Source organism: Cibotium barometz, chromosome 12 (genome assembly GCF_041138505.1).
Source record: "Cibotium barometz isolate CiBa-2024 chromosome 12, ASM4113850v1, whole genome shotgun sequence".
NCBI classification, from domain to species: Eukaryota; Viridiplantae; Streptophyta; class Polypodiopsida; order Cyatheales; family Cibotiaceae; genus Cibotium; species Cibotium barometz.
Window position 1 is genome coordinate 27543581 of NC_141057.1, and position 72089 is coordinate 27615669.

Below are 72089 nucleotides of genomic sequence, written 5' to 3' on the forward strand. Positions count from 1 at the left end.
AGAGTTCTTGCAGATACATACATTTGGCATAAGAGAATTGGGCATGTAAATGTGCAAAGAATGAAGTCTATACAAACTAAAGAAATTGTTACAGGGCTGCCTAAGTTTAAGGTTAATGGTATGTAGAAAGCATGTGAAGCATGTCAATTTGGAAAGCACAAAAAGCATGCATTTCCACATGATAGATTTGTGAGAAGGAATGTACTAGATGTGATGCATTCAGATGTATGGGGCCTTGTAAAAACTACATCTATGGGTGGCTGCAAGTATTGTGTAACATTCATTGATGATCACACGAGGAAAGTGTGGGTATATTTCATGAAGGAGAAGAGTGAAATTTTTACTCATTTTCAAAATTTCAGAGTGATGGCTAAAAAGTAGACAAGAATGCATGTGAAGTGCCTAAGATCAAATGGAGGGGGGGATTACTTCTCCAATGAATTGTTTGATTTCTTGTGGAAGAATGGCATTCAGAGACAATTTACATGTAGATACACTCCGCAGCAAAATGGAGCTGCTGTGAGTAGAAAAATAGGCACATTGTAGAGATAGCACGAGCATTGATGAGACGGAGAAGAATATGCTTGCATAGCTATTGGGCTGAAGCTATTTCCATTGATGAGACGGAGAAGAATATGCTTGCATAGCTATTGGGCTGAAGCTGTTTCCATAGCAATTTATATCATAGACAAGACCCCTACTGCAGCCATACATGATGTAACGCCATAAGAGAAATTCAGTAGTGGCAAGAAACCTGATTCATCTCACTTGAAAGTTTTTGGATGTATTGTCTATGTGCATGTGCCAGATGAGTTACGTAGGAAGCTGGATCCAAAGGTAGAAAAATGTCTGTTTATTGGATATTCTCTTGAGAAAAAGGGATATAGATGCTATAACCCTACTACACATGAGTTGAGGGTAAGTAGAGATGTGTTTGATGAAATGAGTAGCTGGTATGCTGCTGAAAATGATGTTGTTGGAAGTGATGTAACTGATAATGTGATTGCACAAAATTCAAATCAGTAATCACAGTCATTGAATGGACCTAGAGATTCCTCTTGTGTTGGGTCTATTGATAGACCATAGAGTGGCAGGCTATGTCAAAATACTAGTCCTGAAAATGTAGTTAGTACATCACGGAAAGGCAAAGAGAAGGTTGGTGAGCCTCTTGGTATGCCTAACATTTTTGCAAGGCATTCTTATGTTGATGGAGATTCAAGTGGCTCAGAGAAGAGCCTTGATGATGATCTTGGGATTCTAGCTATTAGAACACCTAGTGTAAGAAAGGCAAGAGAAGCTGCAAAAATGCCAGGTAGTGATCATGGACAATGCAGGTCAAGGAGATTTAGAAAACCTATTAACAGGTTGACATTTGATGGTTATGTCGCTCATCATTATGCATATATGGCTCAAGTTGTGCAAGATGTTGAACCCACATGTTTTGAAGAAGTTGTTGGGAATGTACATTAGGAGAAATCCATGGATGAAGAAATGGCTGCAATGAGACTTGGAACTTGGTGCCATTCCCTGAGGACAGTAAGGCTATTGGATGCAAGTGGGTGTACAAAATAAAGCACAGCTTAGATGGAAGTATTAGCAGGTATAAAGCAAGATTGGTTGCCAAAGGTTATACTCAAACTTATGGCATTGATTATAAGGAGATGTTCAACCCCATTGCCAAGATGGCAACTGTGAGAGCTGTTATTGCGGGTGGTTGCATCAAAAGGATGGGTTTTACAGCAAATGGATATTAAGAATGCATTCTTGCATGGTGATTTGCAAGAAGAAGTGTATATGGATCAACCACCAGGTTATGAAGATATGGGTCACCCTGATTTTGTATATAAGCTGCATAAAGCTTTATATGGCTTGAAACAGGCACCAAGAGCATGGCATAATAAGATAGCACAATATCTTATCACCATTGGTTTTCATGTGGCAGATGCTGATCATTCACTCTATGTGCGAAAGAGTGATAAGGGCCTTCTGGTCATCACAATCTATGTGGATGACTTGATTGTTGAGGGTGATAGTGGAGAGGAAGTTGAGAGTGTGAAATGTCTCTTCAAGTAGAAAATAGACATGAAGGATTTGGGTGAGCTGAGGTACTTCCTTGGTATTGAGATTATTAGGACGGCCAAGGGCATATGGCTGTCACAAAGGCAATATGCGTTGGACATGCTATCCAAATCTGGTATGGCTAATTGTAAGCCAATTACTATGCCATTAGATTCAAATGGCAAGTTGAGTACATTTGCGAGTGAGATTTTGGAGAACCCCACTATGTACATGAAGATAGTGGGGTTGGATAGCTTTATCTACATGATGATCACCAAGCCAGATTTGAACTATAGAGTTGGATTTCAAAGTCGGTTTATGCAGGTTCCTTGGAAGCCACATTTGGACGGTGTGAGGCACACACTGTGCTATGTGAAGTCTACATTAGACTATGGTCTCTTTTATGAGGCTAGTACAGAGTTGCAGGTGTTTGGATACATCGATGCAAATTGGGCTGGTAGTATCGCAGATAGGAGATCTACAAGTGGATTTATGTTCTCTTTTGGGAGTGGTGTTGTGACATGGAGCATCACAAGAAGCAGCACCAATACTTGCCTTATCGAGTACAAAGGCAGAGTATAGGGGTACGCTACAATGGCAGCATGTGAGGTAGCTTGGTTGTGCAAGCTACTTGGTGATTTAGGGTTACAGGTTGACAAAATAGTTATCATCTATTGTGACAAAATTAGTAGTAAAGGAACCCAATTTTTCATGCGCGGTCCAAACACATAGAGGTCCACTATCACTTCATCAGAGAGAGAGGGAGTAGGAGACATTGACCTCATGTATGTTAGCACAGAGGAGCAGGTATCTAACATTTTCAATGAAAGCCCTGGGGGAGCAAAGAAGCTTCGCAGATTCCAAACTATACTTAGAGTCCTAGAGATGGAGTTGAGCTTGAGGGGGAGTGTTGAGATGTCAAGCTCAACACGAGCTAACACTTATGCCTGGTGATCGTTTCCGCCACTTACATCACTAGCGTGTTTGGTAGGATGCTGACATGATAGACCTTCGCCAATGATTCTACAGCTAGACTACACCAGCCACTAGTCCACCATTGAGTTATGGCACAGCTCGCTCACTTAGTGTGTTCACTTTATGGATCACATATACATAGTACTTTAGTACTTATGTTGTATTTCCCTTATCTTTTGGTAGAACCCTTTTTGCTAAGAAGAAGATGAACAACAATTTTTAGCCTTTCATCTTATGTGTTCTCTTTTAGGGTGTGTGTGTGTGTGTGTGTGTGTGTGTGCTTGCAAGAGCTCAAGCTCTCTTCCTCCCTACATCTTTTCAATGGACAGCAAACCAAGGACACACTCATATTTGAAACACCACCAACATTCTAAATCTACAGGTCTACATTGCAAAAGAAAAAAAGGTTTAAATAAAAAACCTTGATATTTTTAAGGTTAAATTAAACCTTAATAACCTCAAGAGGCTGAAGATGATATTCTCAAGCTAAGGTAGTTTGTAAAAATTTCAAAGAAGACTTCAGTAAATTAATTAACAAGGGTGTTCATAATGCAAATGATCAAAGCATGGATTCCTCATTTCTAGTGCAAAGGGAATGGAAAAATGAGAATCTCAAAGAGATTTCCATCATCATCAAGTTCATCTTCATCAAATCCAAGATTGAAGTTGAAGTCAAAGATAAAAAACAAGTCTGAAGCAAAAGGCAGAGCAATAACAGAGACACCATTAAGGAAATCACCAACTTTGCCTTTGTTGGTGATTAGAAAGATTCTCTTCTTCTCACTTGTATTATTTCATCTCCATTGCCCCTTCTTCCTCCTCTCCCTCCTACTCAAATATTTGCTTGCAAAAAATGCAAACTAGAATGGTTTGTCTCAAAGAGTTATGGGGAGAGGTAGAGGAGAAACTATATCATTGTTGGGTTCTCGTGTGACCAAAGAGCCATGCCACCACCTGCAAAAAATGCAAACTAGAATGGTTTGTCTTGAGGAGTTACGGGGAGAGGTAGAGAGACAACTTTAGCATTGTTGGGTACTCATCGCGTGACCAAAGATCCGTGCCACCTTTAGATGGATCAAATATCAACCTACCCATGCTTCTACCAAGCCTTCCCAAGAATATGCATATGGGAAGATCTAGCTCTACTTGAAGCAATCCTTTGCACCCTTCTTAGACAGGCTATAATCATTTTAGAGGACTGGCAACAAAGAGTACCACGATGTTGTATATATTTTGCAATGAATGCACTCCAAGAGACAAAATCTTGAGAAATAAGCTCCTCAAGCGGTAGCTCTTTAGGCTTAGCTATTTGATCAAGCTGCCTTGATAGCCACTTATTGCAGGAGAAGCTTTGCCTACATCTTAATTTTATTCCTGGTTTGAAATTTTTTTGCAGATTGCGGCTTTGGTTACGAGATCGAAGATAACTCGTGCGCACTAACAGCGGTTATAGCTCTACATTAATCAGTGCATTCCAAGAGACAACATGCCGAAAAAGAAGCTTCTCAAGTATTCCCTCTTTAGGCTTGGCTATTTGATCAACCTACTTTGATAGTCACTTGTAGGAGAATCCTTGCCTACATCTTAATTTTATTCCTGATTTGAAAGTTTTTTTACAAATTGCAGCTTTGGTTATGAGGTCAAAGATAACTCATGCGCACTGACAGTGGTATAGCTCTACATTAATCAACGAGATCATGAAACAATATCACACAAGACTCGTTGCATCATCAACTTCAATATCATAGGAGATTGACAAAGGTATTCGTATTTTTCTCTCTTTTATATTTGAAGAGACTGATGGCCACTTTCAAAACTAAAGGTGTATCTTTGGTCCACTTTCAATACCGAGAGTGTTATTTGAGAAATAGAGAAAGGGCATGTTCCCTTATGTTTATAAAATTTTGGGGAGGACTGTGCCAACTGTTGAAATTTTAGCATAATGATGAGCTATGGTGGATCAAACACTAGAATCAACATCATTAACAAAGCAATTAGTAAATAATTAAGACGTAATTAGTGGATAATTAGCAAATAGATTAATGTAGGCATGGATACTCAAAAACCAGCAAATTCTCATTAGGGCTATGCCTCAATTTATAGAGTTTACATCAAGCATCTAATCCCATTGATTTCTCCATGATTCACTCCCAGAATATCTCCACCTTTTGCCTGATTCTCTCCACCTCTTCTCTTTTCCCTGAATATCTCCCAAAATAACTCCACACTTCCCAGAATATCTCCACACTTCCTAAATTCTCTCATGCTACCCTTTATTCTCTCCCAGTAGATTCTACTCACCTTTTCACAGGTTCTTTCACAATTGCATCTCCTCTTTTACAGCCTCTATCCTAGAGCTTGTTCCCACACACACCATATTCACTTGTATATTTCAACACCTCCCCTCAAGTGAATACTCCTAGTACACCTAGACCCTATACCAAGTTTGCCTCCCCTTACTTGATAGTCCGCGACCAGTGTCTACTCCTCCCCTCAAGTTATCTCAGCACACCTGGACCCTGTATCAAGTTTGTTTCTTACTTGACAGTCCGCGACCAGTGCCTCAAGTCCCTAAACTCCATAGTCCTTGACACTCTCTCTCTATGTGTCCAAGGCTACTATAAGTGCCCGCGACCTTGACTAAAGTGCTCACACATACATCTACCACGTGGCCTACATCATCGGTGGCTCAGAGGTGGTTTTACTTTATTGGGACAGGTTATATTGGGTTGTGGGGTCTCTCTCTCTCTCTCTCTCTCTCTCTCTCTCTCTCTCTCTCTCTCTCTCTCTCTCTCTCTCTCTCTCTCTCTCAGAGATTTTCACATGGCTCCTCACTCTTTGGAGCCTCACATCTTCTCTTCTCTTCAGTCTTCTTGTCGTGGCAGCTTCTCTCCACACGTCCGTCTCTTCTTTCAGTCTTCTTGGGGCAGCTTCTCTTCTTGTGGCAGCTTCTCTTCTCGTGTCCATATCTTCCTTTAGATCTTCTTGGTGTGGATCCTCTTCTTGGGAAGAGATATTCTTCTTCTTTCATGGCTGGGGCCATGAGCTTGTCCGTCAGGTCTTTTTACTCCATGTGAGCAACATGTTTCAATGTTTTGCTGACAGTTCCTTTGGGTTTTTGATGTTTATCTTGTGTCATTATGCAATGCGAACCCAAATTTATGCGGGAGGTCTTACCTCTTGCCTTATTCTGGACAAGGGCAGTGTCTGATCCCATATTTACACTGATACAATGTGCCCAATACATAATGCGTATAGCATCCATTCTCATGCACATTCCAAATGCAATTCTGGCTGTGAATAATCTTGAATTTGAGTGTAATTTGCAGGCATTAACCAAGGGTTAAATGCAAAATGATGATTTTCACAATTTATCAGCACAATTTTCCCAGAAATTACATTAAATTAATTAAGGGTAACCAATTTGTACGGGATGGTTGGAGTATCAAACCAACTCCGATTTGTAATATGAAGTTATAGGGATCTGTATCAGATACCTAATGGTTAATTTAAACCCTCAATTGCACCAAAATATAGTGATTAGCACTGATTAATCACTGATTAGCAAATTAATGCTCTGTTTTGTGTGCAGAAAATAGAGTATGCGGGGAGTCCAGATCTGGTGCCTTAGACTTCAAATGAGCTCAAATGCTTTCAAAGGCATCAATAGCAATGAGTCTAGTAGAGGATTAAGCCAAGAAACACAAGATTTGACCAAATATTGAAAGCTTAATCTCTGTTTTACCAAAGTCACCTGCAGATTTGATGAAGAGCTTGGATCTCACTGTAGACTTGATGAAACTGAATTCTGTCTTCACCAGCTTGTAGATCATGCTTGAAAACCCCCGGGGCTAAGAGGAATTAGATCCATTTGATTTGATGAAGTAGCAATCGTTGATTTACTGTAGAAAAACGTAGCTTTTTAATCAGCAAAAATCGAGAGCTTGCGTGGGCGGTTTGCGCTTCTGATTCGATGGGCTGGAGCTCCTATGGGTTAGCTATCTTGGGCTAGAAGGATTTGGGCAATGGTTGAGTGTGCAAGGAGAATGAGATCCTCCACTGGCTGGGGGTACAGAGGTGAAGTGAAAAATAACTAAAATTTTGATTATTTTCTAATTATTTACTAATCTTGATTAATTAAATAATGGGCTCATAAACCTGATGGATTCTAGGCATGGCTCTGATACCATGTTGAAATTTTAGCATAATGATGAGCTATGGTGGATCAAACACTAGAATCAACATCATTAACAAAGCAATTAGTAAATAATTAAGACGTAATTAGTGGATAATTAGCAAATAGATTAATGTAGGCATGGATACTCAAAAACCAGCAAATTCTCATTAGGGCTATGCCTCAATTTATAGAGTTTACATCAAGCATCTAATCCCATTGATTTCTCCATGATTCACTCCCAGAATATCTCCACCTTTTGCCTGATTCTCTCCACCTCTTCTCTTTTCCCTGAATATCTCCCAGAATAACTCCACACTTCCCAGAATATCTCCACACTTCCTAAATTCTCTCATGCTACCCTTTATTCTCTCCCAGTAGATTCTACTCACCTTTTCACAGGTTCTTTCACAATTGCATCTCCTCTTTTACAGCCTCTATCCTAGAGCTTGTTCCCACACACACCATATTCACTTGTATATTTCAACACCTCCCCTCAAGTGAATACTCCTAGTACACCTAGACCCTATACCAAGTTTGCCTCCCCTTACTTGATAGTCCGCGACCAGTGTCTACTCCTCCCCTCAAGTTATCTCAGCACACCTGGACCCTGTATCAAGTTTGTTTCTTACTTGACAGTCCGCGACCAGTGCCTCAAGTCCCTAAACTCCATAGTCCTTGACACTCTCTCTCTCTATGTGTCCAAGGCTACTATAAGTGCCCGCGACCTTGACTAAAGTGCTCACACATACATCTACCACGTGGCCTACATCATCGGTGGCTCAGAGGTGGTTTTACTTTATTGGGACAGGTTATATTGGGTTGTGGGGTCTCTCTCTCTCTCTCTCTCTCTCTCTCTCTCTCTCTCAGAGATTTTCACATGGCTCCTCACTCTTTGGAGCCTCACATCTTCTCTTCTCTTCAGTCTTCTTGTCGTGGCAGCTTCTCTCCACACGTCCGTCTCTTCTTTCAGTCTTCTTGGGGCAGCTTCTCTTCTTGTGGCAGCTTCTCTTCTCGTGTCCATATCTTCCTTTAGATCTTCTTGGTGTGGATCCTCTTCTTGGGAAGAGATATTCTTCTTCTTTCATGGCTGGGGCCATGAGCTTGTCCGTCAGGTCTTTTTACTCCATGTGAGCAACATGTTTCAATGTTTTGCTGACAGTTCCTTTGGGTTTTTGATGTTTATCTTGTGTCATTATGCAATGCGAACCCAAATTTATGCGGGAGGTCTTACCTCTTGCCTTATTCTGGACAAGGGCAGTGTCTGATCCCATATTTACACTGATACAATGTGCCCAATACATAATGCGTATAGCATCCATTCTCATGCACATTCCAAATGCAATTCTGGCTGTGAATAATCTTGAATTTGAGTGTAATTTGCAGGCATTAACCAAGGGTTAAATGCAAAATGATGATTTTCACAATTTTATCAGCACAATTTTCCCAGAAATTACATTAAATTAATTAAGGGTAACCAATTTGTACGGGATGGTTGGAGTATCAAACCAACTCCGATTTGTAATATGAAGTTATAGGGATCTGTATCAGATACCTAATGGTTAATTTAAACCCTCAATTGCACCAAAATATAGTGATTAGCACTGATTAATCACTGATTAGCAAATTAATGCTCTGTTTTGTGTGCAGAAAAGAGTATGCGGGGAGTCCAGATCTGGTGCCTTAGACTTCAAATGAGCTCAAATGCTTTCAAAGGCATCAATAGCAATGAGTCTAGTAGAGGATTAAGCCAAGAAACACAAGATTTGACCAAATATTGAAAGCTTAATCTCTGTTTTACCAAAGTCACCTGCAGATTTGATGAAGAGCTTGGATCTCACTGTAGACTTGATGAAACTGAATTTTGTCTTCACCAGCTTGTAGATCATGCTTGAAAACCCCCGGGGCTAAGAGGAATTAGATCCATTTGATTTGATGAAGTAGCAATCGTTGATTTACTGCAGAAAAACGTAGCTTTTTAATCAGCAAAAATCGAGAGCTTGCGTGGGCGGTTTGCGCTTCTGATTCGATGGGCTGGAGCTCCTATGGGTTAGCTATCTTGGGCTAGAAGGATTTGGGCAATGGTTGAGTGTGCAAGGAGAATGAGATCCTCCACTGGCTGGGGGTACAGAGGTGAAGTGAAAAATAACTAAAATTTTGATTATTTTCTAATTATCTACTAATCTTGATTAATTAAATAATGGGCTCATAAACCTGATGGATTCTAGGCATGGCTCTGATACCATGTTGAAATTTTAGCATAATGATGAGCTATGGTGGATCAAACACTAGAATCAACATCATTAACAAAGTAATTAGTAAATAATTAAGACGTAATTAGTGGATAATTAGCAAATAGATTAATGTAGGCATGGATACTCAAAAACCAGCAAATTCTCATTAGGGCTATGCCTCAATTTATAGAGTTTACATCAAGCATCTAATCCCATTGATTTCTCCATGATTCACTCCCAGAATATCTCCACCTTTTGCCTGATTCTCTCCACCTCTTCTCTTTTCCCTGAATATCTCCCAGAATAACTCCACACTTCCCAGAATATCTCCACACTTCCTAAATTCTCTCATGCTACCCTTTATTCTCTCCCAGTAGATTCTACTCACCTTTTCACAGGTTCTTTCACAATTACATCTCCTCTTTTACAGCCTCTATCCTAGAGCTTTTTCCCACACACACTATATTCACTTGTATATTTCAACACCAACTCCTCTCCATACTTTATGTATGCTTTTTTTCCCACTCACATAAGCAAGCACAAAATTCATATGACTTAAACAATGACGTATAAATTAGATTTAGATGTGCTAAAACCAATTTGTAATTATCCTTTTTGCAAGGTCCTTCAAGATCTCCATCAATCATAAGTGTAAGCGTACAGTTCATTGATAGCGGACATGCCTCTAGCACCCTTTACATGTATCTTTACAGATTCATGTCCGTTCGATCACTTCAAGATGTTTATAAGTAAAACTATATGGTAATATGTTTCTTAATTTTGAACTTTGTCTTTGAGATATGTCAATCAAAACCTCCAAACATTTGCTATACGTTGTGAGACTTGGCCTTCAATTTGAAATGCCTCTATAGCTAGCCCAGCTTCACTGCAACCCACTAGTGGGGCAACACTAAACAACCACAAACACCAGCATAGTCCACTCTCTCCCTCCTCAATTTGCAAACAACTCTCCTTGGCTTTCAAAGACAATTAATTGAAACTTTATGATAGTGGATGGAAACAAAAGAGTTTTCAATTGAGTTTGGTACAATACTAGAAGCTGAAGTTGTTTTCATTTATGCTTTGAAGCTACAATGGCTAACATGCCACAATTGCAATTACAACAATTGATTCAATTAAGATCTTCTTCTTCACAAAGCTCAGCATGGAGGGCCTCCTTCTGGAGTGAAAGTTGTCCATCCATTCAGGGAGCTTTAGCAGCACGAACCATTCTTACTCAATCCTCAAGGAGCCAAGCACCTCAAAGGTGAACCCAATACAACAATGTCTTGGATATGTAGTTCAAAAACCAAAGACAAAATTATAGTAGTCGTTCTTGATCTCCAAACAAACTAGCACCAAGAACAAGATCAAATGTGTGATATACTTGTGTTAATCTCAAACTAATCTCAAACCCACCCAAACCATACAATCAATCAAAGTAAAACAACTTTTGAACTCACTCTAACTTAGGGCAACACATGCCAACTTTCCAAGAAAACCCACTTAACTTTCCCCTGTTTCACTCTCACACAAGGGTACAATGATTTTTACAAAGTGACAAAAAGGTTGTACAATGATGTATGATTTCCACAACTCAGAGACTTTCTTAAAAACAAAGTGATGACAACAAGAGACCAACACACAATATTCACAACACAGGAAATCTGGTACAAAGCTTGGGATCATACATATAGACTTGTCACCATTTTGACAAGATCAAAAGATAACCCTTCTCCACAATGACTTTGGTACTTCAAAATGAAGGTATGACGATAGGAAAAGGGTGTTTCCTCTCTCACACCAACTCACAGTAATAGGCAGCAACAATTGAAGAAGCTCTTAAGACAGCTTCACCTACACTTGGTCCACCAGTTTGAAAAAGCTTTAGGAGAACTTCAGATGGCTACTTCACAAGTCCTCCACTCCACTTGTATGAAAGCACCAAAGACCACCAAGATGCCCCAATGTCAAGACTCCCACCCTTGTCTTGCACACTTTTTCTCTCTCTCGGTCAGCAACAACTACCCATCCACCTCCTTTATCTACTCTTTACTTGCTTCAATGAGCTAATGTCAGCAACATCTCCTTGTCAAGTACATCACTATCTTCACAGAGATTAAGCATAAGCTTCAGAAATGAAACACATGAGGCCAAGAACTGAAGTATACTCATCCTTCTACTCAGAAAATCTGCGCAACAGCTCGTTCTCTTACACAGCCAAAGGCGACTTCTCCCTTGAAGCTTCTATGGCACACCTTTTAGCAGAATGGACTGATTAGCCCATAGCAAGCAAGGTTCTCCACATATTTTGGATTAGAGGACACGATTTTATTGATCAGTACGTCAGAATCAAAACCACAACACGACAGTATCTCCTCGGCCAGCCTCTCCTTCTCATACACAACAAGGTGACTCCGGTTGCAATCTTCTTCTCTCTCTCCCATAGTCAAAAACAGCAGTTCAAGGTCTGACGCTTCTCTCTGAAATCAAAATGGTAGCACCTCTTAGAGTTGTGCCTATCAGATTATGATCTTTCCAACATGAATGCCCATCAACAATAAATGTTTGTAGTGACCTCCTGACCACTGAAAGCCATTGGCTCTACCCTTTGCCCATCAATCAAGAGGATCACATGTTCCCATATGTGCCAATGTCCTTCTTCATATGAAGTTGCTATCACCCCACCATCAATAAGTGCACTAGCCGCCATCTCCTATCACCTTCCCTGGTGCCTTACCTCAAGTACTCCATTTGCTGCTTCCAAAAATAATGAGTAGCCAAAGTCAAGGAAGGAGAGAGAGATAATGCTGGTGTCATCACTTTCCAAGCTTACACAAAAAGACTCAAACCATCTCAAGCACACTGATATGCAGCAATACGCAGCAAATGCAAATCACTGTCTCGCACCAACAAAACTAAGCCACACAAAACCATAAACAAACACAACCAAGCCTATACTAGACCACTTCCAGACTCCCACAAGTGTATTTCTATCCTTACGGAGTTGTAGAGATATCGTTTGTACACAACACAAAAAACCTTGTCTCATAACGTAACATGGCAAACCGAAACTTGGGAAATACACGCCTATAAAGAAGACATGCTACATAAATTAGGACTTCGAGAGGAAAAGAAATTTGATTTCTAATGCCAAATGCTTCCACGTGGTATAACGTGGAGATGTTTTATGAGCAATGGTGTTTTGAGTGTGGTATAGATGCCGACAACATTGCACTATGTCTTGGATGCGGCGTGTGTTCTTTTCTGATAAGGCAGCATCGTACTAAAAGCAAAAGCTGCACAACTAATGTGAAGATAGCAAGTGTACTGTCACTGGATGCTGCAAAAAAATATGTCATGCTCACAAATTTGTACCCAAAAAAATCTATAGTCATCAGCTTGAAAACCAATGGCCTCAATGAACCTTGCCTGGCAACACTAGATTGGCGATATCAACTTCAACGAAGTACACAAAGTTGTAGGTATCAAGTGTATGATAACCGAGAACATTGATTTGACAATCAGAGCAAAAAAACGGGACATCATGCAATGTAGAGGAAATACTTGAAGATCCTAACAGAAAAGTTATAGCAATACGCATCAAAATTGACGCAACACAAAGCACAATAACACTACATCGTAAGAAGCATGTCAGAAGGACCGTCATGGTATATGGTACCACAAGTCTATATTCGCATTTACATTAGCATATGCCATAAGATGACACAAGGCACAAGGAGCAACACTCTTAACAAAAGTCCTCCTTGTGATAAAAAAAAAGCATTCGCACCAGGACTAGCATACAAGATGTTCTCACGTATCACACAACATCGGTATTTGAAGATCCTACAGTTGTCCATGCTCGAAATGTTCATCCCTATGCCAGACTCTTTTTCCACTACGAGACTCGAATGACTCTAAATTCAAGTACAATGCAAGCACTCTGTATCATTTTTCTTTGTTTAAAATCGAATACATGTAAAATAAGAAATACAAACACAACACTCATTATACCACTTGCACATAATTCGATTATGCACTGTAATAAAAATTGCACCCCATTACTTTTCGTTCATTTATTATCAATTAACTTATATTCCTATATATCAACTAGGTCCACACACAGAAGTCATCAACAACAGCTATGAATAGTAACAAGGTATGTTTCGAACACATTCATTCATGCAATCATTAATATAACAATGTACCACGTTTCTAACAATAACACTAACATGCAATATTTGAATTATTTAAGAAAAATGCAACAACCACTCGACAACTCAAACCAAAGTCAGGCCCATTATGCTACCTTAACAAAAAACCAAATGCGACTGGCAAACTTCACTGGAGAGATCAACCAATAACATACATCAACAAATTTTCGAACTACACCGAGCTACTACACTCATACATGAACAACACCGAGCTACGCTCATACATGAACAACTACAGCAAATAGCTAAGTGATGACAAGAAGAAAACCTGGAAGCCAACATACAGGTGAGCTTCTATGTACATAAACACAAACTTCCCCCTCCCGAGTCTTACCTAATAACTCTCTAACTGACCAAAAGAATTGTAATATTACCAACGTTTTGCAGGACTATAGAAGGAGATACTTGCAGAGATCGGCATTGAAATAGACGAGACAACTGGACGACTAGTAAAAGTAGAAGCCCAAAAACTTCTGGATGATAAAAGCAAAGGAATAACCACATACACAATGAAAATGCTCCGTTATTGATTCAATGTCGACATCAACCAACTCTTGGATATTGACATAAAAATTACAAGCCACATATTATCTCAGATGATGAAAGAATACGACCACAAGACCGACAATACCCGACCGTCAATAAAATTATGAGAAAATAACTTGACACTTCAACAAAAAACTCTTCAACCAATGGTTCGAGCAAAACATAGATCCATACAAGAAGATTGAGAATACATTAGATAACTAAATGACCAATGTCATAAAATGCAATACAAAAAAATACATATAGAATATACGAATTTTATATAAAAAAATCCATTGTAGGTAATCCAGATCGAGCAGATGGAGACACGGACCGAGAAACCAACAAAAAGACAACGAAAGAAAAAGAGAATGAATACGTAGTCTACTCCATCGCCTACTCCAAGAACGGAGAAAATACACTATAGTTACAAAAGACTATTAAATAAAAAAATTAAAAAAATTAAAAAAATTAAAAAAAAAAGCAACGCATGCTAAAAACCACCGAGTAGAATGAAGAAAAATGTTGCACATTCTCCATTTTGCACTCAACTACAAGTATAGTTATAGGTCGAGCATTAAATCAACAATACATAGCACTAGAAGAAACAACAACAACTGACGAAGGGTATAATAACTTGAAAGGACATCACATTGCACCAAATACTATTATTTGAAGCATCATAGAAAAATATAGAATTTAAATTTATGTATATTGTACACATATCTTTCTTCAACACTTAATGTGTAAGTTTGTCTTTGCAACATGATTAATCAACAAAAAATGGAACGTCCATTTACATCTTTTGTTTTTACATGATATCTTGATATCTCAAAAATTTGAGAAAAGATTTATTGATTTTGAACAACGCTTTATCTTTAAATGTTCTGTGTTAGTATGAATTCAACTTCATGTTTGTTCGAGCACACTCATGCACTTGGACAGGCGGATAAGGCTAACCAAGCATTCTAGTTATCATACATTGTGATCGTGCAACAATACAATCGTGTTCTTCTTTCATATCATGTCTTCTTATGTAAGCTAATGTGTGTGTGTCTCTGTGTGTGTGTGTGTGTGTGTGTGTGAGAGAGAGAGAGAGAGAGAGAGAGAGAGAGAGAGAGAGAAAGAGGGAGAGAGAGAGAGAGTAGAGAGTCATCATTTCCACCAACAAGTGGAACATAGCTTCTTGTGGCAAATCACTGGGGATTGGGAAGTGAGACCCTTCACAACAAAAGCTGTGGTATACTCTTGACTTTGACAAACCATGTTTGCAAGGTATTTTCATTGTATGAATGTCATTAGAAGTATGGCATGCCCATGAAGCTTGTATCTTGAGAAATCCTTGGTAATATAACCATATTACTTGGTAATATAACTATATTACAAGGGGGATCAGCCCTTTCTAACCATATTGCTAATCAACCGTTTCCAACCATAGTGCAATGTCATTTGATTTTGAGCATTACTATGTTTTTTGGTGTTGTGCAATTCCATCTTGTTTAATAGTATTAATAGTTAGTGTTTTTCAAGGTCATGCTCAACCCCGTTCGAGGCAATGGGATCTTTTCGCTTCCTATATGGAAGATGGTTCTATCTTGCATACACTAATTGTTAGTGCTTTTAAACATCATGGCAAGACATATAAGCAGTGGAGTCAAGAAGGCAAGCCCACGGAAAATAGGTTGTCGAGGATATACACCATGGAACAAGTAATGAACACTATGTTGAAAATGTATCTCATGTATTCCATGGTGATTGTGGCAAAGAGCAGGTGCAAGGCACTAATGACCTTGATGCCATTCGTACTGAGATGGAAAACCTCAAGAAACAATTGCATGATGCCCAATTAAAGAGTTTGCATGAAGATTCAAGAGTCAAGTAAGTAATAAATGCACAAAGGCACTAAACTTTTGTGAATGATGCATTGAAAAACTATTGACTTAGAATTGGGTGTCAAACCAAGAGAGAGGGCACTCTCTTTTCTCATTCACTAATCCATCAAGATAGGGAAGAGGTGTCAGTAACCTCTTGTCATGCTTCTACTACTCATGTGCTGATCTCACAAGCATGTCTCTTCACTTCCAATAGCATAGGAAACCAACTCATGTCTCAACCCCTACAAAGAAGGAATTGAGGAATATGTTTGTGATGCATATAAAGGCAAGAGAAGAGCCAACATTCGTGAGGAGGATGTGCATCACAATAACAAGACCAAAGAGTTCAAGGTAGGAGACAAATCCATAGAATTTGAGAACTACCATGGCGAGAATGACTCCATCAAAGCTTAATCTTCCAACTCCCAATTTGAGACTAGAGTTCACTGACAAATCTATGACATGTTGGCATGTTTTCAAAGGGAATTGTTGCACATTGGTGAGTGCCACGATAAACTTTCCAGCAAGACTATTGCCACATGGGCTGAATTCAAAGCAAGTCTTATGCTCAATTTTTACCTCCCAATCTTGCAAAGAAGATACAAAAAGTGGAATTAGTCGGGTTCAAAAAGAGGGGGAATCAATCACTTCTTATCTATCAAAGTTTTGGAATTTACTATTGGAAGTGACTACCTTCATGATCATTGATAAAGAGAAAAAGACGAGAAAGCTTGAGTCGAGCTTAAACCCATCTTTCAAGATGCGCTTAAAATCTACCCCAATCAAACTTTGAAACAACTCATAAATTCAGCTCTGGCTACCAATAATGTTAGATCTGTGACCATTTACCCAGATCATGTAACCAGGTGTGACAAAATATTTTTCGTCTGACAACCAGATTAGCTATTTGGACTACAAAAGGTTGGCCCATTAATGTACGGTTAGCTTGTGGATAAAGAGCATCAGAAGCATATGCTCAGCAACCTTACCAAACTGAACGGGCCACTCTTCAATCCTTGCCTCCTAGAGGCGATAAAACATTTGTGCTAAACAAGGCCCCTTTTCTGAGCTAACATAAGGAAAAAAAAAAAAAGTAGCATGAACAAGATGGAGAAAACCAAGGAGAAGAGTGCTGGCCAGAACGAGCATGAATCGTTGCTATGAAGCCAAGGATTTCACAAATTTCAAATTATTGCAGGCCCCTGCCATACCATGAGATAAAACTCTTCAAAGCTTTGAGATCAGATCAGAGACCTATAAATTCATATGCCTTAGCCATCTAAAGGTTAGATTAATGAATTGTACATACGAAAATATGATGCAATGAAACTTCTTATTCCTCTGAGACTACTGTAGTAGTAGTATCAATGATAGTTAAGGCAAGACATGCCGCAGCCCTGAGCATATGATTAGAAGAAGGGGATAATAGCCCCAAAAATGATTCTCCAAAGCAATGAATGGATCTCTGAGAATAAGCAAGATCATCCCAGTAAGTTAAAAAGGCCTAGAAAAAGGCCCAACTATCACAGGCTGTTTGTGCAAGGAAAGAAAAAACAGCTGCATGGTGACAGCCGAAGATACTCAAATGTGCCAATTCTGGTAGACAGTAGAAAGCAAAGAAAGTGAACCTCAATACCAGCAACCTGACTGACTTAAGCTCCTTTTATTAAATCCGTGTAACTTCCCGAGACAGAAGCTGTTGAAATCTCAGGAATCATCTCCATGTTCTCCAATAGCACATAGCTTGTTGAGAAGGATACTTAACATGCACTTTGTTATTTAAGCAGTACATGGAAGTGTAAATCAGAGCTACCACAACTCTTAATTAGAGGGAAAGCTTCTTTTTCATCTCTTCATACGCAATGTAGGTAATGCTAGCAGCTGGAATAACTTTAAGAAGATTAGGAAGGAGGCCTTTATAAAAGGCATGCAAACCTTCCTCTCTCCAAGTCCTCTGGAAAACATCAATCATTCCTTTATACCTAGTGGCTGAGTTCATCTGCTGAGCTTGCAACCTGTATCAGGAAAAGCCCAGAGAGGGTTAGAACACAAAACTTGAAAAGATAAAGAATACAATCGCAATGGCAGCCGGCCAGCCTTACCTTGTTCTTACCAGCTGCAGCGGATAGACGCACATTGCTCCCACTGAACCAGAAATCATACCACAGCATAGCTGTATTAACGGCCCTGGCTCTGCAGAAATTTTGAAATTATTGTCAGCTGTTGCAACCAATTTGTCAAGGAAACGTTGTAAGTCCTGAACGGACCATACAGAGCTAATTTAAGAAAAAAATGTATAGCCACAACAAGTTGCTTTAGCTTTCTCCCTTCTAGAAATTGGCTTAGTGTGAACTCCTAATTCCAAGAACCCAATATTGACTCACAGCAAGCACAGGATGCACACACATGTCCGTCAACGGATCAGATAGGAGATGGTGTCTAAATCACTCACACCAGATCTATCCTCTCTCATATATTCAAAATCTATTCAGGGTGAGCCTGTAGACAAACCCAGAACCAGGGCGTAAATGAGATCAACTTACAGCAAGCACATGCACCAGCAATGGTCTGTCTCTAACTCGCTAATAATACATCTACCATCTCACAGGTTAATTGCAGAGGTGAGATTTATTCCTCTGTAGCTCGAAGGCGAACTCTTGAACAAGCTGATAGCCACTGCTTGACCTCAGATGAACTCACAGCAAGCATGGAATGCACACACATTCGTCAGTTGGACAGGTTGGGGCTGGTCTATACATCACTAACAATGGATCTACCATTTCACAGGTTGACTGCAGATCTGTGATCTATTCCTTTAAAGCTTAGGGGTGAGCTCATGGATGGATCCCATTCTAGATCCGTAGCTCTTAGTTGGGAGGTCTTTAGAGACCGATGCCTACCCATTACACAGTGCAATGTGTGTGCATCCCTAGCTTGAGGTGAGTTGACCTTGGGTTAAACCCTGGTGCTTGGAATCAAGACTTCATACTTAGGAGATGAATCTATTGACTCTTGCTCAAGGCCTTATAAGTAGAGAACTCCTACTTCTTCTTTTTACCAAGAAAAGATCCTTCTATTCCTTAAAAGAAAAAGAGGTGTAATACAACCTGTCCATGATAGTAAGAGAAAAATGAAGGGGGGGCGACTGATTAGGCGTCTTCGATAGCTTCCCTTTCAACTTGCTCAAAATCTCGAGACATTTCGATTTGATCCAAAGATGCATCACAAGGCATTTTCTGAAAATCAGCTAACTGATCCAATATGGAAGAGGTAAACCATCACTAAACATGTCATCTGTACGAGCAATATCTTACTTGTTTGAAGTAGAGAAGGGCTAAAGTGGTTTTTCGACAAAAATCTCATCTCTACTAGTGAAGATTTTGCAAGTAGCCAGGTTATACAACATGTAACCCTTGATCTCAAGGTTGTATCCCACAAAGATACATTTCACAGCTTTTTCATCAAGCTTGGTCCTCATCTCAGGAGGCACAAGTGCATATGCTGGGCAACCAAAGACATGCATGTAATCGACCTTTGGTTTCCTATCATACCAAGCTTCGAATGGAGGTATGCTCTTTAAAGCTTGTGGGGCATCTATTCATCCTGAGCCATCTTGAGTCTATCCTGAACAACTCTCAAGCTTGGGAGTAAATGTTGATCAAGATGATAAGAAGGCTGTCCTTTCTAGCATAGAAGAAATCTCCAAGTTTTCAAAGATCCTTACTTATATGAGGCTCGAGAGACACCCTTTGATAACATGCTTTCAGTTCTAATACAAGAAGACCATCAGCTTAAGGATCAAGCTGAAAAAGCATTTGATGCTAACAAAGCTAATATCAGTTAAATGGAAAGGAAAGATGCGACTTCTGCAGGAAGCTTGGTCACATAGAAGAGAGGTGCTTCAAGAAGATGGCCAAAAAACAAGAGAAGGTGCATGCAAAATCTAGTGACAAAAACAGAAGAAGATGAAGCAGAAGCATTCAAAACAACAAAAGACAAAGAATTCGCAGCAGTGGAAAATCTCTCACAGCGAGAAAGATTTTGATTGGGCCTTCTGATTTATCCTATGTGTGTGGGTCAAGGGTTCTCTGCCCGGGAAGTCTCCCAAAAACTGAATTAAATAATCTGTATGTGTGTGTTCCAATTTGTAATGCCTTAATGTTATGAAAGGCTTCACATCCATTTCAAGTCCCTGCTTAGAGCAAGGGGGGGGAGTGGATCGTTTCTTGGGTAAGTTGATGTAGGTTGTCATTTGGTCAAGCTATATTAGGCCTGACATGAGAGTTAAGGTGTTAGTGCCATTGGCACATAGTGCAGTTTAGAGCCCACATCATGACTATTGAAGGCTTTCTCCGGCGTCTCCACCTTCGCTCCGAAGGGGGTTTGTTGGGATTCATAGCTATATGTGTGAACACTCCCTATGAGAGTGTATGTGTGTGTGAACCCACCCTTAGGTGTGAACATGATAAGTGTGCCATGTGTCACTTGTCTAGTGTGTGAGATTTATATGGGTCAAAAGATAAGGCTACAAGCCTATAAAAGCAATGTACTTGGTGAAGGTTACAATATCACTTGTCTAGTGTGTGTGATTTCTATGGGTCAAAATATAAAGCTACATGCCTATAAAAGCAATGTCCGTGGTGAAGGTTATCATATCATTCAATCAAGCAATCATTGAGTCGTGGAACCATTCTCTCTCTCTCTCTCTCTCTCCACCCATCATACCCAGACCACAAGGAGCTCAGCCGAGAGGTGTGACACTCGACAGAGCCACTGAATTATGCAGAGCTCGACGCCCCAGACCCCTCCCATGGCCCTCGCCCGCGGCCACGCAACCAAAGGAAGATCCGGGCCATCATCTCCCATCATTGCAGGACCTTCTCGCGCCAGCTCAGTTTTACCACCTTGAGCACCATGTCACAACGGCCCATGAGGGATGTATTAGGATGATATGAGAGCTCTCTGCTCATGTACCTAGATCAGATTTTAAAGTTCTAGATTTTTTGTTATCTTTCTTTATTGCTATTTTGTACCCAGGATGATGTACCTCATGGATATGATGTAACCTTTTGGTCTCGTAGGTCATTTTGGCCTTTTGAAGACGTTCGGACACCACCCCCAAAGTTTACATAGGAGTGGAGAGCAGTGGCTGCTACCTCGACTCACGTGCCAACACCACCAACGAAGCAGTCGAAAGAGCCCATGGATAAGGGTTTCTGTTTACCTTCCATTTTCTAGGTGCCAGTAGTATCATCTTTATTTTTCATTTTCTGGGTTTTTTTATCCAGACATTGTATCAGATCCACCATGATGTAACTTTTGGTCTCATAGGTCATTATGGCCTTTTGAAGACGTTAATATAACATTTCATTTCATTTCATTTCTCTCTCTCAGAGCCAGCTCTCCTGGCACCATGTCAACCTATCCCTCTGGCAGCCAACTCACTTAGCACCATGTCAACCTACAAGGCGCACGAGGGGGTCGTGCAAGCTCAAGCAGGAGCTCCAGGTCAACATCAAAAACCACAAGCACGATGATTCAAGAGCATGGATATGGTGAAGGCATGAAGTCTAAAAGAGCTAGACAAACAACAAAAAGGTGTTTTGGCAGGGGTGACCCCCCTTAGTTGCAACTCCACAAGAACCCCATCCCCTCTCCCTCCACCTCCACCCAACAAAAAAAACCTGCAAGTGTAGGAATCATCCCAATGTCCAGGCCAATCAGAAAACTGTGGTTTTTTACTTAAAGATACAATATGCATCACAAAAGATAGGGAGATACCATGATCTTCAGGCAACCATTCTCGTGACGCATTTTTCAAAGATTCATATGCTGCAAGGTCAATCCCAGCATACGGAATCATGCCAAGTAGTGATGGTAAAAGCCCTCTATAAAAAGCTCGAGGGCCTTCTTGATGCCATATATCCTTTGATAACTTCATCAAAGGAGGGGCCTTTCCATCAATGCAAGCGAATGTCTGCAATCGTGTTTTCACTAGATCCATTGGATAGATTGCTGTCTGAGCTATTGCACCTGCTGTCCCACCTGCAAAAAGCCTGCCCATACCACTGATCTCTTCTTTATTATCTAGACCATCAAATTGTACCACGAAATCCTTCATCATCTCATACGCATAAAATTTGATGGCCGATTCAGGAGCCACTTTCAGTACATTAAGACCATTGCCTCTGAAAAAACCCAAGAGCCCACTCTCTTTATAGATTTGGAGTATGCAGGGTATGATGCGAGGTTTTCCTCTAACAGAATGTGTTTGCACCTGCAGAAGCACCTTCAGACGATCCAAGGGTGCAGTTGCAGTTCTAGACAAAGCTCCTGCAACTCCACCAGCTATGAAGTATTTGGTTGCATGTAGATGGCGACTAATTCCTTCTGGAATGACTGCCTGTTCTCCAATATCTACCAAGCAAACCTTTTCCCAGTACTGATAGATGTTTGCCATGGTGGCTGTATGGGGATACAGAAGCAGAAAGTCCCGCCATTCCTCAAATGTGATGATGCCATTGTTGTCATTATCAATACGCTCTACGAAGTGGGTTAGCTCCTCGTCACTTAATTGAATACCTGCACATTTATTCTGTGATTGTAAGGAATCTTAGTGACTTCCACACGTGCAAGCATAAAACAGACTAGGCAATAGGCTCTAAAGGTATCAGTTATTCAAGCACACAGAAGAAAACCAGCATATACCATTCATTCATTCTCAAAAATGTATAGCCACCACATAGCTCTCTTTTTACACATTGATCATATGTAACACTATCGTAGACATTAATACTATCTTTCTTTCCTTCTCTTTAGCGAGCCCCGGTCAACACAAAGCCCATACGAGATCCACGGGGACAGGTGACCAACTCCTGGTCTTCTCCAAGGAAGAGCATGTCCTCCAGAGAGAGAGACGTCCCTGGTCCCGAAGAACCACACCTTCCACTGGCCAGCTACAGATCTGGGACTTGCTTCAGAAACGCAGCGATGCACCGCTACTGTAGAGGATATTGAGGCCATGTACCTGGTCCATGAGGAGGAGCACACGTTATGAATCCAGACACTAGGTTCTTTGCTGCCTACTCTATTGTACACAGTACACACAAGGTTGCTCAACTTGAAGATAATTATGCTAAATTTGCAAGGTTTTGTGATCTTTCTATAAAAGGAAGGTCATCTTAGATCCGATGGTATTAGGGTTTGCTGAAAGGCGTGTGCGTAGGGAGGGGGAATGACAAATCAAATCTCAAGAGAGAGTATTGCACGACTCGATGATTGCTTCTATTGATGTGATAACCTTATATATACCTAGACGAATCCAGGAACATGCCTAAATTCACTTTTTAGGAACGTGCATATTATATACTCATGGTAGTCAACCCACAAGACTATATAACTATCAACTCCATTATACGTAGTATGGAGTAGATACTACGACAACCCCACTAACGTCATCAGTGCCCAATAGTGGGTGTAGAACTCTGTATCAAGATAACCACACACACACACATGAGCATATATTCACACAAAGCCCTTCGTACTGAGTTTCTGTCAAACCTCCAGAGATGCAGGGCACACTCAAGCCATAATGAAGCCTAGCACTAAGGGAAGTAGCAAATAGAAAGAATTAGTGCAGCAAATAAGTAGTTGATAGGGTAAATGCACCGCTAAAGATAGAAAGAATTAGCACAATACCTTCACCAAGGACAATGCTTCTATAGGCATGTAGTCTTTACTTTGACCCATAGAAATCACACATACACACTAGATAAGTAACACATGGCACACTTATCCTATCCATTCAAAAGTGAGGTGTACACAGTGCACACACTACTAGCACACTAGCCCTTTTAGCGGCTTTTCACACATGAGACTCCGAATCCCAACAAACCCCCCTAGTGGAGTTGTTTGAAAAACCTTCAATAGTCATAGTGGTTTGGACTCTAGACTACACCACATGCTCAAATGAGAAACAACGGCACCAAGACCTGAACTCTCATGTCAGCCTACATCATTCTACCCAAAACAACCCCCCTTTGCTCTAAGCAAGGGTATGATGAGAAAGATGGAACCTAGGCATTACAAAATGAAAAAAACACACATGGACTATTTCATTCAGTTTTGGAGGATTTCCTGGTCATAGAACCCTTGACTTACACACATAGGCAATCTAGAGGTCCAGTCATAATCTTCCTCTTCAAAAGAAAGATTTGTCTTCACTTGAGGGCTTTGTCTTCTATTGTCGTAGATGTTTCTGCTGCTTCTTCATTTTCACCTCCTTTTACCATATTTGCAGGTATGTATGCTTCATCTCTGGCCAACTTTTTGAAGCAACTTTCTTCCGTGTGTCCAAGGTTTTGCAATAACTACACCTCATTTTTGGCCTTCTTTCTTCCCCTTCTAGTTGACAACCATGGCATTGTCAACTCAAAAAAAGGTCATAATCTCAGAGTACTTGGAGACATTTTCTATGCCCGATAGAAGAACTGCCTTTTTATCATATTCATCATCCACATTTACTCACAAAGCAAAGAATTGTTGTAGAATAGAACCAAGATTACTTAAGTGTTCCCCCAAGCATCATACTCATTTATTTTTAGAATAAAAAACTTTTGCTTGAGAAAGACTTTGGAATTGATAATTTTGTTGCCGAATAGATTTTCCAACTTATCCCATCCCTCTTTGGAGCTTTTGAGAAGCCTACATGATGGATAAGATTGTCAAATAATCCGATCCTAGTAAGTGACATTGCCCTGTCATTCCAGTCCTCCCTAGTACAGATCTTCTCAACACTTTGGTCGTCTCTTGGCTTCTTTTCTTTGCCGTTGATCACATTCCAGACACTATCTCTCATTCAGACAAGATGCATCTTTGTCTTCCATGTCAGGAAATTCCTTCCATTGAATTTCTCCATTGTCAATCCGCTCATGTTTGACTCCATGAAGGTCACTAATGCGGGCAGTGCCATGTTTGCTTAGGTGGGAGCTGATGATGAGCAGCTCAACATATGGCGGCACTAGTGATGGCGAGGCGCCACATCAAAAATAACAAGCACTGGATCTCGGCGACGCAATCAAAGGCAGGCGAAGCTAGCAATGGTGAGCGCTAGCGGGTGGCATCAATAGCAAGCAAGGTGGCAGCATCAACAGCAGCAGGCAAACGCAACGACGAAAGCGGCATCAACAGCAAGAAGGAAGCCGGGCAGCAGACGAAAGGGGCCAACGTTAGTAGGCTCTAATACCATTTGATGGTGTTAGGGTTTACTGAAAGGCTATGGTGGATGGAGGATATCCATGGTGTGTGTATGCGTAGAGAGAGGGAGAGAGAGAGAGTATTGCATGACTCAATGATTGCTTCTATGCTGTGATAACCTTCGCTAAGGACAATGCTTTTACAAGCATGTATCCTCATCTTTTGACCCATAGACATCACACCTACACAATAGTACCCAAAAGGGTATGGTGCCTCAAGTTTGACTATAGACTTGATGAGGATCTTGATGAGGATCTCAACATTGGGTTTGAAAGAACACACCGGTGGACTTAGTGTTTTACACTTCACGAAAACCTATAATGATACGGTTGGATCCACAAAGCATAAGTGTGCGCATTCATTAACCTCACATAAAATGACATGAAGCAAAAGAGCATGAGCCTCAACACCAAAAAGGAATCCAACTCCTTGCCTAAAAAGCAAAAGAAGGAGATCTCAAAGGTGGCCAAGGAACCCGCAAGGGCTAGCAACCTTTACTATAGGTGCGATCGTCTTGGACACCACACGCTAGATTGCACAATGCGACACTCTCTTCCAAGGGAGGTAAGATTCTCACTATTACGAAGATAACAGTTCTAGGTATATCTAATGATTTTTCTTACATAGAACTCTGCTTATTGAAATCGTCATGTGAAGGTTGTGATTTCCATGCTTTGTCTTTTGGTCCTCATGATTTCATGAACAATATTGGTTCTGTTAGCATGAATCATCTCCTAGTTGTGAGCCCCATCACTGAGTCAGTGGGGGACTTAGGAGCTCTAATTATTTTAGGAAGCATTGGCTATTTTTATTATGCATCTTAGGCACCTTTATGGGCTTTTTAGCATTATTTCCTTTTGTCCTCTTTTAAGGACCAGTCGGCCAGCTCCTAGAGGGGGTATATAAGTACCCCCATGATCTCACTCATAACCCATCACTTTCTTCTCCATCCACAGCACAAGCCCTACCCACAGAGTCACACACTACTCCACGCAGGGCTGTTGTACTTGCTTCATATATTGAGATATCTATCTTGTGTTTCTCTCATTCTCATTTTCTTGTCTCCGTACCACTTCCACATGCACTCTGACATGGTATCAGAGCACCAGGCATCTTTTCGGAGGATTTCATCGTGAAGAAGTTGCTGAATTTTGTGTTTTTCAGAGGCGGCCAGCATTGTCATCATCAAGGGGTGCTGCGTTTTCATCAAGGAGGCCTTTTTCAGCCCGGGCATCATCATCCGGACATTGGAGAGCTGCATTTTCTGCTTCCCGGTTGTTGGACAGATTTGGTGGCTGCGTTTTCTGCTGCTCCTCTTCTCTACAGCCCTAGGGGTTGCGTTTTTCAGCCCCTCCTCCCTCCCCTTTCTGTTGCCCTTTTCCTTGGTGCTTACCCAGCAGTTTCTTGGCTGCGTTTTTCAGCCTCCCACCCTCCCCTTCTGACAGCCCTTCCTCTTTCTTCAGCCACATCTTCCTCCTACTCTATGCTTTCCCTCATCGTCTAGGGTTTGCGTTTTCAAGTGTGGTTCTACCTTGAGAGAGAGAACACTTCATTCAGCTGCGTTTTTGTGGCTGATTTGCAGCCCTCTTCTTGGCTGCGTTTTTTTTTTTTTGACGCAGTAAGTACTCTTTACAGCATTCTATTGTGGGATCATGGCTGATGACATTGTGGAACAGCCCTTGCTTCAAGCACCATCAGTGCATATACCCATTCTTCCCAATATTCCCGAATCTTCAAAGCTGGATGGCACCAATTTTGACCTATGGAAGGTCAAGGCCATGTCTATTCTAGAGACATATGACCTTTGGGAGTTTGTCACCAACCCTATACTTCGGCCAAATACCTCAGCAGAGATGGCTACATCTCGTACCTTGCAAGAGGCGGCTTTATGGACCGATTCAATGCTCGAGCTAGATCCTTCATGAACTGCCAGGATGCGGTTCTCACCCATATCAAGTCTTATACCATGGCAGGATTCATCCAAAAAGGAGAAAAAGGGTGAAAAGGAGAAGACCAAGTCTAAGGTGGAGTGTGCCCATTGCAAGAAGACAGGGCATACTGTGGATCAATGCTACAAAAAGCACCCCAACCTTAGACCTTCATGGTGGAGAGAGAAGTCCAAAGCCAAAAATACAGGGTCTTCTACAGCCGCAACCGTGGAAGAGGGGGTATTCCTCACGATTACAAAGTTGGAGTCCAGCGAGACTGCATTGGCCTCTTCTGATTCTCGACCTTGGTATGTGGATAGTGGCGCTTCCAACCACATGACCTATCCGCACGATTGGCTTCAGAACCTTCATGACAAGTCCGGCCATGTCACTATTGGAGATAGGTCCACTATTCGAATACAAGGATCCGGCACTATTCCTCTCGTTCCAGATGGCAAAGGACACAGGTCAGATGTTGAGGTCCTTTATGTTCCGGATGGGATTTAACCTTTTGTCTGTGAGTTCTCTTACTAGGCGAGGTACCCGAGTCATCTTTGATAAGCATTCTGTCATCGAGGATCGTGATACAGGGCAGCCTCTATGGCAAGGAGTGCAGGAATGTGGCCTATACAAACTCACCGCTTTTATGGCCAAATCAGTAGCCGAGACAGGAGTTTTGTGGCATGCACGTTTTGGACATCTGCATTATGATGCTTTACGCCAAGCATTTCGTGAAAATATGGTAGAGGGGTTGCCAGATGTTGGAGCACGGCCCGATGTATGTGAGAGTTGCCTTAAGGGCAAGCAACATCGAGAGGCCTTTCCAAAGAAGGCCACCACGAGAGCCACTACCCCGTTGGAGCTTGTTCATTCGGATTTGTGCGGCGCCATGCGCACACCGTCAATGGGCAATGCCAATTACATGCTGCTATTTGTTGATGATTGTACCAGGTACACATGGGTCTATTTCTTGAAGACCAAGGATGAGACATTCAGCAAATTTTGTAATTGGAGGACATTGGTGGAGAAGCAGTCTGGACATTCTATCAAGACTTTGAGAGCCGATCTTGGTGGCGAGTTCACTTCAAATCAATTCAAGAACTATTGTGCTACTCATGGCATATAGATGGGGTTTGCCAATTCAGGGACACCGTCAGAGAATGGTGGTGGAGAGAAAGAACCGAACCATTGTGGAGATGGCGAGGACCATGCTGCAGCATAAGGGGTTTCCAAAGCCTCTTTGGGCCAAAGCGTTTGCTCCTACGGTTCATATTCGCAATCAGCCTCCTACAGTTGCTGTTCGCGGCGAGACTCCTTATGAAGCTTATTATGGTACGCGTCCTTCCGTCACTCATTTTTGAGTTTTTGGATCTGACGCTTTTGTACATGTGCCTAAGGCAGACAGGACGAAGTTGGACACCAAATCCAAGCACCTAGTGTTCGTTGGATATAGCACCATGACCAAAGGATACAAGCTCTATGACCCCGATACTCGGAAGGTGGAGATCAGTCGAGATATGGTCTTTGTCGAGACTACCCCTAGTCTCTCAGAGGGGGCTTCTTCTACTTCTTCGCACTTCGGAGACATTGACGAGGCAGCTCAACCTTTTGCTTCTCAGTCTTCGTCCATTCCAGCCATGTTGCCACGCATTCCTCCTCCCGCACCCATACCGAAGATAGCACCTATACCCTCTTATGAGAGGGCCCAAGAGGAGCATCAAGATGCAGAGGTCACTCAGGACCGCCCTACTAGGGCATGGCGTGTACCTAGATGGTTCTTTCAGACAGTCTGGGATCTTGGAGTTACCGAGCTTCCGGAGACCAGCCAAGATGGCTTGAGGAGATCCCAGAGACTTCAACAACAGGGTCAGACACATGTAGGGAATTTGAGTGTGAACTATGCACTCATGTCACGAGTTTTACAAGATAGTGAGCCGACTAGCATTGAGCAAGCTCTATCACAAGATGTTTGGAGGCATGCTATGGAGGCAGAGTTGGATTCCACTGAGCGGAATCAGACATGGGAGTTGGTCTCTCAGCCCACACGGTGGAAGCTGATTGGAGTCCGCTGGGTCTATAAGACCAAGACCAAGTATCGTTCAAATGGGAAATTGGATAAGCACAAAGCTCGTCTTGTTGCCAAGGGCTATGCCCAGAAGTCTGGCGTGGATTTTCAGGAAACCTTTGCACCTACGGCCAGGATGACCACCATTAGGACAGTGATTGCTCTCGTAGCTCATCATCATTGGCCCATTTATCAAATGGACGTAAAGTCTGCCTTCCTCAACGGAACTCTACAGGAGGAGGTCTATGTTGAGCAGCCCCCAGGATTCCTTATTCCAAGAGCAGAGGATATGGTCTACCATTTACGGAAGGTCTTATATGGTCTCAAGCAAGCACCCAGAGCATGGTACCAGCGTATTGATAGTTTTTTCATACAAACTCGTTTTCAGAGATCGGATTCAGATCCCAATCTCTACATCTACGAAGAAGGAGGGTTGGTTACTCTCATTATTCTTTATGTGCCACAGTGTGCATATTGCTCACACTAAGGAACAGCTTGGCTAGGAGTTTGAGATGACAAATCTTGGACTTCTTCATTTCTTCCTCGGCTTGGAGATCTTCCAGACTCGTGGTGGTATTTTTGTGTCTCAGCAAAGATATGTCTGTGAACTTTTAGAGACATTTGGCATGGCAGATTGCCGCCCCATTTCTCCCCCCATGGACCCAGAGCAGAAGCTGTCCTCGGAGGCAACTAGTGACTTTACAGATGGTTCTAGATACAGGACCTTGGTTGGGTCTCTCATTTGGCTCATTCATTCGAGACCTGACATTTCTTTTACAATGGGCATTCTCAGCTCATTCATGGCCACCCCTTTATTGGTGCATTGGCAGGCAGCACAACGGGTATTGCGATATTTGCAGGGTACTCGGTCCTATGGCATCATGTATACCCAAGGGATTACTCTTAAAGGATGGTCAGATTCTGATTGGGCTGGAGACGTCGACACGAGGAGATCGACATCTGGATTTTGCTTTACTCTTGGATCCGGAGCTATTTCATGGAGTTCTAAGAAGTAGCCTACGGTGGCATTGTCTTCTACAGAGGCTGAGTACCGAGCGGCGTCTGCAACTACTCAAGAGGTGGTTTGGCTTAGATGACTGCTTGCAGAGACCTTGATTTGTTGTGACAACCAGAGTTGCTTGGCAATTTCCAAGAACCCAGTATTCCATGCTCGGACGAAGCATATTGAGATACAGTATCATTTTGTTCGAGAGCAGATTATGGCACGAGAGATTCTCATTGAGTATTGTCCTTCCTAGGAAAATGCAGCGGATTTGTTTACAAAGGCCCTTCCATAGCCCTCCATGGTTCCTCACTTCAGCTCCTTAGGCTTTATGCCACACCCAGGATCTAAGAGGGGGTGTTAGCATGAATCATCTCCTAGTTGAGAGCCCCATCACTGAGACAGTGGGGGACTTAGGAGCTCTAATTATTTTAGGTATCATTGGCTATTTTTATTATGCATTTTAGGCACCTTTATGGACTTTCTAGCATTATTTCCTTTTGTCCTCTTTTAAGGACCAGTCGGCCAGCTCCTAGAGGGGGTATATAAGTAACCCCATGCTCTCACTCATAACCCATCACTTTCTTCTCCATCCACAGCACAGCCCTACCCACATAATCACACACTGCTCCACACAGGGCTGTTGTACTTGCTTCATATATTCAGATATCTATCTTGTGTTTCTCTCATTCTCATTTTCTTGTCTGCGTACCACTTCCGCATGCACTCTGACAGGTTCTCACCATGAAGCAAGCAGTGGAGCTTCCTCGTTTGTGTGCCATTTGCCTTCACCATCGCCTAGCTCCCTCTCTCTTGCTCAGCCCTCCGCCTAGTTTTGGCCCCCACTCCCGTCCTCCGCCTTTCTCCTCCACCCTCTTGAGCGACCGCCTTAGCCCTTCTTGCTCTACACTTCAACCCGCCTCTACCTTCGCCGACTCAAGCATGTTTTCGCCCCCCACCCACTCACCCCGCACCCTGATGCACCTTCCTCCTCCTCCTCCTCCCTGTTGAGATCCGGCCTTCCTCTCCTTCTAGTTTGCCACCGCCTCTTCTATTTGGCCCCCCTTTCTTTCCGCCAACCCCTCTTCCACATTGCTTTCAACACTTTCCTACACCCCCACCTAAGCCTTTTTGTCACCCGACACACAACAACGCATAGAGGTAGCATACAGATGGTGATTGTGATGGCTACGACACAAGGATTAGCTCTGATACCAAATAATAGCCTCCATTGAGCAAGGTGTCAAGTAGCTATGGGGGCGGGCAGAAGGACAGGGATGCCATCGTGGAGAGAGAGAGGTGGAAGTACACGAGAGAGTACAACAAGATTACAAGACTCAAAAAATGGATTTGATTGATGTATTTAGAATGAAGTACATGCCCTTGTTATATAGGCCTTTTTCATGCCAAACCATTTGACCTTTATTTAATGCATGCTTATCCACCCTCCTAAGAGGTGGTTCACATGCAGACACACATCTACACACTATCATCCTTTTAAGGGGCTGTTCACACACTATCACACACACATATAAGCTTCGACTCATCCCAACATCCCTCATCAGGTGTTTTAGCATTCAAGTTGTTTTGCTCTTTGGCGAGTGTTTGCATCTTTTGGTCTTCAAACCTCCACGAGGACTCCATGACAATTGCTTTGTCATCCCCAACCAAGGCCTCGGTCCCTTGCCTTTCCTTCTTAGAAACGGACCTCTAACTCCTCGCTTCGACAGTTGCGTCCCTAGAGGTCTCTACCTTGGTCTGCAAGATAGCACTTATCTCAGCAGCCCCTCGATGGTGATGCCCCCCCTCCCGTGTGCGCGCAAGTGAACCTTTCTTCCTCAGAGATCCCTCCTTATCCCCTGTTTCCCTGTGAGGACAAAAGAGACCAAAGGACCAAATACATGAAAGATCAAAGTAAAACACACAGCATGCAATGGTGATGTGTATATAAAAGATGAAGTCCAATACAGGAGCTCTATGTGAGACTCTGAATAAGCAGAGAGAGCTGATGTCCCATAAAACGCAGATAACAGAGCTGGAGTGACCCTGATGAAATCACTGATATAAGCATGATGCAAACGTTGAAGACAACCTGATGTAGACGATGAAGTCAGCCCTGGTGTGGACGATGAAGTCAAGCTTGATGTAGGCGGTGTAAACGCTGCTGTGAGCCTAATGTAGGCGGCCAGTCCAGCTACAGTAGGCGCTGTAGGTGAACCTGATGTAGGCGGCGAAAACGCTGATGTGAGGCTGATATAGGCGGCCAGTTCAACAGCAGTTAACACAGTAGATGAACCTGATGTAAGGCGGCGATAACACTGATGTGGGCCGTCCGTGTTCTGACAAGCAGGAGGTGGCGATGCACACAGTGAGGTGCAGTCCACGAAGTGTCCAACAGGCAATGAAAACACAGAAGAAGAAAACACAGCCTGAGGTGCAGGGCGCCAAAGTCCACGTGGGGTTGATGATTCACGCATGAACAAGGGGGGAGCCTCATATTTATATGAGGTATTAGTCGGCTAGCATAGGAGTCGGCCCCACCCCAAGCGGCCCCCACAGCCCCATCTCTTGCTCTGGCTCTCCCCACTTAGGCTCCCTCCACCCCGGCTTCATCGGAACCCCCTCCCCCCCTCCTCTTCCCTTCCACCTCGCCAGAGCACTCCCACTGCCCATGCCTAACCTGGAGAGAAGACAGCATGCTAGTTTGGTTCATTGCTTGATCCACCATTTCTCGCAACCGGTGGCGATGACCATCACTACCTCTCTCGTGCATGCTTCTCTCCCTCCAAAGTCCCCACCCCCAAAAAAGCCCCCTTCTCCCCCAAGTTTTGCAGCAGCCAATTGATTACGACGTCTTTTGATGCCTTCCTGTCGAGGGTGCGGGTATCTTCAAGGAGACAGTCCCATTTGCTTTCTATTCTAGAGTACGGTTCATCAATCCCTCTCGTAGGCAGATTTTTTTGTGCATGTGGTGATTTCAACATGTCAGAGTTGGTAGAGAACATCGTTGCCTCTCCGGTGCATGCTCTCCCTCCACAGTTGCCAGTCACGACCCCCCCCCCCCCCCAAGTTCTACGGCAACCAGTTCACTACAGCTTCTTCCAATGCCACCCTTTCGAGGGTGCGGGTATCTTCAAGGATATGGTGGCCCCCATTCACTTTCTATTCTAGAGTATGGTTCGTCACTCCCTCCCACCACAGGCAGATTTTTGGTGCATGGGTGGTGATTTTAACATGTTGAGTTGACAGAGGACAGACTTGGAGGTGGCATGGTTACAGTTTTAGGCATGGAGTACTCGCATTGGGAGGAGTTGATTCTGGCTTTGAGGGGACAAGACCCTTGGTATTTCCGGAGTTCGGACGCAACTGTCACCATTTGGACCCTTCACCAATCTTGACCAATGTTTCACACACTAAGCGGAACCAAGGTGTGAACGGGGATTTTCCACAGAAGAAAGCTGAAGCATTCACTGGCATGGTTTTGGCCTGAAAGATGGCCACACAACATGAGTAGCATGGGATTTCATTCATCAAAGTGACTTGTAATATTTATAAGTCGATGTATTCACACATCATTAAAGACAGGCTAGACATAATATTTTGCGCACGGATAGGTGGACAAAGGAGGCGCCTAGATGAAACTTGGGCATCAAGCCAGGAAAAGCAAAAAATTTGATATTTTTGGGCTAAAAATTGAAGTACAAGCCAAGGAAAGCATAAAGTTGATATTTTTGGGCTAAAACCTGGAGTACAAACCAAGAAAAGCTAAAAAGATGATATTTTTGGGCAAGCTCAGCTATTTTGGGCAAAAAGGGAAAAGTGCTGCAAATATAGCTAGTCGACTCTATTTAAGAAGGGATTGGGGCTGTTTTTGGAGATGTGTATCACTCTAGAACCTTCTCTCTCTCTCCTCTACTTGTCGACTTGCTCCATATCTCCTGCAAGACTAGCTGACTTGCTTCTTACCTTCTATAGAGCTGGTCGACTCCTTCCAGGACAGCCATAGAGCTGGTCAACTTCTGCTAGGGCGGCCTCATGGCTGGTCGCTTTCTCCTAGAGCTTGACAGGGCTAGTCCACTTGTTTATGGGCTGATTTATGGACTGTTTATGGAGCTGTTTTTGGGGCTGATTTGAGAGCTCTTTTGAGACTGTTTATGGCTCTGTTTTGGGGCTGATTTGGCGAGGAGTTCGGGGCCGTTTTTGGCTCCATACCGGGCTGTTTTATGGACAGTTTATGGGCTGATTCATGGGGCTGTTTTGAGACAGTTTTTCGGATGGCTTTTGGTGCTATGCTTGTATCTTGGCAGTGGAGCAAGAGATTTGCTGATGCTTTGTGGAAAATCCGGTGTTGTATGCACCCGCACCTTGGTATCTTGTAAAAGCTTGTGTGAATAAAGAAGTTCCTGCAGGGTCCGACTGTTCCCGCTCAGCGCGGTGTGATTACATTGTTTATGGTTCTTCCGCAGTGTTTTCATGCTCCGTCTGGTATTTGAAGTGTTGGTCTATTTGTTATTATTGTTCCGTGTTTTCTCCCCAACTTGTGACAGCAACCCCGGGAGCCTATGCTTCTCGAGATATGACAAGAGGAGTACAGGCCCTGACCTTTCCAGATTAGACCGGTTTTATGTGGATGAGTGGACTTGTGGACGAGGTGGCATGATTGGTATTCTAGCAAGCACTACTTTCTCTGATCATGCACCCATCATTCTATCCCTAGAGGACCCATGGCGGCATGATAGACCTTTGAGCCCCCGAAACCAAACAGATGTTAGAATTTGTGCATTTCAGTGTATTTGGGGAATGCCTATTTATGGGTTTTATGTCATTTTCTCCTGATAGTAGGTCGTGAGATGCTATTAGCTAGCTCTACAGCAGTCAGCCAGCTTCCTTTGCATCACTATAAAAGGGGGCCTCCCACTTGGTACATAACAGGATGTTCATTGTCAGATGTCTCTCTCCTTTGCTCTCCCTCTCTCCTATGTTTTGCTTCCGCATTGTGCAACTTTATCCATAGCCTCATTCAAGATTCCGAGATTTGCAGCAAGATAGAGGAAATTTGGGAGAGTAGATTTTCACACTAGTTCAACCGTAGGAGCTTTGGACACAAGACTTGGAGAGATCAACAGTTTATTGCAGGATGCTGCATAGAGCAAACTGGCTAGCTTCCGATAGCATGAGAGGAGCATCCGTCGAAGCCTAGCCTCCATGCAACGGCTTTAGGAGAGTACCCCGGACAACCCATGGATTGAGGCCCAATTGGCAACAACCCATACGGAGCTTAGTTCCATCGAGGGGCGGAGGGTGGAGTACAGATACCATGCCCTTTTGGACCCAAGCAGGAGACAGGGGATTTCTTTGAGATTCCAATCCCCCACAGGCCGAAGGATGGTATTCGCAGATTACAAGGCTAGGATGGATCCATAGTTGCGGATCCCTCCCAAGTGCGAGCCATTGCCACAGATTTTCTCCTATCACAAGTGCCCCCTTATCCTCTCAGGTAATGGACGTGCGTGAGCGGGTCTAGCGGCACACGAGAGAGGTGGTCCCTCTCGCTCTCCGGACTTTCTTGTTGACACCCTTCACTGCAAAGGAGCTTGCAGAGCCTCTGATGGCACTCCTCGAGACAAATGCCCGAGAGAAGATGGGCTTCCAATTTCCTTGTTTCTTCAGCATTGGGATCTCATGGAAGGCGGCTTCAAAGCCTTCAATGAGATTAGTGAGAAGGATGGGGGACTTGCCCTACGTGTCTCTTATCTCCATATTTCTACAGTGCTAGCTCCAACTCCATCCACTTATCATTGGACTCCAGGATCCAACCAAAGATGGGAGATTTGTAGCAGTATTGTTGCGTGGCACATTTGGAGAGCCAGATGTGGCGAGGCCATCGAGGGCACCCTCACCCTGCCAGTGGAGTCCATCCAGAGCATCTCGCTTGATATCATCCATACCCTCCGACAATGGGGAAAGCTTCAAAGTGGCCCAGAGGCATGCAGAAGCACCACGAGGCCTTCGTGAGAATCTGGCATCACCGTCTCTTTCTCACTGACAGTGGTAGTGAGCCCACTTGGCACTCTAGACCACCTGTGGTTGTTCTCCCCTCCCCCCCATTGTATGAGGTAGCCTTCTTGTTAAGTGCACACTTGTGCCATGGCTAATTGTCAAATTCCCACGAATCTCCTCGTAGAGCGATCCTGAAACATGACTCGAAACCTGCAAAACAAAGCCAAACAACGTGAAGGGGATGCAGGCCTGACTCACCACCCAACCATTGATAGAATGTGCAGTGGAAGAAGGGAAAGTGGAAACACAGAAGAGAGAGAGAGAGAGAGAGAGAGAGAGAGATGGAGAGGAAACACAGGTGAGAACCTGCTCTCAATATCATCACCAAAAGGAATACATCTCCTGAGCAAGAGGGGAGAACCTCGTATGTGAGGGACTGCAGCTAGACAAGCTAGGCAAGCAATGCTAAGTAGTGAAATATGAGGGAGGCATGCCAGCTATATACACCTATACATGAAGGCAGCCGACTAGAGCTATAATACCTACTCGAATGGGAAAATACCCAAGACTCCATGAAATGGGAAAAAATATGGGAAAATATATGTGAGGGGTGACCAGCCCCTCAGACTAACATGGTCAGCCCTAGAGGCTAAAATAGGACACCAAATAGGAAGCCAGCAAGTAGGCGATGATATCTAACACCCCCTCTCAGTACCGGATGCTGAGCAAACTCCAAGAAGCCATAGACGCCGTCCTCGATCAAAGATAAAAGACTGCAGAAACAGGTACCAAGAAAGCTCCACAAGCAATCTCCTCAGCAACTCAGCTACAAAAGTAACAGAACAAGCTGCCAGGTACACCGCTCCTCTGGAAGAAAACAACCATATAGGCTATGACGTGCTGCTCCAAATAATGGTTCCAAACCCAAGTGTAAGAACACTCCCCGAAGTCAAATGTCGCGTATCCACACTGGAGAAGGTATGAATAACCTCATAGCCAACCAAGATCAGATCCTGTATATAGCCAATCCTGGGAGAAGCAAATTGCTCCTCACTGGAACCTCAAAAGAAAGAGTCAATCTGCTCCAACTCTGTGCCAAGAGTAGCCAAATGCTATACAAAAGCATCCTCTGAAAAGGTCGACATCGCAAGATGTAAAGACTCTGTAGAAAAGATGGGGTCCATTGCTTGAAGTCCATAACATGAGTTGCCCAATGCTGTACATAAGTACACACCACTGAGGTGGGCACCGCAAGATGAAAGGACTCCACATCCCCCTCTAAAAAAAGATATCGTCGGATTGATATCAGCCCAACCTGATTCTGATCCAAATCCAAAAAACTCTGTAAGTACCACTGTGCCCCAGGCACGGTTAGCAACCACAGATCCAAAGCATCCCACTGGGTCCAAAAAACCATCCTCCAAAACAACAAGCCTGCAGAACTGGCAGGAGAAGGGGCATCCTCGGAAGCATCACAAAGAGATGCAGAGAGAGACTCCTCACAATGAGGAAGGGAAGCAAGAATATAAACTGCAGCGGTAACAAAGTCCTCAAAAGCATTACAGATAGCAGAAGACTGTTCCAAAAGTAGAATCAGATCCCAAGAATCAACAACAAATAAAGGATCACACCGCAAAGGGAAAAACACCCTCCTTGTTCTGCAAATACTGCAAAGAACACAAGCTCGGACAAAATAAACTCTACTCAAGATCTCTGAAAAGATCACTGCTCTCCTCCAGAAAATTGTAAACTCCTATCATAGAAGAAAGTCTCCACATATACAAAACAGCTCTCGAAACTGATCCTCAAGTAAAGCAGCTGGAGATAGACCCCCTCTGAGTGTAGAAACCTCCTGTGGGAAGAAAAACACAGCCAAAACACTGCTATCCAGCAAAAATAGCACTCCACCGCCAACATAAGGCAAGGAACATGTAGAAACCGGGAAACCGTGTAGGCCAGGAACAAAACACAGGTATAGATGTGTAATATGCACTGGAAGTCTTTGTATTGGATGATCCTGTCACACAAATGCTCACACCGTCTTCTGTATGCTGAGTTTCGTGAGTTTAACAATCCACTTTAATACTTCAAACTTTAAAGAGACGAGAGAGAGATATATGAGAACTGTACACCGGATTGGGTCCCAAATTACCCACTGAAGGGCCCCCTATCCCGATAACGAGATAGTATTTGCTTTATTACTTTAGAGAGAATGACTATGGACTATAGATAAGCCAAACGCAAGATCTCGGAGGATCGGAAGCCTGGCTGAACTGTACACGGCTGTAGAAACACCTCAATGAACTGATCTCGAGCCTATGCACCCTTCCCAAGGGCATGAGGAAGGGCTGCACACCTGAGGCTGAGAAAGGACTGCGGTGGACTGTTCTAAGCTATGTAACTATGCTGTAAATGCTTATGAATGATATGTTGCCTTCACCAGATGACTGTAGCATGTATGGATGATGCACAGAAGGCGGGGTACTGCTGTAGAACTGATGCTGGACTGAAAACGCAGGCTGGTCTGGACTGAACTGCAGCCGGCTCTGATCTGTGCAGAAACGCAGGTATGTATGCTGTTCTGGGGCCTGAGAAGGGGCTGAATGCAGGTGCCTATGGACTGTATGCTGCGCCAAGGTCTGCAAGGGCTGAATGAACTGCTGAACTGCTGTATAAGCCTGCTGATGTGCTGCGTTAAACTGCAGGGGACTGATTGAAGCAAAACGCAAGCTCCAGAAGGGCTGGGATTAGTCTAGGCTGAAGGCGGGGAATGCTCCTAATGCTGCGGATGAAGGCGCCTAGCTTTCTGAAGACTGAATGGTAGAACTAAGCCCTATGCAAGCCTATTTATACTAACTAGGGGGCTGGTCAAGTTAGCTAGTCATTTATTTAATAAAGTTTATATTTATAAATGACATTAAATGAAACCGGCCTTCAAAACTTGACGGGCGGTGGAACAAACACTCGCACACAAAACACTTCATCACCCATGGGAACCTGGAAAAGAATAACAAACAGGGGGGGGCTAGAGTGCTCCTGCAAATAGTACAAGGACACCGATTGGCCCCAAAATGCAATGGCGCCCCTTGTGGTATTTCTTTACTTGATCAAATTTGAGTACAAAGTACAACTTGTCGAATCCTTTAGCAATAGGATTCCTTTTAGCTTTTCACCCAGGACTTTCCAAATAAGAACTCTCGCTAATACAGCAAAGCATTCCAAAGAGAAGGCACACCTATACAACACCTCCTTGCTTTTCTCCATCTCAACCATGGATCCCACAAACCCTTTCCCAAACAGCAGTAGGACAATACCAAACCACATGTCCTTCCTATAGTCACAGCTTGCATGCAACCTCGAGAAAACTAGAACCTGTTCACATGAATTCAAAATCATGCTTTCCACATGAAACCAAAGACCTGTATCTGATAAACCATAGACCTGTATCTGATAAACCATAGGTCTGTATCCTCGTTACCAAAGTCCTGTTTTCTTCTCGAAAAACCAATGCCCTGTTTCTATGACAGATAAATCCACATATGCACCATCCAATCACGGTGCCAAAAACCCATAGACCCGCTTCCATTATGCTGGTCTAAGCCTGTCCAATCTGGCTGTGGAGATGCCTCAGCGATGCAGTATGCTCCATGCTGCAGAAAACCTGCCCGCCTGGCTGTCACATACAAGTAACCTGCTCCACGACCACCAGTACCTGGCCAAATTCACTGATGTGTGCCCATCCTCTGCACCGCCTTCCCACACCTCCAAGGAGATCGTGGGCACGTGGCTACATAAGTGGCAAGTTCACTTTCAGTTTCATCCATATGATGATGGAAAAAGGATCCAGTTAGCAGCAGGTTTCTTGTCCGGCAAAGCTTTGCTTTGGTGGAAGGAACTCAACCCTAAGCCAACGACTTGGGCACAATTTGAAGATATCTTCAAGAAAGAATTCCTCAAGAAAGAGGATGACTATGATGTTGTTGCCCGGTTTTCAGCTTTGACCATGACCTCGCAGCACCTCACTTATGAGGCCTACCTCCAGAAGTTTCGTGACTTGCAGATGAAAGCTACAAAGATGGATCCCACTACTTTGTTGGGGTTTTTCGTAGCTGGTTTACCCGACTCGTACCGATTACAAGTTAAAAATAACAAATGTAAAACTTTGGATGAGGCCATTCATTCAACTAGTATCTATGATGATACGATGGTCTCTTCCAAGTCGAAACCCATTACCGAGCAGGGGAACAAGCATAAAAGAAAGTTCTCCGCACCTATGGCTAACACGTCAGAGGGAAAGTCTTCGGACCAACCTTCGAAGAATTCAAGTTCGACACCAGCGAAGAAGAAACGACTCCTTAGGGCTCTGAAGCTCAAGAAGGAAGGACGTTTTATCTGCGAAGAAAAAGAACACATGCGTAATGAGTGCCCGAAGCAAAAGGGTACCAAGTCAAACGCGGGACCCAAGCCAAAGGCAGCTAACCAGTTGTCTTTGACAGGTAAGTCAATTGCTGTACTTTCTCGCCCTAGTACTTGTTCTGATTGTCTGTTCAATTCTAAGGTATTTGGCATGCATGATCTTCTCCGAGTATATGGAGAAGTGAATGGCCATAAGATTCACATTCTTTTAGACCCTGGCAGTTCGCAGAACTTTGTTAACTACAAACTTGTGCAGAAATTGAGTCTTGATACGACACTCAGCGACCATACCTATGAGATACGTCTACCTGCGGGAAGACAAGTTTGGGATCGCAAGGTGGAGATGCTTCCAATCCAGATTCAGGACTACAAAGATATTCTGGAATGCTATGTCATGCATCTGGACAATGTAGACTTGTTATTAGGGATTGAGTGGTTTAAGACTCTTGACGTCCAGATAGATTAGTCTAGTCATATTTTTTCTTTTCAGCATAGGGACACCAAGTATAGTATTTTAGGTGATTGTATTCATCCCTCTCAGGGACCTCTTGTAAATACAATTGATTTTGGAAATATAATGAATTCTTCTTTGTATACCGCTTTCCATTGTGTATTGATTCCACTTTCTTCTTTTCTCATCCCTTCCTTGGATGTGAATGAATTAAGTGTGTTTGAAAGCAAAGAATTACAGAAGATACTTGATTCGTTTCAAGATATATTTCCTAAGGAATTGCCATCGGGTTTACCACCTGAACGGACAGTAGATCATCGTATTGACTTGATCCCTGGTGCTCATCCTGTCAGTATTCCACCTTATCGGATGAGCCAAGTTGAGGAAGATGAGTTGGCTAAACAACTCGAAGATTATTTGAGGATCGGCCAGATCCGTCCAAGTAAATCACCTTGGGGTGCACCTGTGTTGCTTAGGAGAAAGAAGGACAATACCTGGAGAATGTGTATAGATTACAAAAGATTGAACAAGCTGACTATTAAGAACCGTTATCCTCTCCCTAGATCAGATGACCTGATTGACCGGTTAGCAGGAACGAAATATTTCACGAAGATAGATTTGCGTACTGGCTATCACCAGATACGTATTCATGAAAGGCATGTCGAAAGAACCGCCTTTCGGACTAGGTATGGCCATTACGAGTTTCTCGTATTATCTTTTGGGTTAACCAATGCTCCAGCCACTTTCCAGCAAATGATGAACGATATTTTTCGTGAACATTTGGGAAAATTTGTGGTGGTGTTCCTCGATGATATTTTGATGTATAGTCGTACTCTTGAGGATCATGTCAGACACCTCACGATTGTCTTATCTATTTTAAGACAGAATCGACTATATGCTAAGTTAAGTAAATGTGAGTTCTTTATGACCGACATCATTTACTTGGAACACAAGATCACTAGAGATGGATTGAGCATTAACTATGACCGAGTTCAGAAGGTTTTGGACTGGCCTATACCACGAACAATGAAACAACTTCGTTCTTTTCGCGGTTTTGTTGTTTTTTCGAGTAAGGAAAGCTCGTTGGGCAGAGTTATTGCAAGATTTTGATTTTGAGATCCGTTATCGGAAAGGGTCCATGAATAGTATTGTAGATACGCTTAGTCGGATTAGAGAGGTGAATACTTTGTCGTTCACCGAGATTTCTACCGACTTATTTCAGTCATTGAGAGGGCTTTGCAAGACTGATAGTTATTTTGGTCCATTTTGGCAGAAGATCCAGGACGGGAGCTCATTGATTGACCAAGACTCGATGACTGAGCAGTCTACTATTCAGGCTGCAGGAGGCCAGTGGATGATTCGGAATGGTTTACTATTCCGTAATGACAAAATTTGTGTACCACAGATCCCGGACATTAGGTCCAAGATTTTGAGGGAGTGTCACGACGACCCTTTTGCTGGACACCCTGGGGTACACAGGACACTATCATTAGTGAAACACACTTTTTATTGGCCGAAGATGAAAGGATATGTAGAAGATTATATTCTCAAGTGTCAAATTTGTCAGGCAAATAAAGCTGAACGCTTTAGACAGGCTGGGTTGTTGCATCCTTTGCAAATCCCAGGTAATAAATGGGAAAGTATTTCCATGGATTTTATTACCGGATTGCCAAGAGCACATCAAGGCCACGATTCTATTTGGGTTGTGGTAGATCGCTTGACAAAAATGGCTAGATTTTTACCGACCCGGAAGACTATTACAGCTACACAATTAGCTCGCCAGTTTATCGAGCAATTGTTTAGACTGTACGGGTTACCGCAGGACATAGTCAGTGATAGGGACTCTAAGTTTACAAGTGATTTTTGGAAACTTGTTTTTGAGAAGTTGGAAACAACTTTGAATTTGAGTTCCTCAGATCATCCTCAATCTGATGGCCAGTCTGAAAGAGTGAATCAGATTTTGGAGGATATGCTTCGAGCACATGTATCCAAAAGACAGAGTTCATTTGAGGATTATCTTCCTACGTTAGAATTTGCTTATAACAGTACTAAGCATACGAGTACAGGTTTTAGTCCTTTCATGCTTATGTATGGTTTTCAACCAAGATCACCTGTTACAGTAGGATTCTCAGGACTTCAGCATGATGCAGTACGTAATTTTTTGCAAGATATGCAGGAAATGTTACAAGTTGTAAAGAAATCTATTAGAAGTGCTCAAGACCGAGACAGGTTTTATTCTAATAGACATCGTTCACCGAGAGAGTTCTCTGAAGGAACGATGGTGTATTTGCGAGTTCCGAAAGATTCCGAGACTTTACGGACAGGTAGATCTTCGAAATTATCCCCTAGATACTGTGGACCATTTCGTGTTACATGACGGATTGGTTTAGTTGCATATGAATTGGATTTGCCTTCTCATGTGAAAGTTCATCCTGTATTTCATGTCAGTAGACTTAAGGAAGTACTAGGTGGAGCAGATCAGTTAGTTACTCCTCAAGAAATTATAGATGTCGAGGACATGACATTTGTTCCGGCATGAACCTGAAAAGATTCTTGGATTTCGTGACCGACGATTGCGTAATACGCTTATCACACGGAATACAAGATCAAGTGGAAGAATCGTGTTGAGGAGGACGCTACATGGGAGACATTGACTACTCTTCAAAGAGATTACCCTGGCTTTTTAGTGAGCTCAGGAGTGAGCTCTTAGAGGAAGGGGAGTATGTCATGTGCACAGTGTGTATCTACCGTGTGCTATACGCATGCAAGACTAGTTTCGAGGCTTGGGAAAGCTTGGAACTAGGCAGGCTGATTGACGGGCTGAGTTAGGGAAATACTAACAGGCGGGCACCCAAGTATGGATGGGTGGGCGGCCAAGTGTGGACGCCCGATGACCGGCCAAGAGCCTATAAAAGGGTGGCCAAGGTTAGTCATTGTATATAGAGAGTCTCGCGAGTTTGTGAGAGCTCTATGGTCTTGGAGCCTGGATCTAGTGCAGACGTGCACCTGCTTTGTGCAGCCGAGGCCGGCAGCAATCTCGAGGCCCGCGAGGGCAGCTTCGTGGCAGTATGGGACGTCGCGAGGAGGAGATTGATCGGTACGTCATCCTAGTTAGCTCAGCTCATGGCTCGGTGGGGACAGCCAAGACTGTGGGCTTGCCCACGACTGTCATGATTGGGAGGTGAGTCAGGCCTGCACCCCCTTGCTTGTTTGTGTTTGCAGGATTCGAGTTTCGAACCAAGATCGATCACGAGGGGATCCATGGGGATTTGACACATGCTATTTGTTTTACTCTGATCTTTCATATATTTGGTCCTTTGGTCTCTTTTGTCCTCACAGTAGCATCCAGCATCTAGCATGTATAAGAGACCAGAGGTCACCCCTTTGGGGTTGACCAAGGGCCTAGATCATGTACAGACATACAATCACTTATTTGTACCATATGAATAAAGAAAACCCTGACACCAACTCTCTCTCTTCTTCTTCTCTCTCCTCTGTCTTAATCATGTTTATTCAGCATCTTGTTCTTAATCAGACTTAGGACTGTGGATCAGTACAGCAAAGCTTCCGCGCATACAACATTGAATAAAGAAAACCTTGACACCAACTATCTCTCTCTTCTTCTCTCTCCTCTGTCTTAATCATGTTTATTCAGCATCTTGTTCTTAATCAAGCTTAGGTTCTAATCTAATTCTTTATATGTTGCCCTTCACAAGATTTGCCCGCACGTCTTGCACATGACATGCCCCACTAAACTTGATGACAAGATTCCAACTTCTGTTCTTGGATGACCGACATCATCCCATCGTCTATTCACGGAGTCCCAAACCTATCATCCTTCCCTTCCTAGCAACCTTTTCATTGAAAACCCGGCCCAATCTCCAAATCCAACTGTAAAAATATGATGAAGATCTGTGCATCTATTCCATCCTGTCCCCTTTCCCTTTATGCCCTATCCCTGAACACTTTCTCTGTTCTTCTTTTCCTGAGTATTGAGTCTGGCACTCTCACTCCACCCCTTGGAGGATCATCCTCCCTTGGAACCATTGCCTGAAAGCCTTTCCTGGTGTGCCCCAAGTGGCACCCAACTCACAGGACTACCATTCCCCTTGGGTCTTGTGGAACACCACCAACCAACCTCCTGGGAACTTCTTCCATGTCCTGTGTTCCACCACCAAAAGATGAAGACACGAGCGATGGTTTCATCCATGCGTGCTGCAGTAAGGATGGGTGGGACATGGGCAAGAACAATATCTTAGAACCAGCCTAAAGCTCTAATACCAATGTCACATGCGGAAGCACTGGGGGTCTTCTTTCAGACCTAAACACCATCCTGAAACAACCTGATGTAAAACTCAAGCAAGAGAGATGGAGAGAAGAGAGAGAGAGAGAGCTGAGTATTCAATATATTCTATAGTACAAAAAGGTGTACAAAATCTTGGCCAGCCATCGGCTCCCCCATCAAAAGGTGGAAACACCTTATCTATAATCTAACCTATAACCCACCCTGTTGAAGGGCTGAAGCCTGAAGGATCTATACAATGAGCAAACAATGTCTTAAATATGCGCTTGGAAATCCTAGTGGACTGGCCGACCTGCTCTCGGCCAAGTCCTAGACAAGTCTTTCTACTTTTGTTGCTGCAGCCGACAGGTCTTAATCACTTCATGCACTAGCCGATAGCCTCACAATTCCTCCACTAGGCTTCCCTACCCACACCAACAGTATAAGCTCCAAAATCAGGTTCTAATCTGGTTCTTTATCTATTGCCCTTCACGGATTAGCCTACACGTCTTGCACATGACAATGGCAATGCACACTGCAGTAGTGCCACCAATGAGCTGGGCAGACGTGGCTTTTTGCCACTATCTCCGCCGTTAATGGAAATGGAAACAGCAAGCTGGTGGCCCTGAAGAGGCAACTAGTGACTCTGAGGTGCCAACTAGTGGCTTTAAGGTGGCAGCAGATGGCTCTCAGGCAATGGTGCCTAGCTCTCGGGCGGCGGTGAAAACCACGCAAAGGGGCAACTAGAGTACAAGAGTACAGAAGGTTTTGATATCAGATGTTAGGTAATAGGGTTTAATCACAAGTGGTTAACAAGAGTGACTAACAGGAGGGCACGAGATGAACTCAAAGACTAGCCATTCTCAATGATTATAAGAATGGTCCTTTTATAGGAGAGACCCCTCTTTACAAGGTGCATACATATGCTACCACCACATGCCACATGTCAAATTATAATGCACAGTGTCCGTAAGAGGTGTCATAAAAATCTGCATGTCACGTGCACACAAGAAAGCAAGCTAATATGGGCGGCTAAGGTTATTATTAACAAATCCATGTGTGCTCGAAATTATAACGGCAATGGACACTATATAAGTGAGACATGGGTTATTGTCATACCCTCACTATTGGTCAAAGTTCAACCAAGACTCTCGCTACGTGAGTAGCAACGCGCAGATTGGCATGCCAAAGGACTGGCACTGATCTGTAGGAGTCAAACCTTAGCCCCTGGCTTGCGGGTGGTTCGAAGCACAAAACTTATGGTTGGGAGGTGAGCTAGTCTACACCCCTCTTAGGGGGTTTGTACTCATCACTCGAGCTTTGCGTTTAGGAGATCCCCACAAATAGGAGTGTTTTGGCCATCACTTTGCTCTTATAAGCATCAAGAAGCTAGCCGACAACATATACCCAAACGCGGGCATCATCAAGGCTGGCCGACAAAAATATTCAGGATTTATCAGCATTTTATGTGGGTTGTGGGCAGAAGAACTAGCCGACAGCAGATAGACTGGCCAACTTGTGATTATGGAGCCCTATAAATAGACTAGGCCCAAACATGGTCATAAGCATTTGATCCCCATTCTTGGGGTGGGTGATAGTCAGTCCATAGAGGTCTTAGGTATCCCCTTTTGGAAGGCCAAAGGCCATGGAAGTTGATTAGTCAAAGATGTCTTTTTGTATCATAGTAATATACTGAATACGCAGCTCACCTCTCTCCCCTCTATCTATTCATTGTGTTAAGCATCATCAATGCTCCTAATCAGTAGGCTTAGGACTGGATCAAGTACAGTAAGGCTTCCCCATGCAACGTCATTATGAGAAGAGGTAGTTGGTAAGCCAGTAATAAAATCCATTGAAATATCTTCCCATGGACCTTTGGGAATAGGTAGGGGCATTAAAAGACCAAAGGGTTTACCACCATGATGGCGTTTAATTCTTTGACAAACAATACATTCAGACACAAATTTTGCAATGTCATGTTTCATGTCAGGCCAAAAGAAATATTCTTTACATGCAGCTAATGTGGATTGAATTCCTCTATGTCCCATATATGCAGGAGCATGCATCGCAGTTATTGCTAGTTCTCTAAATGGTGCAATGATGCAAAGTCTCTTTTGAAAGAACAAAAATCCATTTGCATAAGAATAATCATTTAATTGCAAATAATTGTTAGCATGTATGGCATTCCATGTAGGTGAAAAATCAGGATCATCAGCATATGAGTCAATCATAGTGTCAAAAGATCTCGCACACATTCAAAGCTCAGCCATCTAAGCACTAAGCTGTCACAAAAAAGGTGCACAGATCCATGGAAGAATGCAACCAGAGTAGCATTTATGTGGTGGTCGGCAACAGGCAAAGCCAGAGGAAAGCATTCCCTAGGAGTTGTGTGCTCATAGGAGCATACCATTGGCTCTCATATCAGTTCCAAAGGTGGAGCATCAGGCATGATCATTCTCAGCAGGAGACCGTAGCTGTGTTAAGGGAAAGGGATTGCATGCATGGGGACAATTTGGAACAGATGCACAATTCTCAAACCAGACTTGGCGTGGAATCAAAGGAGTGACAGGGTTTTCAGTAAAAGTATCAGAAGTCAAGCAGTCAAAATAAAGCGTCACTAGTCCAGGAAGGAAGGAGTGCAAGGAAAAGCAGTGGCTGCCTTGTCTTCCTACATGAAGAGCAAAGTCAAACTCCCGCTTCCCGTCACCTCTGCACCATGCATACTCCCTTCTCTTGCCCGAGAATCAAAAGGAAAAAAAAAACTTCTTGAATAGTTATCACCCTCCATCATCATCTCCTATGAGATGTGACGTTCTGGCCAATCAACGAGAGCTCTTGAGAATCAACCACACATGCCTCAGAACAACATTCACAAGAACTGAACGAATGCCCCATAGCTCTCCTTTTGACACAGCCTCAGCTCTGATACCAACTGTTAAGCCCTTGCATAGCATATTCGATCAACCTGCACCCAATGGCCAAACACACGGACACATAAACATGAATACCACACAGGGAAAGCAGCTGGGGGAATCACCACCCAAGCATAGATCCACTACTCTGGATGACCCCTACACATTGAAGAGTTGGACAGATAAAACACTAGAGTAAAAGGCCACCTTATCTCTGAAACATCTTGCAGTCAAACCACCACCAAGCCACCCATACCACATACAATTCCAGCCTACAAAGCTCGGCAATCCATGACCTGCCTCATGGGCTAGTCTAGATCTAGACCAACAGACAGTTGACTCAACACACTGCTTTATGCACAGCCACGCCTCCTATATAGGCCCCAGGCCCTATTAATAACCCTGATGTTACAGGAGTTTTTAATTGACTCTCAGAATAGCCCATAGCTAACCATTGTTACACTCCCGTGGCTCATAGTGTATTAGCCATAGCCCAAGCCGCCACATAACAGCTAGATCAAAAATATAAGGATAAAAACTATTGGATACTGCTGATAGCCAATGGCAGTAAATGGTACTGCAGTATGTCAAGGCCTCACAAGATTAAAGCCACCGCAGGACTTTCCCTAGCAAGAGAGAGCACCACCTTACAATCAAAAAATGGTCCTTTGTTCAGATGTGCCCCTCCAGTCCTCCTATCACTTGCTTCTCCAGCTCGGCATTGTCCACGAAAGTTACAAATGAACGATATGATGAGAGTGTCTATCTCTCTCTGGCTCAAGCGTACTGTGCTCCTTGATCCCAACCTCATCCATGTTACACAGGGCAACATTAAACCTCTTAATCTTCCATTTTTTAACACCTTTATCACTCCTTCAATGTGGGACCTGTAATGACACTTGCAGCTAGTCCATGGAGATCCTTAGTCCCATACAAGTCCCTCCATATCCTGGCATCTAGGTAAACCACTGACCTCTCCATAAACTGATTCTGGACTAGAGTGTCTCCAATTGTATCCATGTCCCACAGATGTATATCATTCAAATGTCCTCTATGATGTCCCTGTTCAGTTCTGAACTGGGACATGCATGAAACTGTTAGAAACACTAACTGAGTAGCAAGGAATATATAGAGAGGCCATGTGTTGTCATCCATCTCAGGGATCCCGCATACCAACTGTTGTCACCCTTCTAATGCAACTGCATGAATGGAGAGGCCAACCATGGGAGCTTTGTCTCACGGCTAGCCCTCTTTTGTGTCTCCCAACAGGTGTACTTTGTATCTACCATTGGGCTGCAAATTCTGCTCAAAAAAAATACCTTTTACACAAACTATTTCATGAACTTCAAGCACTGGTTTATACAACCTTAGATGCAGTGATAACAAAATGCAGAGCTTGAGAAAAAACCTCTTAACTATGCTGCAACTTAACCCACTTAATTGCTGTTATTACTCAGTTGAAGCCAAGAGCTAGATGTTGGAAAACCTGAATGTTGTAGTGCAGCCCGGAGCTCCTCGGGCAGAATGCATCCATTATGCTTGACATCAATCTCCCTGAATATACCGTAGAGTTCAAGCTCTTTGTCATCCATGTATCGATGAAACTCATCGAAATCCACACAGCCATCGTGGTTGGCATCACATACATCCAACAAATCCTTGGCATACTTGTACTGGGATGGAATGGCAAGAGCTTTAAACCCTTCTTCTATGTCTGAATGATCCAAGTAACCCTTGTGAGAAGTGTCGAAGAAGTCGAAAAGGTTGCGAATGCGATGATCTCTCTCTTCTTGAGTTTCTTGAAGGGCTAACAGAACTTCAGATAAGGTGACTGGGCTAGATCTAGGGACAGGGTTGCAGACAGGGCGAGCTTTGGTTCTGCCTGTTGATTCTATTTCTGCTAGTGAAACTCTCCGTCTAGTAGCATTGCTTCCGCTACCTGCTGTCATTTCTCACTCGGACTGCACAGCTCTAGACCCAGAATGCTCACAAGTGTAACTAGATGGATCCCCGAGCTAACCCTGACCCAGAGTAACGATTAAAGGATCAACAATCAGGCACTGATTCTTACTCTGATTGCAAGGGCACTCGCAAATCCTAACTCTACACGGAAAGACCCAGAATGCTCACAAGTGTAACTAAATGGATCCTCGAGCTAACCCTGACCCTGAGTATTGATTAAAAGGATCAACAATCAGGCACTGATTCTTACTCTGATTGCAAGGGCACTCGCAAACCCTAACTCTACACAGAATATTCAAACAAAACTGATCACGGCTTCATGTACCTGCTCAAGAAGAGCTCACCCTATCAATGGCGCGGCAATTCCCTACATGATAGGAGAAACAAAACCTAACCTGCCATTGCCATCGCTGCATTCTGCTTCAGAGTCATACGTCCATATAGGGCCTGCACAGAAATAGAAACAACATCATCCGATCAGTACGGGGATTCGCACAGAGAGAGACACACGCGCGTACACACACACACAGAGAGAGAGAGAGAGAGAGAGGGACTACCTGTTACTGTGCAGTCTCCGTTCTAGCTGAAAAGGAGGGGAGGGGGGGCATTGACATTAAAGCAATGGCCATGCATGCCACACATGGGTAAAGGGGGATCGCACACAGATAGCGATTTGATTGGTGACCGAAAATTTGTGGAAAACAGGGAGAGGGGACCATGAAGCCAGGTGTTGCTGTTTTACTAGCTAACTCATGACTTATGTTACCTCGCCTAGATTTATCTACAAAAAGGCAGACGAGAGAGAGAGAAGAGGGGTAGAGAGAGAGTGTGTTTTTTTAATGTTGTAGGAACAAACTCAAGAGATCGCAAACTACCTAAGTGAGATTCGAATACAAGATGTGTTGAATATCTGTAAGACTCTTCTTTCCAACTTTTGAGGTGTAAAGGAGTAAGAACCTCCCCTTCTGTTCTTGTAATTATTCCTCTCTCTGAAATAGAAGAAAGATCTTGTTTTACCCTGTTTTGGCCTAGAGAAAGAAAATGTCTAGAAAGAGGTAATTCAATATTGAGATATTTTTGGATAAACAAATTCTTCAAATATCAAAAATATATTTTCCTGAAACAGAAGTGCAAAATAAATTCTCCAAAGTGCATTAGGAATCAATTAAAAATGATTTAAAAGACCTTAGCCTAAGGGTCAAGATTTTCTAAAAATTTTAGATTATGGTCCAATTAAGGTTCCTATGGGCCAATAAGATTAATCCAAGTGTTTGGATGAGATAAATCCAAAGAATAAAAGAAAATACCCAAAAATGAGTAAATGCTCACATAAGATGAAGAGTTGACTGAGTACAAGGTTTATTAGTTAAAAACTATGAGATATTACTAAAAAAATGAGATATTTTGGAATAATGATACATTTTTTTACACCTTGGTAAGGAGGGGGAAGACTTTAAGGTAGGTGCCTATTTCACACATGTGGATGAGTTTTTAAATTAAAAAATTTATGATATTTTTATCTCTCCTCTCTCCTGGATCAAACTAGATCAAAATGGGAGATAAATTGGTCCAAATCTTGTTCAAATTCAGCCAAACTGAAGCTGGAAAATCTAAAACTTTATTGGACTCAGCTAGTGGCCTCCCTCACTTATAAATAGATCCTCATTCTTTTGTATTCTCATTTGTAAACTAGACCATGCCAATATTATATTAAAATATGCATATTTTCTATTATCCCTTAAAAATCCTCTACTTTTGGAGAGAGTGGAGCTTCTCTCTCTCTTCAACAATCCTTGGGGCTTTCTTCTCAACACACTAACCAATTGATTGGTTGGGGACTTCCTTCTATGATAAAGAAGCAAGTAAAATCAAGAGGTAAGATGTAATTTCATGGTTTTTCTCTACTGTTCTCAATGTTTTCACTTCTCAATCCCTCTCAAGCTTGAGAAGTTTCTAGTTAAGTGTTTATAATACAAATCAAGCTTTTCTTAAGAGTTTAAGAAAAGTTTATCTTTATGCTTAATTTAGGATGTTCTTTATGTATATGTCTCTCTCCCCAAAAGAATGGTCATTCCTATGACCAATTCTCTATTCAAATGATGCTTCTCATTGATAAACTCTTAATTCAAAAATCAACCTCTATGCTAGTTAAGCTAGAGGTTAAAGAAATGGCTTTTTAAAGCTAGATGTTAAAGAAAAGTTTATCTTTATGCTTAATTTAGGATGTTCTTTATGTATATCTCTCTCTCCCCAAAAGAATGGTCATTCCTATGACCAATTCTCTATTCAAATGATGCTTCTCATTGATAAACTCTCAATTCAAAAATCAACCTCTATGCTAGTTAAGCTAGAGGTTAAAGAAATGGCTTTTTAATGCTTATATGCTAATAAAATTATGATAAACTTATGATTTAATTCCATAAATTGGAATTAGGTCTAACGATAGTTATTCTATCATAATGGTACTATAAAGTCTTATTCTTTCCAAAAATATTAAAAATTATCAGTAATAGCGGCAGCGTGGAGCTATGGTAAAATTTTAATACACAGCTCATTTTTATGTATAATGTGAAAAGAGGACTTCCTACCATATTCTAGGATTGGTCATCCTATGCTAAAAGAATGATTTTCATCACATTCTTAGAAAACTAATTTTTAGTATTTATACGTAAATAATTAATTAGAGAAATGAGAAAATTTTAGTATTTCTATTTTTTATACAAAAAGAGGAATTCCTATGGTAATGAAGATCCATGTAATTAAATTAAAAAATAGAAAATTTGATATATTAAAATAACAAATATTTTTAGAAGAATTTTAGATAAATTTAATTTATGCATGAGAAACTTTAAATGATAAAAGAGAAATTCCCATGACAATTGGAATTCAATCATTTAAATGGCAAAAGTGAAATTCTTGGTAAAATTGAAATAATGGATATTTTATTAAAGAAAAGAGAAATTTTAGATAAATTTATTTTATGATAAAAGAGAAATTCCCATGACATTTGGAATTCAATCAATTAAATGCAAAAAGAGGAATTCCCATGATAATTGAGATCCAAGAAATTAAATAGAAAAAGAGAAATTTTTAGCATAATTCAAATTATGAGTATTTATCAAAAGTGAAATTTTGAGCATTATTGGAAAATATGGGTAGAATTGATTTTTGTAAATCCCATGAATCTTCTACTAAAAAAGAAGAATATTGAATATATTTTACTTGAGAAAATTGAGAAAGAATATGAAAATATCCATTGAGAAAAAGTACCTTTACCTAGGCCAAGCAATTGGCAGAAATTTAGAAAAGTCCCATCGGTATCAAAAATAGAAAAATGTTACTAAATGTGAATAGATGTGAATAAGATGTGAATCCGAAGTGAATAAGATGTGAATGCAAAGTGAATAAGATGTGAATACGATGTGATAAGATGTGGGTGGATGTGATAAGATGTGGTGTGATGTAAATGAATGTGGATGGGATATGAGGTGATGTAAATGGATGTGGATGTGAATGAAGATATGAGAATGAGGTGTGAGGATATGTGAAAGGATGTGATGGGATGTAAATGGATGGGGATACGGATGTGATAAGATGTGGTGTGATGTAAATGAATGTGGATGTGGATGTGATAAGATGTGATGTAATGTAAATGGATGTGGATGTGGATGAAATGTGATGTGATGTGAATATATGTAGATGTGAATGAAGGAGATGTGATGTGAAATGGATGTGATGTGATGTGATGTGATGTGAATGGATGAGATATGATGTGAATCGGGATAGATGTGAATGAATGAGATGTGAATCGGGATAGATGTGAATGAATGAGATGTGATGTGATGTGAATCGGGATAGATGTGAATGAATGAAATGTGATGTGAATAGATGTGATGTGATGTGATGTGAATCGGGATAGGTGTGAATGGATGAGATGTGATGTGAACGGATGTGATGTGATGTGATGTGGATCGGGGTAGTTGTGAATGGATGAGATGTGTTGTGAATGGATGTGATGTGATGTGGATATGGGTAGATGAGAATGGATGAGATGTGATGAGGGATAGATGTGGATAGATGTGATTGGATGAGAATGGATGAAGGATGATGGGAATACATATGATTGAATGTGGATTAAGCAATGTGAATTAATGTAGAAGAATGTGAATAACGAGAAATGATTTGGAACAATGTGAAAAGATGAGAGTTCATTAGAAACTGTATTTATGACCTGTTTTTAAATGACTGCTTTATGTCAAGAATGCTGGGGAAGCATTTTGACCATCTTTGTGAATGAGGTCGTGGAGACCTACCTAAATGATAAAGTTGCAACAGCTGACGGAGAGTCAACGGAGAACGTCTCGCGTAGCAAGGTTTCGATCGAGGTCTTGACCAGCCTCGGTTCAATTTAAATGGTGAGCTTCCGGTACAGTGGATGAAGGACCAAGGAAGCGGCCTATGAGTGAAGCATTAGGTGACCTGCGAAAGATCCTAGAGGGTGCTGACCATACGGTGCTCGGGCTCTGGGTCGCCAAAGATACCCACACGTGCGTCGAGGAAGAAAATGGAACAAGTTTTTTCTAAGCTCAGGCGTGGATCTGGTTGATTGACCTTGCTGGTTCTCAAACGGAAGAGTCCATGGCTCTTTTATATGGATCTGTTGGTTGAGCTTGCTAATCTTCAAGGCAAAGTCCATTTGGATTTTTATAAGTGAATATATTTCTGGGTCTATGAGCTGGGAACTATTGAAAAGGCCCCTGAGTGGACAGGTGGTGAGCGTTCTGGTTGCCAATGATGGCATAGGTACACCGATGAAAGAATGATTGGAAATTAGAATTCAATCGGATATTTTGGAGGATTATGATCAATGATACTATGGTTTCATTAAAAGATTGTTTTAAAGACAGTTGAATCTGTGAAACATGCAATTTCATATTGGGTGTGTGAGTGGTGTGACTATCTTGAAGTTTACATGAAGTGCCGGCTAGGGGGCCTAGGAACTTTTTTTCCCTGGTACCCGGGACAAAACATAACCAAATTCCTAAATGGATCCTATCACTACAGTGGTTGGCTAACCCATAGGACTGGATGGCTGGACTGATGGATCCCTAAAATGAGACTCAATTCTGTTATGGTACGATAGATGAAGTAAATCCCGGATTGTCCTTGTTCTATGGAAAATAATCAATGGCTGTGCCTCTCGAGGAGGAAAAAAGCGTTGGTCTCTATGATCCAAGTGCAAGTCTTTTCCTTGATCTGACCACGTGACTTACTGGTTCGATCAGATCAGTTTGTTTATTTAAGGCTCTTGACTACGTTAGAATAAAAATATCCCGAGGAGGAATCGCCTATGCTTTCTGGGCGAGGGAAGTTTTTCCGGGTTCGATTTTGGAAGAATTGAGGGATTAGTCTTTTGTCTGGATATCCGTGTGAGGCCCCGAGTGAGAGGCTCTGCCCTGCGCAAGAAGTGCTACTTCCGCTGCTGCTAGCACCCCCAAACTCGTTGCACAGAGGGGGCAGGGATCTTTCAATATCAACTCCATGAACTAACCACTCCATGAGAGAGAGAGAGAGAGAGAGAGAGAGAGAGAGAGAGAGAGAGCACTCGATTAGAAGCCTAATGTGTGTGCATACACACGAACACTCTAATATGCACACATGTGTGTGTGCACAGTGCAACAATATTTGGAATGCTTCTTGCATCTTCTCATAATTTGCATGTAAATGGTCGATACATGCATGGCTTGTTGCATAAAACATAAAAAATATGACATGCATTCTTAAGAACTAAAATACTCAAAACAAGCATGCCATCACTTAGAAGTAGGTTTATGGTACTTTGATTACTTGAGAGATCGAGCTTAAAAATCCAACATCGATGGTGGCAAAGATCAAATTATATAAAAATATGTAGCTCTATTGAGCTAACATTAATATACATTTCATAATGCATGCTTAGAAGTCTAGCCCAAATATATGTCGATGCATTTTGAGATGTCATGTGCACCGAGCAACTTGTCAATATTTAAGGACCACTACGCTTTCTTTTTCATATATTTACTCTCTCTTTCCTTGTTAATCATTACCATAAGTCCTTGGACAAAGGTTTGTGAATAACCACTCATTCACTTCTTTTTTTCATGAGGTCTTATTCCATTCCTAGTCACACACTAGAATTTCACCTGGCTACACACGCACGCGTGCATGCACACCATACTACTCACCATACATATACGCCTGAGTACCACAAGGGTGTACCACCTTTCCAAATCTTATACTCATTCACTTCTCAACAACCTATAAAGAGTATTCGACTTTTAACCCATTAGGAGGAAGTTAAGAAAATATATGACAAAGTAGACTATGTAGGTGTTTCTCAAGGTCAAAGCGACAAACTAAGAATGATGTAAATTGTTGAGAGGCTCATAGGGAGGTCAAAGCCAAATACTCAGTTTGGAAGGATATGGATACTTTGAAGCAGCTAGCAAGTGAAAAAATCAGTCGGCCTTACTTTGAAGCAGCTAGCAAGTGAAAAAATCAGTCGGCCTTACTTTGAAGCAGCTAGCAAGTGAAAAAAGCAATGGACCTCACACATAAGCATTTGGTTGAGTTGCTTAAGAACCAAACTAGAAATCACATGAAGCTTGCAACTAACTTAGCATTAATTGTTGAACTAAAGGGAGTCTTTTCATCGTCAAAAGAGGATGTGTTCATGGGAGAGATAGAGATAGGTTGGACAAGGTCTAAAGTGGTCAATTGGACTTATTCATTCCTCCCTCTCCTATCTATCACCTAGAAGAGCAATGCTTAACTAAAGTTGGTGATAACATCATGAAGCACATCATGAAGCTACTTACTACTCCTCCTTTTGATTAACTCACTCTCATATATTTTGCGCCTGCCAAACTAACTAATGGCTACTTCACTCTCATATATTTTGCACCTGCTGCTAGACTAACTAAGTAATGGCTACTTCATCCATAGGATTCTTTCTGTACAAGTGCCCATAGATTCTTGGTTATGAGAGAGGAGAAGTCTTTGCATTTTACCCCTATAATTACTTAGTATGGTTATGTGTGGTGTGGAAAGTGTGTTGAAAGGTGCAATGAGAAGTCAATGCAGGGTATGGGTGTGTTAAAAATTTGATCTTGTAATCCTATATGGATGAAGGAGGAGCATAACTCTTTATATTTGATCTTGTAATCCTAATGGATGAAGGGAAGCATAACTCTTTATATTTGTGTGTGTCTTATTGAGAACTTAAAGGTTGTTTGCAAGATTGGTGAATGTAAAAGACAAGTACATGGGCTATATACATGTTTGTATCACATAAGATAAAGTGTGTGTAGTTGCATAAAATATGGTAATCACATTTATTGAGCTATACATTCAAAAATTATGGTTGGGAACAAAAGATCTATGTGGGTTCTAGAAACCTCTACTTAAGGCTAAAATCATGTACTTGAAAGGCTCTTATCAATAGAGAGAGTTTTTGATTGATAAAATGATTTAATGGTTTGAGTTTGTTAGTTGCAACATTATTCTCATTATTATCTTCATCATTATCCTTAATCATTTTTAAATTCCCAATTATTATCATTATTATGATCCTTAATCTGGTTTTTTTCTTTCTCTATTATTGATTAAAACATAATTAAAAATAATGATGAACATGATAACAAGAATAATAATGCAATTGAAAAACTCAAACCACCAACCAAAGCTTAGGATAAAAAATGTGACCAAGGATAATGATCAAGATAATAATTAGAATAATGGGCACCTTAAAAAAACTCAAACACGATAAAGGAAAATGATCTAGATAATAATGTGAATTAATGGCCAGTGACTAAAAAACTCAAAACACCAAAACATTCTATTAATTGAACTCTCTCTCTCTCTCTCTCTCTCTCTCTCTCTCTCTCTCTCTCTCTCAACCTTGCAAGTACATGATTTTATAGCCTTGGATGGAGGTTTCTGGATCCCACATGGATCTTATCTTCTCAACCATAATTGTCATATCCTCGTGTGTCTAGCCTAATAAATAAGACAAGTGATTCCATGTCACTTCATACACTACCCATGTGACTTGAGGAGATATGGTTGTGTTTTCAACTAATCAAGTGCACCAATAAGAATGCCCTCACTCCTCATTAAAAGTTGTTGCATCCTCCTCGTGGTGGTCCTCTCAACAAATGTTTGTATAAATATACTCTCCAATAGCTCCATCTTTAAGGATCCATGATCCTCTAATAATCAACAAAACCATTACTACACCTAGCATCCCAATCCATTTGTAGCCTGTCTACACCATAGTTGTGGGCAACACTTGCACCTCTCTCTTCATGTGGCTTTACAAACCTAACCTTACCCTAGAATGGTAGCAGTAAACTCCACCAATATATTTGTCTTCAATAGGGGCCTTGATTGGCTGGCTTGATTCGACAAATAGCAATTTTAGTATAGCATCATATATATCTTTGTTACATCCTCATATTGATTAGAGTTATGGCAACTAAGGTTAGTGGGATGTGCATCATATATATCTTTGTTACATCCTCATATTGATTATAGTTATGGCAACTAAGGTTAGTGGGATGTACACTAGGATATGGGAATGATCTAAGGGTGAATGCGTAGACCTTAGGATAATCCTAGCAGGTTAGGATAAATGTCTCTAGCTAACTAAGGTTAGAGCAAATCTAACAAAGTTGTAGAGCTAAGAATAATAGGAGTATACTTTTATTGGCTTGAGTCTATATGAGTGGAAGCTTGGCTTTATTTACATACTTCTACATTACTAGTAGAGAGACTCCTGATATACGAGGTCTAATACTCACAGCATTAAATGTGATGACACTCTTACGTGAGATTGTCTATAGTATGGAATGCAAATGGTTTCTCTATTCTTGTTATCCAATCATGTGGATTCATCTATCTTGTTTACTTGGGGACAAGCTCGTCTCATTTAGCTCTACAGGCTAGATGGTGTGGCTTTGGTGTCATATGTATGGGATTATTTGATTAGAGAGCAATCTTGTAACTATGAAGTTACTCAACTATATTACTACCAAAGACTCTTGATCATGAGGTCTAACGCTCATAGCATTAAATGTGATGACACTCTTAGGTGAGATCGTTTGTAATGGATAATGTGAAAATTAGGTGTGTAGCACTTTATTTCAAATACTAGCAAAGCTCAAAATGTTCTTAGCAATACACAGAGAAAGAAAGCCTTATCTCCTGATAGATGCCAATGTTGCTGATGTCGTAGATGCACGTAGAAGCTGACAATGCTGCCGATACCTTAGATGCACAGACAGCAAACGGCTCCTCTCTCTTCTTCTTATTTTGTATGTGGTGCTGCTCACAGCTTCAAGGCCGGCCTTACTGTTTGCTTCTATGCGTGTGTGCAGGCGATCTTGCTGTCGATCATCATTCAGCAGGTTTTCATGTAGTCTGCAACACGATCAAGGGCTGGCGACTGTGGTTCTTCTTGTTCACGGCTATGAAGGCTTCTTCTACGCAAATGTGCTGACAGTTTTGTTGCTGGGACAACAATTCTTCTAACGGCTGTGAATCTCTTCTTGTTGATGGTTTCTATGTGAATCTCTTCAACTCCTGCTAAATAACGGCTATGGTGCTCACGAGACTGGTTCTTATGTGCAATCTTGCTATTGTAACTTGTGAACGTGCTTCTTTTACGCTCTGCTCTATTGGCTGCTATGCTCTCAACCTCTGAAGAGTCGGCAAGTTTTTGAAATGGCACAACCTGCTGTCTTCTACCCACAACACGAACGTGCATGGCCGTTCGCTGTTGCTGAGTTGGCACCTTTTCATTTCTCTCAAGATAGTCCTTTTTTATTTTTTAAGGTTTTTTATTATTATTTTCATTAGATGGGCTAAGGTCCCTTTCACACAGCCTTTGCAACGTTCCATCCGAGTAGGCTTCTCATTATTTCGGGCTTGGACCATCCGGCATATAAACGTCCATGTTGTTTCGCCTTCGAGCTTGGCCATCTTTATATGCTGAAAAACATCGAAACATCTTTCTCAGAGCTAACTAAGTGTGAGAGCTTGGCCATCTTTATATGCTGAAAAACATTGAAACATCTTTCTCAGAGCTAACTAAGTCTGAGAGCTTTTAAAAATATGCAAATAAAGTGCTATACACTTAAGTTCACATGATGCGGTATAGATAATAATGATAGTAGAAGACACGTACATCATTCAAACATACAATAATGATGTGAACAATGCGTATGGGTGCGAAAAAACATGCAACAGTGAGGCATGGGGTGGGGGAATAGGGGAAACTGTCAGTGGTGAGGAGGGGGCATGAGGGGGAAGGGAAGTCAAGGGTGAGGGTGTATGGATGATTTCCTCTTGGGACACAAGAGGACGGCGGCCTTTTTGCCATTAATTTCCATGGTGGTCGTTTCTTCATGCCAATTGATTTGGCACTAAGTGGCATCAATCCACTCTTTTCCAATGATAATTGTGCCCCTGCATCTATAACATGAAAGTTGCACTCCAACTGGTTATTTCCAAATAAACATTTTAGGAATGAAATACCCAATACTCGTTAGATGCATTTCATGTGAAATTTTAATATAATGTTTTCCTTTGTTAGTGTGGGTTTTCCAAGAGCTTTCCATGCCTCCAAGAATATAAGATTGGTGTGGACCATAGGATATATGTGGGCTTGCCACCGTTGTATACCATTCTTGGTCGGGAGTCTAATCCATATTCTTGGTGGGTTGAGTTCTGGTGGTAGTCCAGGGACAGTGGAAGACTTACCAGTTGTTGTGGGGAGGGTGTGAGAATACCCTTTGTGAAAGCAGTTTGTGAGGGCACAGGAGGAGCAGAGTCTGTGTAAGATTCCTCCCCAGCCCCTCAAGATGTCCAGTTTCTTCCCCTGTAATCAATCCCCTTTTCAAAATAATAAAAGATCTTGTTTCTACTTGTTTTGGCCTAGCAAGAGAAAATATTCTAGAGAGAGATAATTCAGTTTTTAGACATCTTTGGATGGAAAAATATCCCTTCTTATTAAAATAAATTCCCCCGAAACAGAAGTTTAAAAAGAAATTCCTAAGGTGCATTAGAAATAAATTATAATATGCACAAAAGACCTTAGCCTAAGGGCCCCTGTTTTCAAAAAAATTTGGAGTAATGTCCAAACAAAGGTTTGACATGCCAATGAGATTAATCCAAATGTAGGGAGGAGTTAAATTGAAGAATAAAAGAAACCCCCCCTCCCCCCCCAAAAAAAATGAGTAAATGCTCACATAAGATGAAGAGTGGACTAAGGACCAAAGAAAAGAATTAAAGGCTGAATTTTGACACCTTAGTGTGGGGATCTCCCCTCATGAAGTAGGCGCCTTTTTCTCATCAATTACCCCCAATTTGTAATCAATAAAATGAGATATTTTCATCTTTCCTCTCTCATGTTTCAAATCTAGATCCAAAGAGTAAGTTGAACTGACCCTAAAATTGTCAAAAATTGATCAAACTGATCTGAAAAATTCTAGAAACAGTTTGCTTGATTAGAGGCTCACTTTTTCCTATAAATAGAAGCCTCCCCCTTTTGTAAAAGCTTAATGGTGTTTATGCACTGTTACTGTACTCCTGTGCTGAGCCATCTACATTGAATTTTTTAATAATTCAATTGTTTTTGGCCTAATCCTCTCCAAAGTGAATTGGTGGCCACTATTGCTTCAAACAAGAGTAGAACCCTCAATCCCTCAACCCAAAGGAGATCTTACAAGCTCCATGTATAGAAAGATGCATATTGATTATTATTTTTATTATAAAAGAGTGATTTTCATTAGATATAAATTCTATGCATAGAAAGATGCATATTGATTATTTTTTTATTTATAAAAGAGTGTTTTTCATTAGATATAAAGTCTATGCATAGAAAGATGCATATTGATTATTTTTTTATTATAAAAGAGTGATTTTCATTAGATATAAATTCTATGCATAGAAAGATGCATATTGATTTTTTTTAATTATAAAAGAGTGATTTTCAATAGAATTAAGTTTTATGCATAAAAAGATGCATATTGATTATTATTTTTAATATAAAAGTGTTACTTTCACTAATATTGACTTTTATGCATAAAATGATGCATAAAAGAATTTTTTTATTATAAAAGTGTTACTTTCATCATTATTGATTTTTATGCATAAATAGATGCATAATTTTTTTAAAATTATAAAAGTGTTACTTTCATCATTATTGATTTTTATGCATAAATAGATGCATAAAAGAATTTTTTTAATTATAAAAGTGTTACTTTCATCAATATTGATTTTTATGCATAAAAGAATTTTTTTAACTATAAAAGTGTTACTTTCATCAATATTGATTTTTATGCATAAAAGAATTTTTTTTCTATTATAAAAGTGTTACTTCCATAATTATTGATTTTTATGCATAAATAGATGCATAAAAGAATATTTTTTTAATTATAAAAGTGTTACTTTCATCAAAATGGATTTTTATGCATAATAGATGCATAAAAGAATATTTTTTATTATAAAAGTGTTACTTTCATCATTATTGATTTTTATGCATAAAAGAAGTTTTTTAATTATAAAAGTGTTACTTTCATCATTATTGATTTTTATGCATAAAAGAATTTTTTTAATTATAAAAGTGTTACTTTCATCATTATTGATTTTTATGCATAAAATGATGCATAAAAGAATTTTTTTATTATAAAAGTGTTACTTTCATCATTATTGATTTTATGCATAAATAGATGCATACAGAATTTTTATATCAAAATAAGAGTTCTCTTTAATCCTTGTTTAAATCCCATGAATATGGGTAAATGAATTAAGTAAATACTCTGTGAAAGAAAATTTTACCGTTTCATATTCTCTAGGATGGTAATGAGAAAATTCAGAAAAACTATCGAAGTCAGAATTTTAGATAAATGAGTAATTTATTCCTCATAGGAATTCGTGTTTAGTTTTGAATTCAATAAAGTAGTAATTGAATTATTACCTTCGAGAAAGATAGATCAGGGAACCTTTCCAGACTCAAACCTTGAATCAGACTATGACCAAGACATAACTCCTTAGTTTGTTTCAAGAATAGAGGATGTGACCAGTTTAGTAATCTACACTCAAATCACCCACCGAATCTAAAACTAAGTTGAGACCTTTGATTTTGATCTGAGAATCAAGAATTCAGAATTTAAGGAATTCTGCTTGGGAATCCAGACCAGTGATCTAGAAGTCTTGGGATACGGAATTAAGATATACTCATTATATTCAAAAGAAAATCAAAACTGAAAACTTGCATAGAACGTCTTATGCCAGAATGCTGGAGGGAGCATTTGATATATGTGTGTTCTAAGGGAAGTTCGGTTGCAACAACTGGCGGGGGAGTGTTCAAAGGACGGCAATAGAGGCAAAAACCTGCCCAGGTCTTGACCAGCCTGGGTATGCCTAGGTATGGTGTAAAATGGTGTGCTTTCGGTACAATGGGCGAGGGCCGACGAAGCGGTCCCCTTGAGTGAAGGAGGATCCTGGAGGGTTTTGACCAGGAGATGCACGGGCTCGCGGTGCCGAGGACACCCATGCGTATGTCGTGGAAGATATTTATGTATGATGACGAGAAACTTATTTTAATCTGTTACTGGATCTCGTTGCTGACGAGCTAGTCTCAACGGAGAGTCCAAAGTGATATTATTTTGTGAGAAACAAGGATTGAATGGAAATTTTGAGTTGTGACATCTGTACCCAGTAATTGTTTGTCAATGGATTGTTTTATAAATTAAAGTTTAAAGAGCAGTGTGTGAGTATCTGTATTTTAAAGCAAAAGTTAAGAAAGGCTTTCAATTATGGGTGGGTGAGTACTTGTCTGGTTCTATCAATTCTAGTGGTTGGGTGGTGGCTAACCCATGGGCTAAACCCATGGGCCGGATAGGCTGGAATCAGTAGAGTTTTAATAATAAAATTGATCAATAGGAATACGCTTAGAACTCCAATAGTTAAATAATAACCTGAAGACTTCTCAAATGAATAGATCAACGGTTGTGCCTAACTCAATTAGGAAAAAAGCGTTGATTCCTTCAAGTTAAGTCTGTTATAGTTTCCCTTCTATCTGGTTTATTTAGATGAAGGTTAGTTCAGTCTTGACTTCGTTAGAAAAATTCATTAAGAAATTCAAAAAGGTGAAATCGTCCCCGTTTTTCAGGCATGGAAAATTTTCCCGGTTTCGGTTTTCGGAATGACCACCAGCTTAGTCTCATGCCCGGACATTCGAGGGCAAGGCCTCGAGTGGGAAACCCTACCTGCGCAAGAGGGAGCTGCTTTCGCTGCGAGTAATCGGGAATCCGGTGCGCGGAGGGGGTAGTGGGATCCCACACCAGAATTGATGAGCTTCTGGACAAGCTAAATGGAGCCCAGATCTTCACAAAGATAGATCTCAAATCAGGGTATTACCAGATCAGGATTAATGATCAAGATATCCCGAAGACAGCCATCAATACTCGCTACAGGCACTATGAATTTACTGTCATGCTGTTTGGATTGACAAATGCCCTAGCTACATTCAATCGCCTAATGTAGGACATTCTCAGAGAATATTTGGATGATTTTGTTCTTGTTTTCTTTGATGATATTCTGATTTTCTCAAAGAATGCAGCTGACCATGAAGCTCACGTCCGTAAAGTTCTTGAGATTCTAAGGAAGCACCAACTCTTTGCAAAAAAGAGGAAATGCACTTTCTCTGTCAACCATGTTGAATACTTGGGCTTTTTGGTATCCAAAGACGGGATTTCTCCAAATTTCGCAAAAGTCCAAGCAGTCATAGATTGGCCTGAACCAAAGATAGTGAAAGAAGTCAGGGGATTCTTGGGATTAACTTGTTTGGTATATAATTTTTATACCTAAGTATGCTCTCATAGCTTCCCCCCTAACTAATCTTCTCAAGAAGAATACCCCGTTTCAATGGTCTACCAGGTGTCAGAGTGCTTTTGATAAGCTGAAGACCGCCTTGGTAGCCAATCCCGTTCTGAAGTTGCCAAATTTCTCTCTACCCTTTGAGGTAGTAAACTGATGCCAGTGGTTTTGCCCTGGGAGGCGCGCTCATGCAAGAAGGTCATGCAGTGGCCTATGAATCCCAAAAAAACTCAGAACGCATGAGAGGAGCTACTTTCAGTAGTCTATGCCCTAAAGTTGTGGAGACATTACCTACTGGGTCAAAGATTCACTTTGATACAGATCATCAGAGCTTAAAGTGTATCTTCACTCAGAAGGATCTCAACATGCGTGAAAGAAGGTGGATGCAGACCCTGCAGGAATTTGATTTTGAAATCAAGTACCGCCCAGGTAAAGAAAATGTGGTAGCAAATGCCCTCAGCAGAAAAGCCACCTTGCTTGCAATCACAGTGGTGTCAAATCCATTGATTAATGAAGCAAGAGATAAGATCATGTAGGATACATTCTTTGGCCCTATTGCTACCCTACTTATGCAGGAAAGCAAAACTCCTCATCAGGAGTTGAATCGAGTTCAAAGGTACAGCTAAGATGAAGGAATTATGTATTATAATAGCAGGCTATGCATTCCCAATGATAAGGAAACTAAGGGTCAAATTCTGAATGAAGCCCATGATAGCCTTATAGTAGGACATCCAGGTTTCATCAAGACCTACATGTCTCTAAAGAAAAGCTTCTTTTGGCGTGGACTAAAAAAGGATGTACTTAATCATGTACGTCAATGCCTGATATGTCAGAAAGTCAAAGCCGAGAGAATAAAAATGCCTGGGAAGTTTTACATCCATTAGACATCCCCCAGATGAAGTGGGAATGTATTAGTATGGATCTTATTATTGGACTACCTTCAGTGCAATCAGGTTACAACTCCATCTTCATGGTAGTTTACAGACTAAACAAAGTTGCCCATCTGATTTCAGTGAAAGAAACCTACACTACAGTGGATGTGGCCAGAGTGTTCCTCAAGGAAATCTTCACATTGCATGGCTTACCCAGGAGAATAGTAAGTGATCGAGATCCCAAATTCATGTCAAGATTCTGGACTGCATTCTTCGAAGTAGTAGGAACTTTCTTAGATCTCAGCATAGCATACCACCCCGAGACCGATGGTCAAACAGAAAGGGTGAACCAAGTAATCAAAGATATACTTCGATCATACTGTGGCAGGGAACCCAAGAAGTGGCGAAGCTATCTGCACCTAGTCAAATTCGCCTACAATGCTTCTTATCACCGAAGTATCGGGATGAGACCTTTCAAAGCTCTGTATGGACAATACTGCCTAACACCATTAACTTGGTCTGACCCCCATTGATTAGGGTTGAGATGTCCAGACAGATGCTTGTTGACATGGAGCAGTAGATGTAGTCAATCCGCAAGGATATAAAAGCTACCCAGGATAGACAGAAGCAGTATGCAGATAAGAAGAGGTCAGGCAGAAAATTCGAAGACGTAGATATGGTCTTCATTCGAGTACGCCCCAAAAGAAGTTCTCTATCTCTTGGGAAGTACAAGAAGTTATCCCCCAGATACTGTGGGCCATATCTGATTACAAAGAAAGTAGGTGACTTAGCCTATGAACTTCTTCTGTCTCCTCATCTCAAAGTACATAATGTATTTCATGTCAGCCTACTTAAGAAGTATGTACTGAGCCCGAATCATGTGCTTAATGATATGAACTCGTAACTTCTTCAACCCAAGGGCAGATGGAACTCCAACCTGAAGAAATCCTTGATATTCGAGAGAAGGTTCTTAGAAACAGAATTGTGAGAGAATTAGTGGTCAAATAGAAGTTCTATCCTTTTGAAGACGCCACTTGGGAGAAAGAAGCCGAACTGATGCGGGATTACCCCCAGTTTGCGAGATGAGGACATCTTGCGTTTTTCAAGTGGGAGAGGATGTAAGATTCCTCCCCATCCCCTCAAGATGTCAAGTTTCTTCCCCTATAATCAATCCCCTTTTCAAAATAATAAAAGATCTTGTTTCTACCTGTTTTGGCCTAGAGAGAGAAAATATTCTAGAGAGAGATAATTCAATTTTTAGATATCTTTGGATGGAAAAATATCCCTTCTTATTAAAATAAATTCCACCGAAATAGAAGTTTTAAAAGAAATTCCTAAGGTGCATTAGAAATAAATTATAATGTGCACAAAAGACCTTAGCCTAAGGGTCCCTGTTTTCAGAAAATTTTGGATTAAGTTCCAAACAAAGGTTTGACAGGCCAATGAGATTAATCCAAATGTAGGGAGGATATAAATTGAAGAATAAAAGAACCTCCCCCCCCAAAAAAAAGAGAGTAAATGCTCACATAAGATAAAGAGTGGACTAAGGACCAAAGAAATGAATTAAAAAAACTGAATTTTGACACCTCAGTGTGGGGATCTCCCCTCATGAAGTAGGCACCTTTTTCTCATCATTACCCCCAATTTTCAATCAATAAAATGAGATATTTTCATCTCTCCTCTCTCCTGTTTCAAATCTAGATCCAAAAAGTAAGCTGAACTTACCCAAAAATGGTCCAAATTTGACCAAACTGATCTGGAAAATTCTAGAATTAGTTTGCTTGGTTAGAGGCTCATTTTTTCCTATAAATAGAAACCTCCCCCTTTTGTAAAAGCTTAATGGTGTTTATGCACTATTACTCTACTCCTGTGCTGAGCCATCTACATTGAAATTTTTTAATAATTCAATTGTTTTTGGCCTAATCCTCTTCAAAGTGAATTGGTGGCCACTATTGCTTCAAACAAGCGTAGAACCCTCAATCCCTCAAGCCAAAGGAGATCTTACAAGCTCCATTTAAGCTAATTTTCTTACTTTGTTTACGAATTTGAATGAAAAATCTATGGTTTTCTTGATTTTTATGTTTTGCAAATGATTGAATTAAATTCAAATGCTATGCCTTTTTGATGAAAAGGCCACCCCCTTCTCTTCTTTACATTCCAACCTTTCTTAATCCTAGAAAGATTAACTAAGTGATTAATTAAACTCTTCTTATTGTTTACTCTCTTGAATTTAGAAAATTGAGTAGATTAGAGTTATATAATTCTAAATTGGGTTAATTAAGTTAAGTGAAGAAAGATAAAAATGAGAAATGCTCAGCCATACAAAGGAGGTTATGGCAAAATTTTCTAGAATTTTGTGAAAAAGAAAGTTTGTTTTTATGTTATTCCAAAAGAGTATTTCCCACCATTTTTGCATCTAAAAGAAATATTCTAATTACTCTATGTACATATTCACCCATGAATATGCATGGATATCACTGATATTAATTACTAAATTTGATTTCTATGCATAGAAAGATGCATAAAGGAATTTTTTTTATTATAAAAGTGTTATTCTTATTAAATTTGATTTCTATGCATAGAAAGATGCATAAAGGAAATTTTTTTATTATAAAAGTGTTATTCTTATTAAATTTGATTTCTATGCATAGAAAGATACATAATGGAATTTTTTTATTAATAAAGTGCTATTCTTATTAAATTTGATTTCTATGCATACAAAGATGCATAAAGGAACTTTTTATTATAAAAGTGTTATTCGTATTAAATTTGATTTCTATGCATAGAAAGATGCATAAAGGAATTTTTTTAAATTACAAAAGTGTTATTCTTATTTTTGATTTTTATGCATAGAAAGATGCATAAAGGAATTTTTTTATTATAAAAGCGTTATTCTTATAAAAATTAATTTTTATGCATAAATAGATTCATAAAGAAATTCATTTTATTTTAAAAGTGTTATTCCTATTAAATTTGATTTTATGCATAAATAGATGCATAAAAGGATTTTTTTTCATAAAAGTGTTATTCCCATTGAAGTCGATTTTTATGCATAAATAGATGCATAAAGAATTTTTATATCAAAATTAGAATTCTCTTAAATTATACGTTTAAATTCTATGAGTATTTGATAAATGAATAATTAAATACTCTAAGAGAGAAATTTCTATCGTTTTATATTAACACGGATTGTAAAAAGAAAATTCAAGAAATCTATCGAGATCGAAATATTCACATAAATGATTAATTTATTCCTCATTGGAATTTGTAACTAATTTAGAAATCAGTTAAGTGAATATTCAAAGAAAGAAATTCAGTAAAATAGTAACTGAATTATCAAACCATTTCAAGAAAGATAGTTCAGGAAAAATTTCATCCGACTCAAACCCTTGAATCAGACTATGACCAAGACCAAACTCTTTCGTCAGTTTCGAGGAAAGAAGGTGTGACCAGTTTAGAAAAATACACTCAAAACTCCCGCCAAATCTGAAACTAAGTTTGGGACCCTTCGAATTGATTTGTGGATCAAGGTTATAGAATTCGAGGAATTTTGGTATGAAATTCAAAATTCCCATCAAGAAGTTTTGGGGATACTGATTCAAGAAATACTCCTTGTATTCAAAAGAAAATCAAACTGAAAACTTGCATAGAAACCCTGTTTTCTTAAAGGACTGTCTTACGCCAGAATGCTGGAGGGAGCATTTGGTATATGTTTTTCTAAGGGAAGTTCGGTTGCAACAGCTGGCGGGTGGGGAGTGTTAAAAGGACGGCTCACGCGGCAAAGCCTGCCCAGGTCTTGACCAGCCTCCTCGATATGGTTGAAAAATGGTGCACTTCCGGTATGATGGGCGAGGGCCGACGAAGCGGTCTCTGAGTGAAGTGCCAGGACACCTAAGGAGGATCCTGGAGGGTTCTGACCAGGAGATGCTCGAGCTCGCGGTGCCTATGACAGCCATGCTTATGTCCTGGGAAGATATGTATGATGGACGAAATGATTATTGTAATCTTACTGGATCTCGTTTTGCTGACTAGTTGGTCTCAATGGAGAGTCTAGAGTGATACTATTTTTTGAGAAATAAGGGACTTGATGGAATTTTTGAGTTATGACATCTGTAACAACCAATAACTATTTGTCAATGGATTATTTTATATGTTAAAGTTTTAAAGAGGAGTGTGTGCGTATCTGTATTCGAAAGCAAAAGTTAAGAAAGGCATTCAATTATGGGTGGGTGAGTAATCGTCTGGTTCTACCGATTCCAGCGGTTGGGTGGTGGCTAACCCATGGGCCGGATGGGGTAGGTTGGATTCAGTGGAGTTTTAATAATTAAATTGAAATAATAGGAATAGGCTTAGAATTCAAGTAGTTAAATAAAAAACTGAAGAATTTCTCAAATGAGTAGATCAATGGTGGCAATGCGTGACTTCAGTTAGGAAAAAAAGCGGTGTGGTTAACGTGCTTAAAGCATTGTTTCTTTTGGGATGTGGCCTTCTTTAGCTTGGCCTACAACCATGTGATGACACTCAATGGGACAATGGATATCTTCCCATGCTGAACGCTCAACACATTGAGGGATGGCATGCCTTCCACTGTGGAATGAGAAACTGATTGCAAAGGGCAATCCTTATAGTAATGGTCAATTCTACATCCATGACATTGTGGTTGCATTGGCAGACATTTCTTTTGAGGGTCGTCCACCAAGAGCTCTTAGATGTGTGGAGAGCTCAGAGGAGGAGCAGACAAGAATGAAGAGAATGGATGGGTGCTCGACATGAGATATGCATGGAAGATGCAGCTAGTTGTTATAGGGGCAAAGCGTAGTGGTTGTTTGAGGATGATGTGTAGATATTTGACCTAGGAGGATGGCTCATTACAGCCAGATGGTTGTGGAGGAGGGTGTGGTTTCAATTTGATCCAGGTTAATGATGCACTACTGGATCAAGTTTTTTTTTCTATATATAAAGTTATATAGAGTGTGGTGTGGAAGAGAGTGGCTTGAAGCAGAAAGAAAGCATTGAGAACATGAATGTTTTCACTCTAGGGGGGTTGGCTATATATGAGGAGAAAAATGAGCCCCTTCTAAGCATAATGTGTAGATACATAAAGTAGCTATAGCATGGTATGCAATGGATCCAATGTGGCTAAAGAGACATGGAGATCAAGGTGATAAGGGCAGGTGCTCTAAATCAAAATGGAAAGTGCGTGGACGAGCAAAGGTGATAGGTGGCAAAAGGTTCTAGAAAGAAGAAGGGTTGCAATAGAGTGGGCTCCTATAGTACTGCTAGTTGCAAGGTGGAGTTTCCTGCATATATTTTCCAGAATGTTGAAGAAGAAGCCAACGCAGTTTGAGAGAATGTATTGGATTCGAGTGGGTTGAGAGCATAGGGCCAAAGAGCCTTGAAGGTAATGCGTCCCCTTAGATCTCTGAGAAGTTGAGTCCCATTAGAGACTTGACTATACACAATTTGCTCAATTGTTGCTATTTTCTGTTAGTTGTGATGGTTTGTAAGGCCTGACATGATAGACAGTGGATTTCAAAGTTTTGAAGCTATGATGCTATGGTTCACTTGAGGGGGATCCTTGTGTTTGTGTTTTCTTTTGATATGTTGTTGCCCAGGTCTTAGGGCTATTGAGACAGAGTTGTATTTTATGTTCTTTCTGAAGCAGACAAAATGTTTGGGTATATAGCCTACTGTTTTAATGTTTTTGTTGTGGTGTGAGAGTTAGTTTCATTAAGTTTAAGGAGATGAAGCATCTATGTGTGCCAGTTTGATGACTGTGTAACTCATTCTATGTTAGAATCAAAGAGGATAGTGTAGAGTTTGATCCATGTCAGTTGAGCATCAGAGTAGTCAGCTGATGATGCTGGTACCTTGCTATGGTTTGTCTGAGTTGGTGTGAAGTGCTTGGGAGCTTGGTCTGACAGTATGGGGGCTATCAGCAATTAGGAGTCAGAAGACTCGTGG

General features: G+C 41.3%; 1 protein-coding gene across 3 annotated transcripts; it reads right to left on the reverse strand.

Annotated features, from left to right (window-relative positions):
* Positions 1-17373: 17373 nt before the first annotated feature.
* Positions 17374-51073, reverse strand: LOC147633247 (calcium-dependent mitochondrial ATP-magnesium/phosphate carrier protein 3-like). Of its 3 annotated transcripts, none has more exons than XM_086806282.1 (6): positions 50889-51073; positions 50657-50778; positions 49856-50390; positions 21839-22639; positions 18160-18250; positions 17374-18072 (listed from the first exon to the last, which is right to left on the reverse strand). In XM_086806282.1, the coding sequence occupies exons 3-6, from the start codon at positions 50316-50318 to the stop codon at positions 17883-17885; spliced, it is 1545 nt and encodes a 514-aa protein (XP_086662408.1). In that variant the 5' UTR covers positions 50319-50390; positions 50657-50778; positions 50889-51073; the 3' UTR covers positions 17374-17882. The 3 variants fall into 3 exon arrangements, with proteins under 3 accessions (XP_086662408.1, XP_086662406.1, XP_086662407.1); XM_086806280.1 differs by having other exon boundaries at positions 49856-50536; XM_086806281.1 differs by lacking the exon at positions 50889-51073 and having other exon boundaries at positions 49856-50536; positions 50657-50875.
* Positions 51074-72089: the final 21016 nt, after the last annotated feature.

Bases quoted from the DNA above. Each gene is read 5' to 3' on its own strand.
- LOC147633247 (XM_086806282.1), bottom strand. From the start codon at position 50,318: ATGACAGCAGGTAGCGGAAGCAATGCTACTAGACGGAGAGTTTCACTA. The intron at 22,640-49,855 runs GTTTTCCAACAT...ATAAATGTGCAG, and splicing joins GGCTGCACTACAACATTCAG to GTATTCAATTAAGTGACGAG. The intron at 18,073-18,159 runs GTAAGGCTGGCC...TTCCTGATACAG, and splicing joins CTGCAGCTGGTAAGAACAAG to GTTGCAAGCTCAGCAGATGA.